The sequence below is a fragment of the Haliotis rufescens genome, unplaced genomic scaffold (assembly GCF_023055435.1).
Source record: "Haliotis rufescens isolate VD_foot unplaced genomic scaffold, xgHalRufe1.0.p SCAF_12, whole genome shotgun sequence".
NCBI classification, from domain to species: Eukaryota; Metazoa; Mollusca; class Gastropoda; order Lepetellida; family Haliotidae; genus Haliotis; species Haliotis rufescens.
In genome coordinates, this window is record NW_025963802.1 from 23,214,147 (window position 1) to 23,286,235 (window position 72,089).

General features: G+C 41.3%; 1 protein-coding gene across 1 annotated transcript; it reads right to left on the bottom strand.

Annotated features, from left to right (window-relative positions):
• Positions 1-36,109: 36,109 nt before the first annotated feature.
• Positions 36,110-56,431, bottom strand: LOC124111710 (homeobox protein Nkx-2.5-like). The gene is made up of 2 exons (XM_046471489.2): positions 55,922-56,431; positions 36,110-37,410 (listed from the first exon to the last, which is right to left on the bottom strand). Exons 1-2 carry the CDS (start codon positions 56,265-56,267, stop codon positions 36,839-36,841), a joined length of 918 nt encoding a protein of 305 aa, XP_046327445.1. The 5' UTR covers positions 56,268-56,431; the 3' UTR covers positions 36,110-36,838.
• Between the last annotated feature and the right edge of the window lie 15,658 nt (positions 56,432-72,089).

Here is a 72,089-nt window from a genome sequence, read left to right on the forward strand (position 1 = left end):
CACTCTTTCCCTCATTCATAACACACACTCTTTTCCTCATACATAACACACACTCTTTCCCTCATTCATAGCACACACTCATTCCCTCATACATAACACACACTCTTTCCCTCATTCATGACACACACTCTTTCCCTCATACATAACACACACTCTTTACCTCATTAATAACACACACTCTTTCCCTCATTCATAACACACACTCTTTCCCTCATACATAACACACACTCTCTCCCTCATTCATAACACACACTCTTTCCCTCATTCATAACACACACTCATTCCCTCATCCATAACACACACTCATTCCCTCATACATAACACACACTCATTCCCTCATACATAACACACACTCTTTCCCTCATACATAACGCAATCTTTCCCTCATCCATAAAACACACTCTTTTCCTCATACATAACACACACTCTTTTCCTCATCCATAACACACACTCTTTCCCTCATTCATAACACACACTCATTCCCTCATACATAACACACACTCTTTCCCTCATTCATAACACACAATCTTTCCCTCATTCATAACACACACTCTTTCCCTCATTCATAACACACCTTCCCTCATACATTACACAAACTCTTTCCCTCATACATAACACACACTCTTTTCCTGATACATAACACACACTCTTTCCGTCATTCATAACACACACTCATTCCCTCATACATAACACACACTCTTTCCCTCATTCATAACACACAATCTTTCCCTCATTCATAACACACACTCTTTCCCTCATTCATAACACACCTTCCCTCATACATTACACAAACTCTTTCCCTCATACATAACACACACTCTTTTCCTGATACATAACACACACTCTTTCCGTCATTCATAACACACACTCATTCCCTCATACATAACACACACTCTTTCCCTCATTCTTAACACAAAATCTTTCCCTCATTCATAACACACACTCTTTCCCTCATCCATAACACACAGTTTTTCACTCATCCATGACACAAACTCTTTTACTTATCCATAACGCTCACTCTTTCCCCCATCCATAACACACACTTTTTCCCTGATTCATAACACACACTCTTTCCCTCATTCATAACACACACTCTTTCCCTCATCGATAACACACACTCTTTCCCTCATCCACAACACACACTCTTTTCCTCATACATAACACACACTCTTTTCCTCATCCATAACACACACTCTTTCCCTCATTCATAACACACACTCATTCCCTCATACATAACACACACTCTTTCCCTCATTCATAACACACAATCTTTCCCTCATTCATAACACACACTCTTTCCCTCATTCATAACACACGTTCCCTCATACATAACACACACTCTTTCCCTCATTCATAACACACACTCATTCCCTCATACATAACACACACTCTTTCCCTCATTAATAACACACACTCTTTCCCTCATTCATAACACACACTTTTTCCCTCATACATAACACACACTCTTTCCCTCATTCATAACACACACTCATTCCCTCATCCAGAACACACACTCTTCTCCTCATACATAACACACACTCTTTCCCTCATTCATAACACACACTCATTCCCTCATACATAACACACACTCTTTCCCTCATTCATGACACACACTCTTTCCCTCATACATAACACACACTCTTTTCCTCATACATAACACACACTCTTTCCCTCATCCATAACACAAACTCTTTCCCTGATCCATAACACACACACTTTCCCTCATTCATAACACACACTCTTTCCCTCATTCATAACACACACTCTTTCCCTCATGCATAACACACAATCTTTCCCACATTCATAACACACACTCTTTCCCTCATTCATAACCCACACTCATTCCCTCATACATAACACACACTCTTTCCCTCATTCATAACACACAATTTTTCACTCATTCATAACACACACTCATTCCCTCATTAATAACACACACTCTTTCCCTCATCCATAACACATACTCTTTCCCTCATCCATAACACACACTCATTCCCTGATCCATAACACACACTCTTTCCCTCATCCATAACACACACTTTCCCTCATTCATAACACACACTCTTTCCCTCATTCATGACACACACTCTTTCCCTCATCCATAACACACATTCTTTCCCTCATCCATAACACACACTCATTCCCTCATACATAACACACACTCTTTCCCTCATCCATAACACACACTTTCTCTCATTCATAACACACATTCTTTCCCTCATTCATGACACACACTCATTCCCTCATACATAACACACACTCTTTCCCTCATTCATAACACACAATCTTTCCCTCATTCATAACACACCTTCCCTCATACATAACACACACTCTTTCCCTCATCCATAACACACACTCATTCCCTCATACATAACACACACTCTTTCCCTCATTAATAACACACACTCTTTCCCTCATTCATAACACACACTCTTTCCCTCATTCATAACACACACTCTTTTCCTCATACATAACACACACTCTTTCCCTCATTCATAGCACACACTCATTCCCTCATACATAACACACACTCTTTCCCTCATTCATGACACACACTCTTTCCCTCATACATAACACACACTCTTTACCTCATTAATAACACACACTCTTTCCCTCATTCATAACACACACTCTTTCCCTCATACATAACACACACTCTCTCCCTCATTCATAACACACACTCTTTCCCTCATTCATAACACACACTCATTCCCTCATCCATAACACACACTCATTCCCTCATACATAACACACACTCATTCCCTCATACATAACACACACTCTTTCCCTCATACATAACGCAATCTTTCCTTCATCCATAAAACACACTCTTTTCCTCATACATAACACACACTCTTTTCCTCATCCATAACACACACTCTTTCCCTCATTCATAACACACACTCATTCCCTCATACATAACACACACTCTTTCCCTCATTCATAACACACAATCTTTCCCTCATTCATAACACACACTCTTTCCCTCATTCATAACACACCTTCCCTCATACATTGCACAAACTCTTTCCCTCATACATAACACACACTCTTTTCCTGATACATAACACACACTCTTTCCGTCATTCATAACACACACTCATTCCCTCATACATAACACACACTCTTTCCCTCATTCTTAACACAAAATCTTTCCCTCATTCATAACACACACTCTTTCCCTCATCCATAACACACAGTTTTTCACTCATCCATGACACAAACTCTTTTACTTATCCATAACGCTCACTCTTTCCCCCATCCATAACACACACTTTTTCCCTGATTCATAACACACACTCTTTCCCTCATTCATAACACACACTCTTTCCCTCATCGATAACACACACTCTTTCCCTCATCCATAACACACACTCTTTCCCTCATACATAACGCAATCTTTCCCTCATCCACAACACACACTCTTTTCCTCATACATAACACACACTCTTTTCCTCATCCATAACACACACTCTTTCCCTCATTCATAACACACACTCATTCCCTCATACATAACACACACTCTTTCCCTCATTCATAACACACAATCTTTCCCTCATTCATAACACACACTCTTTCCCTCATTCATAACACACACTAATTCTCTCATCCATAACACACACTCATTCCCTCATACATAACACACACTCATTCCCTCAAACATAACACACACTCTTTCCTTCATACATAACACACAATCTTTCCCTCATTCATAACACACACTCATTCCCTCATTCATAACACACGTTCCCTCATACATAACACACACTCTTTCCCTCATTCATAACACACACTCATTCCCTCATACATAACACACACTCTTTCCCTCATTAATAACACACACTCTTTCCCTCATTCATAACACACACTTTTTCCCTCATACATAACACACACTCTTTCCCTCATTCATAACACACACTCATTCCCTCATCCAGAACACACACTCTTCTCCTCATACATAACACACACTCTTTCCCTCATTCATAACACACACTCATTCCCTCATTCATAACACACACTCTTTCCCTCATTCATGACACACACTCTTTCCCTCATACATAACACACACTCTTTTCCTCATACATAACACACACTCTTTCCCTCATCCATCACACAAACTCTTTCCCTGATCCATAACACACACACTTTCCCTCATTCATAACACACACTCTTTCCCTCATTCATAACACACACTCTTTCCCTCATGCATAACACACAATCTTTCCCACATTCATAACACACACTCTTTCCCTCATTCATAACCCACACTCATTCCCTCATACATAACACACACTCTTTCCCTCATTCATAACACACAATTTTTCACTCATTCATAACACACACTCATTCCCTCATTAATAACACACACTCTTTCCCTCATCCATAACACATACTCTTTCCCTCATCCATAACACACACTCATTCCCTGATCCATAACACACACTCTTTCCCTCATCCATAACACACACTTTCCCTCATTCATAACACACACTCTTTCCCTCATTCATGACACACACTCTTTCCCTCATCCATAACACACACTCTTTCCCTCATCCATAACACACACTCATTCCCTCATACATAACACACACTCTTTCCCTCATCCATAACACACACTTTCTCTCATTCATAACACACATTCTTTCCCTCATTCATAACACACATTCTTTCCCTCATTCATGACACACACTCATTCCCTCATACATAACACACACTCTTTCCCTCATTCATAACACACAATCTTTCCCTCATTCATAACACACACTCTTTCCCTCATCCATAACACACAGTTTTTCACTCATCCATGACACAAACTCTTTTACTCATCCATAACGCCCACTCTTTCCCTCTTCCATAACACACACTCTTTCCCTGATTCATAACACACACTCTTTCCCTCATTCATAACACACACTCTTTCCCTCATCCATAACACACACTCTTTCCCTCATCCATAACACACACTCTTTCCCTCATACATAACGCAATCTTTCCCTCATCCATAACACACACTCTTTTCCTTATACATAACACACACTCTTTTCCTCATCCATAATACACACTCATTCCCTCATACATAACACACACTCTTTCCCTCATTCATAACACACAATCTTTCCCTCATTCATAACACACACTCTTTCCCTCATTCATAACACACACTAATTCCCTCATTCTTAACACACACTCATTCCCTCATACATAACACACACTCATTCCTCATACATAACACACACTCTTTCCTTCATACATAACACACAATCTTTCCCTCATTCATAACACACACTCTTTCCCTCATTCATAACACACGTTCCCTCATACATAACACACACTCTTTCCCTCATTCATAACACACACTCATTCCCTCATACATAACACACACTCTTTCCCTCATTCATAACACACACTTTTTCCCTCATACATAACACACACTCTTTCCCTCATTCATAACACACACTCATTCCCTCATCCAGAACACACACTCTTTTCCTCATACATAACACACACTCTTTCCCTCATTCATAACACACACTCATTCCCTCATCCAGAACACACACTCTTTCCCTCATTCATAACACACACTTTTTCCCTCATACATAAAACACACTCTTTCCCTCATTCATAACACACACTCATTCCCTCATCCAGAACACACACTCTTTTCCTCATACATAACACACACTCTTTCCCTCATTGATAGCACACACTCATTCCCTCATACATAACACACACTCTTTACCTCATTCATGACACACACTTTTTCCCTCATACATAACACAAACTCTTTTCCTCATACATAACACACTCTTTCCCTCATCCATAACACACACTCTTTCCCTGATCCAAAAGACACACACTTTCCCTCATTCATAACACACACTCTTTCCCTCATTCATAACACACACTCTTTTCCTCATACATAACACACAATCTTTCCCTCATTCATAACACACACTCTTTCCCTCATTCATAAACCACACTCATTCCCTCATACATAACACACACTCTTCCCCTCATTCATAACATACACTCTTTCCCTCATTCATAACACACAATTTTTCACTCATTCATAACACACACTCATTCCCTCATTCATAGCACACACTCTTTCCCTCATCCATAACACACACTCTTTCCCTCATCCATAACACACACTCATTCCCTCATACATAACACACACTCTTTCCCTCATCCATAACACACACTTTCCCTCATTCATAACACACACTCTTTCCCTCATTCATGACACACACTCTTTCCCTCATCCAGAACAAACACTCTTTCCCTCATTCATAACACACACTTTTTCCCTCATACATAAAACACACTCTTTCCCTCATTCATAACACACACTCATTCCCTCATCCAGAACACACACTCTTTTCCTCATACATAACACACACTTTTTCCCTCATACATAAAACACACTCTTTCCCTCATTCATAACACACACTCATTCCCTCATCCAGAACACACACTCTTTCCCTCATTCATAACACACACTTTTTCCCTCATACATAAAACACACTCTTTCCCTCATTCATAACACACACTCATTCCCTCATCCAGAACACACACTCTTTTCCTCATACATAACACACACTCTTTCCCTCATTGATAGCACACACTCATTCCCTCATACATAACACACACTCTTTACCTCATTCATGACACACACTTTTTCCCTCATACATAACACACTCTTTCCCTCATCCATAACACACACTCTTTCCCTGATCCAAAAGACACACACTTTCCCTCATTCATAACACACACTCTTTCCCTCATTCATAACACACACTCTTTTCCTCATACATAACACACAATCTTTCCCTCATTCATAACACACACTCTTTCCCTCATTCATAAACCACACTCATTCCCTCATACATAACACACACTCTTCCCCTCATTCATAACATACACTCTTTCCCTCATTCATAACACACAATTTTTCACTCATTCATAACACACACTCATTCCCTCATTCATAGCACACACTCTTTCCCTCATCCATAACACACACTCATTCCCTCATACATAACACACACTCTTTCCCTCATCCATAACACACACTTTCCCTCATTCATAACACACACTCTTTCCCTCATTCATGACACACACTCTTTCCCTCATCCATAACACACACTCTTTCCCTCATCCATAACACACACTCATTCCCTCATACATAACACACACTCTTTCCCTCATCCATAACACACACTTTCTCTCATTCATAACACACATTCTTTCCCTCATTCATGACACACACTCTTTCACTCATCCATAACGCCCACTCTTTCTCTAATCCATAACACACACTCATTCCCTCATCCATAACACACAATTTTTCACTCATCCATGACACACACTCTTTCCCTCATTCATGACACACACTCTTTCCCTCATCCATAACACACACTCTTTCCCTGATTCATAACACACACTCTTTCCCTCATTCATAACACACACTCTTTCCCTGATCCAAAAGACACACACTTTCCCTCATTCATAACACACACTCTTTCCCTCATTCATAACACACACTCTTTTCCTCATACATAACACACAATCTTTCCCTCATTCATAACACACACTCTTTCCCTCATTCATAAACCACACTCATTCCCTCATACATAACACACACTCTTCCCCTCATTCATAACATACACTCTTTCCCTCATTCATAACACACAATTTTTCACTCATTCATAACACACACTCATTCCCTCATTCATAGCACACACTCTTTCCCTCATCCATAACACACACTCTTTCCCTCATCCATAACACACACTCATTCCCTCATACATAACACACACTCTTTCCCTCATCCATAACACACACTTTCCCTCATTCATAACACACACTCTTTCCCTCATTCATGACACACACTCTTTCCCTCATCCAGAACAAACACTCTTTCCCTCATTCATAACACACACTTTTTCCCTCATACATAAAACACACTCTTTCCCTCATTCATAACACACACTCATTCCCTCATCCAGAACACACACTCTTTTCCTCATACATAACACACACTTTTTCCCTCATACATAAAACACACTCTTTCCCTCATTCATAACACACACTCATTCCCTCATCCAGAACACACACTCTTTCCCTCATTCATAACACACACTTTTTCCCTCATACATAAAACACACTCTTTCCCTCATTCATAACACACACTCATTCCCTCATCCAGAACACACACTCTTTTCCTCATACATAACACACACTCTTTCCCTCATTGATAGCACACACTCATTCCCTCATACATAACACACACTCTTTACCTCATTCATGACACACACTTTTTCCCTCATACATAACACAAACTCTTTTCCTCATACATAACACACTCTTTCCCTCATCCATAACACACACTCTTTCCCTGATCCAAAAGACACACACTTTCCCTCATTCATAACACACACTCATTCCCTCATTCATAACACACACTCTTTTCCTCATACATAACACACAATCTTTCCCTCATTCATAACACACACTCTTTCCCTCATTCATAAACCACACTCATTCCCTCATACATAACACACACTCTTCCCCTCATTCATAACATACACTCTTTCCCTCATTCATAACACACAATTTTTCACTCATTCATAACACACACTCATTCCCTCATTCATAGCACACACTCTTTCCCTCATCCATAACACACACTCTTTCCCTCATCCATAACACACACTCATTCCCTCATACATAACACACACTCTTTCCCTCATCCATAACACACACTTTCCCTCATTCATAACACACACTCTTTCCCTCATTCATGACACACACTCTTTCCCTCATCCATAACACACACTCTTTCCCTCATCCATAACACACACTCATTCCCTCATACATAACACACACTCTTTCCCTCATCCATAACACACACTTTCTCTCATTCATAACACACATTCTTTCCCTCATTCATGACACACACTCTTTCACTCATCCATAACGCCCACTCTTTCTCTAATCCATAACACACACTCATTCCCTCATCCATAACACACAATTTTTCACTCATCCATGACACACACTCTTTCCCTCATTCATGACACACACTCTTTCCCTCATCCATAACACACACTCTTTCCCTCATCCATAACACACACTCTTTCCCTCATTCATAAAACACACTCTTTCCCTCATCCATAACACACAATCTTTCACTCATCCATAACACACACTCTTTCCCTCATCCATAACACACACTCTTTCCCTGATTCATAACACACACTCTTTCCCTCATTCATAACACACACTCTTTCCCTCATCCATAACACACAATGTTTCACTCATCCATGACACACACTCTTTTACTCATCCATAACGCCCACTCTTTCCCTCATCCATAACACACACTCTTTCCCTGATTCATAACACACACTCTTTCCCTCATTCATAACACACACTCTTTCTCTCATCCATAACACACAGTCTTTCCCTCATTCATAACACACCTTCCCTCATACATTGCACAAACTCTTTCCCTCATACATAACACACACTCTTTTCCTGATACATAAAACACACTCTTTCCCTCATTAATAACACACACTCTTTCCCTCATCCATGACACACACACTTTCACTCATCCATAATGCCCAATCTTTCCCTCATCCTGAACAGGCACTCATTCCCTCATACATAACACACACTCTTTCCCTCATCCATAACACACACTCTTTCCCTCATACATAACACACACTTTCCCTCATCCATAACACACACTCTTTCTCTCATCCATAACACACAGTCTTTCCCTCATACATAACACACACTCTTTCCCTCATCCATAACACACACTCTTTCCCTCATACATAACGCAATCTTTCCCTCATTCATAACACACACTCATTACCTCATCCATAACACACACTCTTTCCCTCATTCATAACACACTCTTTCCCTCATCCATAACGCCCACTCTTTCCCTCATCCTGAACAGACACTCATTCCCTCATACATAACACACACTCTTTCCCTCATCCATAACACACACTCTTTCCTTGATTCATAACACACACTCTTTCCCTCATTCATAACACACACTCATTCCCTCATACATAACACACACTCTTTCCCTCATTCATAACACACAATCTTTCTCTCATCAATGACAAACACTCTTTCCCCTTATCCATAACGCCCACTCTTTCCCTCATACATAACACACACTCTTTCCCTCATCCATAACGCCCACTCTTTCACTCATCCAGAACACACACTCATTCCCTCATACATAACACAATCTCGCGCTCATCCATAACACACACTTTCTCTCTTCCATAACACACAGTCTGTCACTTATCCATAACAAAATCTTTCACTCATCCATAACACAAACTCTTTCCCTCATCCATAACACACAATCTTTCTCTCATATATAACACACTCTTTCCCTCGTTCATAACACACATTCTTTCACTTATCCATAACATAATATTTCACTCATCCATAACACACACTCTGTCCCTCATCTATAACACACACTTTCCCTCATTAATAACACACACTCTTTCCCTCATCCATGACACACACACTTTCACTCATCCATAATGCCCAATCTTTCCCTCATCCTGAACAGGCACTCATTCCCTCATACATAACACACACTCTTTCCCTCATCCATAACACACACTCTTTCCCTCATACATAACACACACTTTCCCTCATCCATAACACACACTCTTTCTCTCATCCATAACACACAGTCTTTCCCTCATACATAACACACACTCTTTCCCTCATCCATAACACACACTCTTTCCCTCATACATAACGCAATCTTTCCCTCATTCATAACACACACTCATTACCTCATCCATAACACACACTCTTTCCCTCATTCATAACACACTCTTTCCCTCATCCATAACGCCCACTCTTTCCCTCATCCTGAACAGACACTCATTCCCTCATACATAACACACACTCTTTCCCTCATCCATAACACACACTCTTTCCTTGATTCATAACACACACTCTTTCCCTCATTCATAACACACACTCATTCCCTCATACATAACACACACTCTTTCCCTCATTCATAACACACACTCTTTCCCTCATTCATAACACACACTCTTTCCCTCATGCATAACACACAATCTTTCCCACATTCATAACACACACTCTTTCCCTCATTCATAACCCACACTCATTCCCTCATACATAACACACACTCTTTCCCTCATTCATAACACACAATTTTTCACTCATTCATAACACACACTCATTCCCTCATTAATAACACACACTCTTTCCCTCATCCATAACACATACTCTTTCCCTCATCCATAACACACACTCATTCCCTGATCCATAACACACACTCTTTCCCTCATCCATAACACACACTTTCCCTCATTCATAACACACACTCTTTCCCTCATTCATGACACACACTCTTTCCCTCATCCATAACACACATTCTTTCCCTCATCCATAACACACACTCATTCCCTCATACATAACACACACTCTTTCCCTCATCCATAACACACACTTTCTCTCATTCATAACACACATTCTTTCCCTCATTCATGACACACACTCATTCCCTCATACATAACACACACTCTTTCCCTCATTCATAACACACAATCTTTCCCTCATTCATAACACACCTTCCCTCATACATAACACACACTCTTTCCCTCATCCATAACACACACTCATTCCCTCATACATAACACACACTCTTTCCCTCATTAATAACACACACTCTTTCCCTCATTCATAACACACACTCTTTCCCTCATTCATAACACACACTCTTTTCCTCATACATAACACACACTCTTTCCCTCATTCATAGCACACACTCATTCCCTCATACATAACACACACTCTTTCCCTCATTCATGACACACACTCTTTCCCTCATACATAACACACACTCTTTACCTCATTAATAACACACACTCTTTCCCTCATTCATAACACACACTCTTTCCCTCATACATAACACACACTCACTCCCTCATTCATAACACACACTCTTTCCCTCATTCATAACACACACTCATTCCCTCATCCATAACACACACTCATTCCCTCATACATAACACACACTCATTCCCTCATACATAACACACACTCTTTCCCTCATACATAACGCAATCTTTCCTTCATCCATAAAACACACTCTTTTCCTCATACATAACACACACTCTTTTCCTCATCCATAACACACACTCTTTCCCTCATTCATAACACACACTCATTCCCTCATACATAACACACACTCTTTCCCTCATTCATAACACACAATCTTTCCCTCATTCATAACACACACTCTTTCCCTCATTCATAACACACCTTCCCTCATACATTGCACAAACTCTTTCCCTCATACATAACACACACTCTTTTCCTGATACATAAAACACACTCTTTCCGTCATTCATAACACACACTCATTCCCTCATACATAACACACACTCTTTCCCTCATTCTTAACACAAAATCTTTCCCTCATTCATAACACACACTCTTTCCCTCATCCATAACACACAGTTTTTCACTCATCCATGACACAAACTCTTTTACTTATCCATAACGCTCACTCTTTCCCCCATCCATAACACACACTTTTTCCCTGATTCATAACACACACTCTTTCCCTCATTCATAACACACACTCTTTCCCTCATCGATAACACACACTCTTTCCCTCATCCATAACACACACTCTTTCCCTCATACATAACGCAATCTTTCCCTCATCCACAACACACACTCTTTTCCTCATACATAACACACACTCTTTTCCTCATCCATAACACACACTCTTTCCCTCATTCATAACACACACTCATTCCCTCATACGTAACACACACTCTTTCCCTCATTCATAACACACAATCTTTCCCTCATTCATAACACACACTCTTTCCCTCATTCATAACACACACTAATTCTCTCATCCATAACACACACTCATTCCCTCATACATAACACACACTCATTCCCTCAAACATAACACACACTCTTTCCTTCATACATAAGACACAATCTTTCCCTCATTCATAACACACACTCATTCCCTCATTCATAACACACGTTCCCTCATACATAACACACACTCTTTCCCTCATTCATAACACACACTCATTCCCTCATACATAACACACACTCTTTCCCTCATTAATAACACACACTCTTTCCCTCATTCATAACACACACTTTTTCCCTCATACATAACACACACTCTTTCCCTCATTCATAACACACACTCATTCCCTCATCCAGAACACACACTCTTCTCCTCATACATAACACACACTCTTTCCCTCATTCATAACACACACTCATTCCCTCATTCATAACACACACTCTTTCCCTCATTCATGACACACACTCTTTCCCTCATACATAACACACACTCTTTTCCTCATACATAACACACACTCTTTCCCTCATCCATCACACAAACTCTTTCCCTGATCCATAACACACACACTTTCCCTCATTCATAACACACACTCTTTCCCTCATTCATAACACACACTCTTTCCCTCATGCATAACACACAATCTTTCCCACATTCATAACACACACTCTTTCCCTCATTCATAACCCACACTCATTCCCTCATACATAACACACACTCTTTCCCTCATTCATAACACACAATTTTTCACTCATTCATAACACACACTCATTCCCTCATTAATAACACACACTCTTTCCCTCATCCATAACACATACTCTTTCCCTCATCCATAACACACACTCATTCCCTGATCCATAACACACACTCTTTCCCTCATCCATAACACACACTTTCCCTCATTCATAACACACACTCTTTCCCTCATTCATGACACACACTCTTTCCCTCATCCATAACACACACTCTTTCCCTCATCCATAACACACACTCATTCCCTCATACATAACACACACTCTTTCCCTCATCCATAACACACACTTTCTCTCATTCATAACACACATTCTTTCCCTCATTCATGACACACACTCATTCCCTCATACATAACACACACTCTTTCCCTCATTCATAACACACAATCTTTCCCTCATTCATAACACACACTCTTTCCCTCATCCATAACACACAGTTTTTCACTCATCCATGACACAAACTCTTTTACTCATCCATAACGCCCACTCTTTCCCTCTTCCATAACACACACTCTTTCCCTGATTCATAACACACACTCTTTCCCTCATTCATAACACACACTCTTTCCCTCATCCATAACACACACTCTTTCCCTCATCCATAACACACACTCTTTCCCTCATACATAACGCAATCTTTCCCTCATCCATAACACACACTCTTTTCCTTATACATAACACACACTCTTTTCCTCATCCATAATACACACTCATTCCCTCATACATAACACACACTCTTTCCCTCATTCATAACACACAATCTTTCCCTCATTCATAACACACACTCTTTCCCTCATTCATAACACACACTAATTCCCTCATTCATAACACACACTCATTCCTCATACATAACACACACTCTTTCCTTCATACATAACACACAATCTTTCCCTCATTCATAACACACACTCTTTCCCTCATTCATAACACACGTTCCCTCATACATAACACACACTCTTTCCCTCATTCATAACACACACTCATTCCCTCATACATAACACACACTCTTTCCCTCATTCATAACACACACTTTTTCCCTCATACATAACACACACTCTTTCCCTCATTCATAACACACACTCATTCCCTCATCCAGAACACACACTCTTTTCCTCATACATAACACACACTCTTTCCCTCATTCATAACACACACTCATTCCCTCATCCAGAACACACACTCTTTCCCTCATTCATAACACACACTTTTTCCCTCATACATAAAACACACTCTTTCCCTCATTCATAACACACACTCATTCCCTCATCCAGAACACACACTCTTTTCCTCATACATAACACACACTCTTTCCCTCATTGATAGCACACACTCATTCCCTCATACATAACACACACTCTTTACCTCATTCATGACACACACTTTTTCCCTCATACATAACACAAACTCTTTTCCTCATACATAACACACTCTTTCCCTCATCCATAACACACACTCTTTCCCTGATCCAAAAGACACACACTTTCCCTCATTCATAACACACACTCTTTCCCTCATTCATAACACACACTCTTTTCCTCATACATAACACACAATCTTTCCCTCATTCATAACACACACTCTTTCCCTCATTCATAAACCACACTCATTCCCTCATACATAACACACACTCTTCCCCTCATTCATAACATACACTCTTTCCCTCATTCATAACACACAATTTTTCACTCATTCATAACACACACTCATTCCCTCATTCATAGCACACACTCTTTCCCTCATCCATAACACACACTCTTTCCCTCATCCATAACACACACTCATTCCCTCATACATAACACACACTCTTTCCCTCATCCATAACACACACTTTCCCTCATTCATAACACACACTCTTTCCCTCATTCATGACACACACTCTTTCCCTCATCCATAACACACACTCTTTCCCTCATCCATAACACACACTCATTCCCTCATACATAACACACACTCTTTCCCTCATCCATAACACACACTTTCTCTCATTCATAACACACATTCTTTCCCTCATTCATGACACACACTCTTTCACTCATCCATAACGCCCACTCTTTCTCTCATCCATAACACACACTCATTCCCTCATCCATAACACACAATTTTTCACTCATCCATGACACACACTCTTTCCCTCATTCATGACACACACTCTTTCCCTCATCCATAACACACACTCTTTCCCTCATCCATAACACACACTCTTTCCCTCATTCATAAAACACACTCTTTCCCTCATCCATAACACACAATCTTTCACTCATCCATAACACACACTCTTTCCCTCATCCATAACACACACTCTTTCCCTGATTCATAACACACACTCTTTCCCTCATTCATAACACACACTCTTTCCCTCATCCATAACACACAATGTTTCACTCATCCATGACACAAACTCTTTTACTCATCCATAACGCCCACTCTTTCCCTCATCCATAACACACACTCTTTCCCTGATTCATAACACACACTCTTTCCCTCATTCATAACACACACTCTTTCCCTCATCCATAACACACACTCATTCCCTCATACATAACACACACTCTTTCCCTCATACATAACACACACTCTTTCCCTCATCCATAACGCCCACTCTTTCACTCATCCAGAACACACACTCATTCCCTCATACATAACACAATCTCGCGCTCATCCATAACACACACTTTCTCTCTTCCATAACACACAGTCTGTCACTTATCCATAACAAAATCTTTCACTCATCCATAACACAAACTCTTTCCCTCATCCATAACACACAATCTTTCTCTCATATATAACACACTCTTTCCCTCGTTCATAACACACATTCTTTCACTTATCCATAACATAATATTTCACTCATCCATAACACACACTCTGTCCCTCATCTATAACACACACTTTCCCTCATTAATAACACACACTCTTTCCCTCATCCATGACACACACACTTTCACTCATCCATAATGCCCAATCTTTCCCTCATCCTGAACAGGCACTCATTCCCTCATACATAACACACACTCTTTCCCTCATCCATAACACACACTCTTTCCCTCATACATAACACACACTTTCCCTCATCCATAACACACACTCTTTCTCTCATCCATAACACACAGTCTTTCCCTCATACATAACACACACTCTTTCCCTCATCCATAACACACACTCTTTCCCTCATACATAACGCAATCTTTCCCTCATTCATAACACACACTCATTACCTCATCCATAACACACACTCTTTCCCTCATTCATAACACACTCTTTCCCTCATCCATAACGCCCACTCTTTCCCTCATCCTGAACAGACACTCATTCCCTCATACATAACACAAACTCTTTCCCTCATCCATAACACACACTCTTTCCTTGATTCATAACACACACTCTTTCCCTCATTCATAACACACACTCATTCCCTCATACATAACACACACTCTTTCCCTCATTCATAACACACAATCTTTCTCTCATCAATGACAAACACTCTTTCCCCTTATCCATAACGCCCACTCTTTCCCTCATCCATAACACACACTCTTTCCCTCATCCATAACGCCCACTCTTTCCCTCATCCAGAACACACACTCATTCCCTCATACATAACACAATCTCGCGCTCATCCATAACACACACTTTCTCTCTTCCATAACACACAGTCTGTCACTTATCCATAACAAAATCTTTCACTCATCCATAACACAAACTCTTTCCCTCATCCATAACACACAATCTTTCTCTCATATATAACACACTCTTTCCCTCGTTCATAACACACATTCTTTCACTTATCCATAACATAATATTTCACTCATCCATAACACACACTCTGTCCCTCATCTATAACACACACTTTCCCTCATTAATAACACACACTCTTTCCCTCATCCATGACACACACTCTTTCCCTCATCCATAACGCCCACTCTTTCCCTCATCCTGAACAGACACTCATTCCCTCATACATAACACACACTCTTTCCCTCATCCATAACACACACTCTTTCCCTGATTCATAACACACACTCTTTCCCTCATTCATAACACACACTCATTCCCTCATACATAACACACACTCTTTCCTTCATACATAACACACAATCTTTCCCTCATTCATAACACACACTCTTTCCCTCATTCATAACACACGTTCCCTCATACATAACACACACTCTTTCCCTCATTGATAGCACACACCCATTCCCTCATACATAACACACACTCTTTCCCTCATTCATGACACACACTCTTTCCCTCATACATAACACACAGTCTTTTCCTCATACATAACACACTCTTTCCCTCATCCATAACACACACTCTTTCCCTGATCCAGAAGACACACACTTTCCCTCATTCATAACACACACTCTTTCCCTCATTCATAACACACACTCTTTTCCTCATACATAACACACAATCTTTCCCTCATTCATAACACACACTCTTTTCCCTCATTCATAACCCACACTCATTCCCTCATTCATAACACACACTCTTTTCCTCATACATAACACACAATCTTTCCCTCATTCATAACACACACTCTTTTCCCTCATTCATAACCCACACTCATTCCCTCATACATAACACACACTCTTCCCCTCATTCATAACACACACTCTTTCCCTTATTCATAACACACAATTTTTCACTCATTCATAACACACACTCATTCCCTCATTCATAGCACACACTCTTTCCCTCATCCATAACACACACTCTTTCCCTCATTCATAACACACACTCATTCCCTCATACATACCACACACTCTTTACGTCATTCATAACACACAATCTTTCTCTCATCAATGACAAACACTCTTTCCCCTTATCCATAACGCCCACTCTTTCCCTCATCCATAACACACACTCTTTCCCTCATCCATAACGCCCACTCTTTCACTCATCCAGAACACACACTCATTCCCTCATACATAACACAATCTCGCGCTCATCCATAACACACACTTTCTCTCTTCCATAACACACAGTCTGTCACTTATCCATAACAAAATCTTTCACTCATCCATAACACAAACTCTTTCCCTCATCCATAACACACAATCTTTCTCTCATATATAACACACTCTTTCCCTCGTTCATAACACACATTCTTTCACTTATCCATAACATAATATTTCACTCATCCATAACACACACTCTGTCCCTCATCTATAACACACACTTTCCCTCATTAATAACACACACTCTTTCCCTCATCCATGACACACACACTTTCACTCATCCATAATGCCCAATCTTTCCCTCATCCTGAACAGGCACTCATTCCCTCATACATAACACACACTCTTTCCCTCATCCATAACACACACTCTTTCCCTCATACATAACACACACTCTTTCCCTCATCCATAACACACACTCTTTCTCTCATCCATAACACACAGTCTTTCCCTCATACATAACACACACTCTTTCCCTCATCCATAACACACACTCTTTCCCTCATACATAACGCAATCTTTCCCTCATTCATAACACACACTCATTCCCTCATCCATAACACACACTCTTTCCCTCATTCATAACACAATCTTTCCCTCATCCATAACGCCCACTCTTTCCCTCATCCTGAACAGACACTCATTCCCTCATACATAACACACACTCTTTCCCTCATACATAACACACACTCTTTCCCTGATTCATAACACACACTCTTTCCCTCATTCATAACACACACTCATTCCCTCATACATAACACACACTCTTTCCCTCATTCATAACACACAATCTTTCTCTCATCAATGACAAACACTCTTTCCCCTTATCCATAACGCCCACTCTTTCCCTCATCCATAACACACACTCTTTCCCTCATCCATAACGCCCACTCTTTCCCTCATCCAGAACACACACTCATTCCCTCATACATAACACAATCTCGCGCTCATCCATAACACACACTTTCTCTCTTCCATAACACACAGTCTGTCACTTATCCATAACAAAATCTTTCACTCATCCATAACACAAACTCTTTCCCTCATCCATAACACACAATCTTTCTCTCATATGTAACACACTCTTTCCCTCGTTCATAACACACATTCTTTCACTTATCCATAACATAATATTTCACTCATCCATAACACACACTCTGTCCCTCATCTATAACACACACTTTCCCTCATTAATAACACACACTCTTTCCCTCATCCATGACACACACTCTTTCCCTCATCCATAACGCCCACTCTTTCCCTCATCCTGAACAGACACTCATTCCCTCATACATAACACACACTCTTTCCCTCATCCATAACACACACTCTTTCCCTGATTCATAACACACACTCTTTCCCTCATTCATAACACACACTCATTCCCTCATACATAACACACACTCTTTCCCTCATTCATAACACACAATCTTTCTCTCATCAATGACAAACACTCTTTCCCTCATCCATAACGCCCACTCTTTCCCTCATCCATAACACACACTCTTTCCCTCATCCATAACGCCCACTCTTTCCCTCATCCAGAACACACACTCATTCCCTCACACATAACACATAACACAATCTCGCGCTCATCCATAACACACACTTTCCCTCTTCCATAACACACAGTCTGTCACTTATCCATAACAAAATCTTTCACTCATCCATAACACAAACTCTTTCCCTCATCCATAACGCCTACTCTTTCCCTCATCCAGAACACACACTCATTCCCTCATACATAACACAATCTCGCGCTCATCCATAACACACACTTTCTCTTTTCCATAACACACAGTCTGTCACTTATCCATAACAAAATCTTTCCCTCATCCATAACACAAACTCTTTCCCTCATCCATAACAAACAATCTTTCTCTCATATATAACACATTTTTTCCCTCGTTCATAACACACATTCTTTCACTTATCCATAACATAATATTTCACTCATCCATAACACACACTCTGTCCCTCATCTATAACACACACTTTCCCTCATTAATAACACACACTCTTTCCCTCATCCATGACACACACACTTTCCCTCATCAAGAACACATAATCTTTCCCTCATTCATAACACACACTCTTTCCCTCATCCATAACACACACTTTATCCCATCCATAACACACTCTTTCCCTCATTCATAACACACATTCTTTCACTTATCCATAACATAATATTTCACTCATTCATAACACACACTCTGTCCCTCATCTATAACACACACTTTCCCTCATTAATAACACACACTCTTTCCCTCTTCCATGACACACACACTTTCCCGCATCCAGAACACACAATCTTTCCCTCATTCATAACACACACTCTTTCCCTCATCCATAACACACACTCTTTCCCTCATCCATAGCACACAATCTTTCACTCATTCATAACACACACTCTTTCCCTCATCCATAACCCACACTTTTCCCCTCATCCATAACATACACTCTTTCCCTCATACATAACACACACGTTCCCTCATTCATAACACACACTCTTTCTCTCATCTATAACACAATCTTTCCCTCATTCATAACACACACTTTTTCCTTCATCCATAACAGTCTTTCACTTATCCATAACACACACTCTTTCCCTCATCCATAACACACAATCTTTCTCTCATCAATAACACAATCTTTCCCTCATCAATAACACACACTCTTTCCCTCATACATAACACACACTCTTTCCCTCATCCATAACACAATCTTTCCCTCATACATAACACACACTCTTTCCCTCATCCATAACACAATCTTTCCCTCATCAATAACACACACTCTTTCCCTCATACATAACACACACTCTTTCCCTCATCCATAACACAATCTTTCCCTCATCCATAACACACACTCTGTCCCTCATCCATAACGCCCACTCTTTCCCTCATCCATAACACAATTTTTCCCTCATCAATAACACACACTCTTTCCCTCATACATAACACACACTCTTTCCCTCATCCATAACGCCCACTCATTCCCTCATTCATAACACAATCTTTCCCTCAACCATAACACACACTTTATCCCATCCATAACACACTCTTTCCCTCATTCATAACACACATTCTTTCACTTATCCATAACAAAATATTTCACTCATCCATGACGCACAATCTTTCTCTCATCTATAACACACACTTTCCCTCATTCATAACACACACTCTTTCACCTATCCATAACACAATATTTCCCTCATCCATAACACATTCTTTCCCTCATTCATAACACACACTTTTCCCCTCATTCATAACACACACTCTTTCTCTCATCCATAGCACACATTTTATCTCATCCATAACACACACGTTATCTCATCCATAACACACACTTTATCTCATCCATAACACACACTTTATCTCATCCATAACACACACTTTATCTCATCCATAACACACAGTCTTTCACTTATCCATAACACACACTTTCACTTATCCACAACACACACTCTTTCCCTCATCCATGACACAATTTTTACCTCATCCATAACTTAATCTTTTCCTCATTCAAACACTCTTTCCCTACTTCATGCATATACAAAATCTTTACACCACCCAATCAATATTTCGACATTTCGATCAGTCACTCTGTCTGCAACTCGACACTCACTCACCCTCAACCCACTCCATGCAAATATATTACATAACCCCATGGTAAAACAATGAGACGGCACTATTTTAATGATTGAAGCACATTGTCATGTTTAATGTTTTGCATCAATATTTAAATGTCAGTTCTATATAGTGTCCAACCCTCTGAATGTTGACGACTTGCGAGTTGAACCGTGTCGTGTCCATGTCTTGCCTTCTGTGGAGGTACGGCCACTAATAATGACCACTTGACCAAAATATCGTCTACGGTCTAAGGAAAACCGACAAACCCTGACAAGCCAGTCCGTCCATAAACAACGTCAGATGTCCTGTTTGAACGTCAACAGTAAAGTTTCCTAACGGACAGGTTGTCGCTGTCGCCGTACTCCACACGTGGTAGATTTGCATCACTTAGAAGTACACAAATCTGTTTAAACCGAGGGCGACCAATATTTGTAAAGTGATATCAATCCTAATCTGTTAGATCCCAAATTACAACATAAAAACTTATCACACTTAAAAGAAGACTGTGGTCTAGCGTCGCAAATGCCCTTTAACCTTTGAACCGGGATCAGTAAAAAAATCACGGAACCCCAGAATGAGGCTGATTGTGCGCGCAGCGTGACGCCGCTCGCGTGAAACGTAAGAATTACGTTACATCAAACGTCAGGTCGTGGAGTCTTATATGCTGGGCAATTGGAAGGTGATTTATTTAGCGGGTAGCAACTTTGTGCATACTTTGTAATCGCCCCTTGACAGTGGGTGGACAAGTCTCCCCTTTAATCTATGTAATAAAATCTCGTCGCGACACGCTATGATCTCGTGATATAGAGCCTCGCTCTGATAGCAAGCGACTCATGGATGGGAATTTTGTAGAGTAAACTCTCATTCATGGTTTTGATGGTGGTAGCAGCATGGCCTTGTTCCTATCAGGATGATATGGTTGGGATGAGGCCGTGTATGAATGAAATCTCGGCATGTGTCGATAACCTGAACATCAGCTGAAGTGTTAATGTGTAGATATGAGAGTCATTGAGCAAATAGCAGTAGTGTTTAGGACAGGTTAAAGAAAGAACTGTTCGCGTTAGATCGTTAAGGTCATGGGAAAAGAATTCCATTCATCTGTGAAAGTCTATAGACTCTGTTTCTCAGGTTGCCGACACCAATAAGTGTTTTGTGTGATGTCATTCGTAACCATCTCAATGAAGTTAACTGTTTTCCAGCACGCCGAGCATGTGTAGGCAGTCCTGTTACTATGCTCAGACGCACGTGCAGTTTTATTTTAAGTTAAATATTAACTTTGCAAATGTTATAAAAACAGGTCTAAACTAAATTTGAACGCGGGAAAGGAACATATGATACATAACGTTCTACCAGAGGTCCTACGGGGAAAAATATATATATATATAATGTTCTAACTAATGTTCACGTGTAAGACATCTAGGTATATTTTGTATAAAACAAACATTACATTCATGTCTACAATCCTGCTTCATACAAAACCCATTCGATATTCATAAGAAATCTCTGTCATAGACAGGGTCCACTGTACGATTGCGAGTATATCACGAGCATGTGCTAATGAATCACTATCACAACCTTTTATTGTCATGCTCATATACGCTGTCAGGTTAATTCAGTTATTAAATAGGCGTATGAATATCCTTTAACATTTTAGAATGGCAATGTGAGGATATTTGATTTATTATATTTCAACAAAAACAGACACCTCCGTATATGTAGACCGTCGTGAAATGTACACGTGTAGATTTCATCCGACATGAAATGCCTATCAAATTTAGCACTTTGCCATGAGATCCACGTGGGCTTCCGCCGACTAATTACAAGTACAAACGTCCAGTATTGCTGGAGATGACACTCTGTGCACCTGACGCGGGCAGCTGGGGGGAAATTCAAATAGCAGCGCCGGCTGGGCTGTGAGCCTCCATTCACCGCTCGGGGGGGAAAAGGCTATAGTTTCAGTATGGCATTTGTATATGACTTGGGCATAGACTCGCCTCACAAGTGGGGATTTCACCTCCGTGGGGTCGTATTTAACACATATGTGGATGTCATCATTGCAACTGTTGTGTATACATCTCGAGTTACAGCGGGGCCGTCTGCTAAATATTCCTATGAATTCTACCAAAATGTCAATCCCAGATTATCAATTTCTACATTCAAGCTATCACCACTGCACATTCACCGTCATTTATTCATTGTCGAAAACTCTGTCGTATTTGTCAAACGTTCCCGTAATTTCAGTTTGATACGGATTCTTTAGTTAAAATACGTCTTTATAGTAATTTTGGTTTCGTTCACTGTATAATTACAGAGGTGGCCATGATACTCTGATCTGCCTAGGGCGCTGTAGTACCATTTGTTCTGTAGTTTATTTCAATAATGCATTGACATTCCATTATAGATTTATTGATATCGAGAATTCCAATTAGATTTGAAACATAGATTGCCGATATCAATATGATAATTGTCATTTATTTACAGCACAATACAGCTGCCAAGTACATGTAATCCCAGTATCAAGCAGTGTTCTCGGCGTGGAAGGCCACATCTAACTATTTCGCACATTTTCTAGGATATCAATTCATTTTATGAACGGTATCCATCATATAATTACTGATTTCACCAAATTGATTTTTAATGGGATAGAATATTTATTGACATTACAAAATCGATTTTCAGATATCTTAAAATGATTTACTGACGCCTTTATTCCATTTTCTTGTATAACAAATTCCTTCTTTGATGTCTAAAACTCGAATTTGTGATGTCAGTAAATGCTTTGTCCCATTAAAAAATCAAATTGGTGAAATCAGTAATTAATTTATTGATACCAGGTTCATAAAATGAATTGATATTTTAGAAAATGGGTAAAATAGTCAAGTGTGGCCTCATGGATGTGGCCTACCACCCCGCGAACAGTGCTACGGATTAGGAATCCTTGGCAGCTGTATTGTGCTATGTATTAACTAAAATTAACACTACTCTATGATCCATAGAGGAAATATGTTTCACTTGACACTCGTCACAAGAGCCATGCCTCTTTGAGCGTGGGGCACGTGTATGGCTGTCCAACCAATGCGACGGCCACGTGTTAGGGATGCACACTGTCGCATACACCGTAACTTCAGGGATTTATATTAATTAATCAATATTATATTGCGCTAAATTCCTTACACAATGTGTATGCTCAAAGCGCTATCATTTTTACCCAGGTCAATGGATCAGTGTGCACTCGATTTTATTTTCGTTCTCAGCTCCCTGGGGAGGTATACAGCCCAAGCTGCTTGTGAGGCACTAGAAGGTTAACAGCCGAAATACCATCTCTTCCTACCGGGTACCCATACACTGCTGAGTGAACGGGGGCACATTGCGAACACAGTCACTTATGTAATATAAGTCCCTGTCGTTATAGTTCTTTATTTGTTAGATAACTAGCACGCGAGTTCAAGCACTTCTCAGTTTACTCAAATCTCTGAGCATGATCATCTCCCGAGAGCCAAACAAACACACGACGGTGTGAAGAGAACACAAACCTCGGTATGACTCGTCTTACCATAATACGAAACTCACACGCATTGTTACACGCTGAAGCTTCCTTTCAATTTTGTGTGTGTGTGTGTGTGTGTGTGTGTGTGTGTGTGTGTGTGTGTGTGTGTGTGTGTGTGTGTGTGTGTTTATATATATGTAAATATTCGTTATTTATCCGTGTACAAGTAAGTGTGAACCAAACTAATTCAGTCGTCGGGAACTTTTCAATTTGGTTTTCAGTCCTGAAAACTGATTTTCCATCTTGTCACTGGAGATCACTGTTCACATCGACTTCCGCTACTCCTCTTGCATTCACGTCACGCACAGACTGAATAAGAACTTTCTATTTGTGCACTTTGAACTTGCAAAAAAGATTAATTCATTACTTTGTTGTCATTTCAAAATATCAGACACTGGAGTAATGAGGAGAAGTTTCTCAGTTTCGAAAGGTTGGTGTTCTAGGTTCGAACTTTATCAACTGAGCCGGACATTCTTTACATACGATCACGTACATTGGACTATAGATGAACTAATTACGAACAAATAGATCGGACTGTTTAATTGGCATAAAGCTGATATATCACACGAATACCCCTTTATACCCTGGAGGAACATTTTCAGATGGCAGTAACTCGTTATCCTGGTTAGAAGAACCACGGACCTATATAACCCAGTCCGTGGAAGAACAACCTGCAGATGAAGATGAAATCCGCCCCTCAGCCCAGGACGGTTACAGTCGACTTCGGATATAACGACTAATCATATATAGACCCCAGTTCCCTCGTTCGGATATAACGACTAAACATAGACCCAAGTTCCCTCGTTCGGATAAAAATTAATAAACATAGACCCTAGTCCCCCGTTTCGGATGTAACGAATAAACATATGCGCTTTTTCCTTGGTTCGGATATAACAAATATACATTGACCCTAGTTCCCAGTCGTCCAAAGCACAGCAATTCGCTATGCAGAGTTGCGTGCTCAGACGTAACAGAAATCTATGATGAGCCATGGTGAGTCAGCCCCTTTTGTGCAGTGTTATAACAGAATTACTGTTTAAAGTGTCGTAAACCAAACTCACCCACTCACTCCCTGGTTCAGATATAACGGAACGAGTGAGTGAATATTCCATATATATGACGGCGACCGCATGTAACCTAGTCTTGGCGAGGCAGATCAGTGGCTGACAGCACGGACAATGCAGAACGCCTTGAGTGTTCTTACAAGCATGTTTCACTGAGAGACTGTCTTCTCGGTAGGGCTGGGGCGAGTCCAAATTTACTACCCGGGTACCCATCCCCCTATTACCCGATCCTACCCGGGTACCCACTGTAGGCCTCAAGAGATACAAAATGTCCGATTAGGAATTGTTTCACCACAGCACTTGCAAAACGTATTTAGATACATGTATTAAACGATCTGGTCATGCATACACTGAAGTTGACTTAAGTTATATCTTTATTCAACCATATGAAAAGTCAGAAGGAATGGTGCATAGTCAGAAAGAAATGCGAAGATTAGTGACTTGTAGTCTAACCATAGAGTTCTAGATAATTTTTGTCATTAAACTCTATATCACACGACTACACACGGGTCCAGGTAGTCCTCTGGTTACCCGGGTCCTACTCAGTACCCACCCGACCGGGTACCCGAGTTACCCGTCGCAGCCCAACTTCCCGGACTACCAACAGGCACGCCATGACTTGGAGGAAGACAGAGGATGTGTCAATAGGATGAAGGAAGAACTAAATAATTGAGAACTGAACTATTTTGTAGCCCTGCATATTGTTGTTTATATTTAACATATATTTACTTAACCCCAAAAGCTACAAAGGCTATTACAGTGGCGCACGATCCAGACCAGTTAATGTCAACGTTGTAACGTGATTCGCGTGTAATATGCTTGTTTATGAATGAAGGCTTGGGCTCCACACAGCATTGTCGGTGTGTGGAGGTAGGGATGTCGATGTCAAAACACGCTGTCAGGTTGTTATTGTCAGAAGCCGTCCCTCATCGCCTGGATAAAACAACCATCGTCCTGACGCGTGCCGACACAAAGCATTCGAGAAGACGATCCTACGGGCCTCATTTGGAAATATATTTTATTCTCTTTTCTACAAAGACATACTTTATCCTGTTCTCAACAACCTTGATTATTTGTCTTTTTCAATAGTACCTCAACTCGAGATCATTTATGTAAACGGTTCGTAAAGTATCATATTTGCGAGAAAATTGAATCAATTGTGCTACTTTCTCAAGAAACCGTTGTTCATGAAACAAATTCAATTCCAACTGACAGCACGGATTCCGACAAGAAGGGAGACAGGGCAAATCCCTTCCATTTCGGAAACCTGTTAGAAGCTGCGGAAATAAAAAAATATATGTATTCGTAAAGAGGAACTGTGAGAAAAATGTGTATCTCTGTATGAGACGGTGTGTAAATGTTTTGTAACGCAACAGTCTGCAGTGTTTCAGTATATAACAGAGGCTTCAAAATAATTGAGACTGGATCACGCAAACAAGTGACTGGAAATGGGACCGATATGCCGCAAATATGCTGCAAATATTACCCTGGGGGCAAGCAATAGGACATTTACTGTCTATTACTATGCATGGCCATTACCTTATAAAGACTGCCGTATATTACTATACATGTTCATTACCCTATAAAGACTGCCGTATATTACTATATATGTTCATTACCCACAAAGACTGCCGTATATAACTATACATGTTCATTACCTTATAAAGACTGTCGTATATTACTATACATGTTCATTACCCTATAAAGACTGCCGTATATTACTATACATGTTCATTACCTTATAAAGACTGCCGTATATTACTATGCATGGCCATTACCTTATAAAGACTGTCGTATATTACTATACATGTTCATTACCCTATAAAGACTGCCGTATATTACTATACATGTTCATTACCTTATAAAGACTGCCGTATAGTACTATACATGTTCATTACCCTATAAAGACTGCCGTATATTACTATACATGTTCATTACCCTATAAAGACTGCCGTATATTACTATGCATGGTCATAACCTTATAAAGACTGCCGTATATTACTATGCATGGTCATTAACTAATATAGACTGACGTAAATTACTATGCATGTTCATTAACTTATAAAGACTGCCGTATATTACTATGCATGGTCATAACCTTATAAAGACGGCCGTATATTACTATGCATGTTCATTAACTTATATAGACTGACGTATATTACTGTGACTGTTCATTAACTTATATAGACTGACGTATATTACTATGCATGTTCATTAACTATTAAATACTACCGGGTATTACTATGTTTGTTCATTAACTTATAAAGACTGCCGTATATTACTATGCATGGTCATTACCTTATAAAGACTGTCGTATATTACTATGCATGTTCATTACCTTAAAAAGACTGCCGTATATTACTATGCATGTTCATTAACTTATAAAGACTGCCGTATATTACTATGCATGGTCATTAACTTATAAAGACTGCCAACCCGTGAAGATCCGGGGTAGAATAGGTCTTCAGCAACCCATGCTTGTCGTTGAAGGCGACAAACGGGATCGGGTGGTCAGACTCGCTAACTTGGTTGATGCATGCCATCGTATCCCAACTGCGTTGATCGATACTTATGATGATCGATGTGAATCACTGGATTGTCTGGTCCAGACTCGATTATGTACAGACCGCCGTTATAGAGCTGGAATATTGCGGCGTTAAACAAGCAATATATAGAATGCCGTGTGTTACAGTGTATGTTCATTAACTTACAAATACTACCGTATAGTACTATGTAATTTGATTGCGCCGTGTCCTTCATTTCGTACCACCTCCGCGCCCTAGTGGTGGAGCGTCCGACCGGAGACCGGAAGGTCCGTGGTTCGATCCCCGGCCGCGTTATATCAAAATACGTTGAAAGATGGAATTTGTTGTTACCCTGTCTGGCGCTCGGCATTAAGGGGCTAAAACAAGGACTGGTCGGCTCGGAGTCAGTATACTGTGTCTGAGTGGGGTATTCATGTTCAATTGCGGCATGGTGTCTAGTGGGCTAGCATGTAAATCGGCATTAGTCCAGACTAGTGCAAGCAGCTACACACACACAGACACACACGTACATGCACGTCGCTATATAAGTGCAATAATCTTGGACGCGACGTTAAACCCCATTTCACCTCACCACACCACCTTCATTTCGTGTGTCTGAATAGCAGGTGAACCCAGCCGTGACCACAACTGGACTTGTCACATTATGTTTCGACCCGAAGGGAAGTTTGACCACAAGGGATTGCGTGATAGATTAGAATACAAACAAATCCAATTGCAAACAACCAAGACAGACCACAGGAATGTGTAATAAAAACATTGAACGTTTGAGATGGTCCGAATCAATCTCACAATGACAATTTCAGGGTGTCTTGTTCACTCCTCTGGCAGTACCTAAGTTCGGCTAACGTTGCGGGCGGCCTTTGACGTCATCGTTCATGTCTCTATCATGTCACAGACATGTTATCTGGGAAGGTCAGGAATTATAGCTGGCCATTGCATTCTGGCGATGTGTTGCTGCTGAAGACAGTCAGTTACGATCGGTAGTACAATCCAGTGTCCCTTCCAAGGACAGTATGCAGTTGCGTTGTGGCTGTCATAGTGATCCCATCCCCGAATCTGTCATGTTGCCTTACACAATTGGCGTCTGGCTAGAATGTGTCGATTTGTTAACGGTGAACGCCAGTATTTCGAGTGTGTTAGGGAGTTCCATCTCTGGCAGTCATTTTTCAAAGCTGATGTTTCTTCTGACAACCGATCATAACAATATATTTCGTGATCCCTGCGCTTGGAGAGAATGCAACATCAACAGTTGTAACTAGACCATGCCACTTACGTGTTATATATGACAGAAATGTTAAACAGTTACCATATCAACCTGGGAAATGAAGCCGAGAGTATCATGGACGAATAATATTTCTTCTTGGAAGTGAGGAACCACAAACCGTATTTACCACGTAGTGCTGGGATGATGATGCAAATGGCAGGAATAGTTTGATGCAGGGAAGAACGTTTATTGCAGGAAAATTAGCACTGTTACCAGAAATAACAAGGAAACGTATTTACTAGAACTTGTAGTACAAATCGAAGAATGGCAGTTATTGTACCTGTGATATGTGAACGCACACTTTATAACGTTTCCATGCCAGTATCTGCTTTATGCTGAAGAACGCTGATTGTCTCCTTCCTCGCTAGGTGGCGCATGGACGCAGCTTCGTAACTCAAATAAACATCAACGCTGCACCAGTAATCTGTGTTGTTTGTAGTAATTACGGCGAGGTAATACACGGAGCTACAGGCCCGCTTGGGGCGAGAGTCGGAAAACCGGACTATGCCGAGAGAATATCGGGGGAAGCTGTGAAACAAACCAGAGAAAGAGACAGATAGGATTCGGAAGGAGGGCGCGACGAACAGCAACAATTCTAGCGGAGAACCGCCACTGTGTCTACAATGCGAGAAAGTATTTATGTTATCTCCGACCCGAGATGCAATGTGCACCATTACTAATAGTGTTGGGGAACGTCTCATCGCTCCTGTTGTCGCGGCGGAATGGGGGTCTTAGGATGGAGCGTAGACTTAACAGTGAGGCACCTCCTTGGTAGATCTGACTGGGGGACGGCAGGGAGGGGAGACAGGTGGACCTGATAACTAAGAAATATAATTATATGTCGTATTCAATACGTTTAGGGATTAATAGTTACATGTATTAAGTGAAGTTATTGTAAACTTGTGAACAGTTTGATTGGAGTTTTTAGAAGTTGGTAATTAAGAGTAAAGACAATATATTTCATGGATGACAACTTCTTTGTTCAATTATGAAGCGACGTTTCGGTATAGATCCTTGTAGCTTTGTGAAGGGGGAGTGTGGCAAAAGCTTGACAACGGTATAAGGATCTATACCGAAAAGTCTCTTCATAATTGAATAAAGAAGTTGTCATTCACATACTATCCTGTCTTTGCTGTAAACGTGGTAGTTTTGGTCTATTTGATGTCGGATTTTGATCACATGACAAGTAGTTTTATCTATAATGGATCAAGGTATTCTGGTGTAATAAATGGACATGTTTTCATCAACGTCACAATTGTATGTTCCTCTGATCAGCTCGGTTAAAGACTTTAGTACAGCAGAGTTGTGATGGAAATGATGGTGGTGTGGACTGCACACCTAGTTCAGTAGGCCACACAGAGACCACCGTCCATGACACAACCTTCGTCATACCAGGGCCCCAAATCACCTGTCTGATGCTGTTCAATGAACTTTGATTTCAACCTTTGACCTTTTCTCAACCCATGATGAATCTGCAAGATGAATGGGATAGGGTCGGCCACACATGCGTACATATAGCTTGGATGGACAGCCCCCTAATTCTCAGTTAAGTTCTGGCTTTATTTGTGTAGGCTCGTACCCTCACCGTCTGTGGCCGTTGTCCGCGCTGTAGAGTCGATGGCGTTCATAAAATCACAACTGCTGCAGACAAGTTGTAGTGACATCTGTCTACTCATTATGATGAGTATGTATTTGTGTTTTGACACAACCTCGTGTGAATAACAACCGCTGATGTGAGAACGTGGTTGCCTGTGGCCACTTCCACAACCACTACAGTGTGGAAGGCTTTTCTTGCCACATTTCCTAGCGATGAGTCCACGACTATGAGTCTTCAAGTTTTAACCGGAGTGTGGACTTTGACCCAGTGTCCTTGTACAGCATTATGATCTGCAATAAACAAACAGCACGCGGAACTCGTGCAGTCACGCCCTGGTCCCGACAACCGTTTGATATATGTTCCATGTCTATTTCTATCTACGGCCATATCTAGTGAGTAAAAGTAAAGGCCAGCTGATTCCCCGGATCACAATGAATGCACGAGTATTTGATGTTGATGTACTTTTATTATTTCAAGTTTCACAAGAAGGAAGACATGTGAAGGTCCTGTGATGTATCACTTTCATGTTTCACAAGAAGGAAGACATGTGAAGGTCCTGTGATGTATCACTTTCATGTTTCACAAGAAGGAAGACATGTGAAGGTTCTGTGATGTATCACTTTCATGTTTGGCAAGAAGGAAGACACGTGAAGGTCCTGTGATGTATCGCTTTCATGTTTCACAAGAAGGAAGACACGTGAAGGTCCTGTGATGTATCGCTTTCATGTTTCACAAGAAGGAAGACATGTGAAGGTCCTGTGATGTATCGCTTTCATGTTTCACAAGAAGGAAGACACGTGAAGGTCCTGTGATGTATCACTTTCATGTTTCACAAGAAGGAAGACACGTGAAGGTCCTGTGATGTATCGCTTTCATGTTTCACGAGAAGGAAGACATGTGAAGGTCCTGTGATGTATCACTTTCATGTTTGTGCAATCCGCTGTGCTGCCAAACAATGATTTTATGCGATATTAAATTATGTGAAACGGTTTCTCCCTCTTACTAACTACTACTAATACAACTTTCTACCGACTCTTCTAACACAATGTCGATTCTACTAACGCTCAACCATGAACAAATTATATGTCGACCTTACTCACAAAGCCATGTCTATTCTACGCCGACACTACGCCACATCAAACCAAACTACACAACGCCCCATCGAAACCACCGACACAACGCCCCATCGAACCCACCAACACAACGCCACATCGAACCCACCAACACAACGCCACATCGAACCCACCAACACAACGCCACATCGAACCCACCGACACTACGCCATATTGAACCCAACTACACAAAGCCACATCGAGCCCACCGACACAACGCCACATCGAACCCACCGACTAAACGCCATATTGAACCCAACTACACAATGTCCCATCGAACCCACCAACACAACGCCACATCGAACCCAACTACACAACGCCCCATCGCACCCACCGACACAACGCCACATCGAACCCAACTACACCACGCCCCATCGCACCCATCAACACAACGCAACATCGAACCCACCAACACAACGCCACATCGAACCCACCGATACAACGCCACATCGAACCCACAACACAACGCCACATCGAACCCATCGAACACAACACCACATCGACACAACGCCACATCGGACCCATCGACACAACGCCACATCGATACAACACCACATCGACACAACGCCACATCGAACCCATCGACACAATGCCAAATCGAACCTACTTACACAACGCCATATTCAACCCAAACTACACAACGCCACATCGAACCACGAACCAACCGATTCTACGCCACATCGAACCCAACTACACAACGCCATATTGAACCCACCGACACAACGCCACATCGAACCCACAGACACTACGCCACATCAAACCCACCGACACTACGCCACATCAAACCCACAACACAGCGCCACTTCGACACAACGCCAGATCGAACCCAACTACACAACGCCATATTGAACCCAACTACAGAACGCCACATCGAACCCACCGACACTACGCCACATCAAACCCACCAACACAACGCCACATCGACACTACACCACATCAAACCCACGACACAACGCCACATCGACACAACGCCAACATCAAACCCACTACACAACGCCACATCGATACTACACCACATCGAACCCACAACACAACGAAACATCGACACTACACCACATCGAACCCACAACACAACGCAACATCGACACAACGCCATATTGAACCCAGCTACACAACGCCACATCGACACTACGCCACATCGAACCCACAACACAACGCCACATCGAACCCACCGACACAACGCCACATCGAACCATGGACACAACGCCACATCGAACCCAACTACACAACGCCACATCGAACCCAACTACGAAACGCCACATCGGACCCAACTACACAACGCCCCATCGAACCCACCGACACTTCGCTACATCGAACCCAACTACACTACGTCATATTGAACCCAACTACACAACGCCACATCGGACCCAACTACACAACGCCCCATCGAAACCACCGACACAACGCCACATCGAACCCACAACACAACGCCACATCGAACCCACCGACAAAACGCCATATTGAACTCAACTACACAATGTCCTATCGAACCCACAACACAACGACACATCAAACCCACCAACATAACGCCACATCGAACCCACCGACACTACACCATATTTAACTCAACTACACAACGCCCCATCGAACCCACCGACACAACGCCCCATCGAACCCACCAACACAACGCCACATCGAACCCACCAACACAACGCCACATCGAACCCACCGATACAACGCCACATCGAACCCACAACACAACGCCACATCGAACCCATCGAACACAACACCACATCGACACAACGCCACATCGGACCCATCGACACAACGCCACATCGATACAACACCACATCGACACAACGCCACATCGAACCCATCGACACAATGCCAAATCGAACCTACTTACACAACGCCATATTGAACCCAAACTACACAACGCCACATCGAACCACGAACCAACCGATTCTACGCCACATCGAACCCAACTACACAACGCCACATCGAACCCAACTACACAACGCCACATCGAACCCACCGACACTTCGCCACATCGAACCCAACTACACAACGCCACGTCGAACCCATCGACACAACGCCAGATCGAACCCAACTACACAACGCCACATCGAACCCACCGACACTTCGCTACATCGAACCTAACTACACAACGCCACATCGAACCCACCGACACTTCGCCACATCGAACCCAACTACACAACGCCACGTCGAACCCAACTACACAACGCCACGTCGAACCCAACTACACAACGCCACGTCGAACCCATCGACACTTCGCCACATCGAACCCAACTACACAACGCCACATCGAACCCATCGACACAACGCTACATCGAACCCATCGACACAACGCCAGATCGAACCCAACTACACAACGCTACATCGAACCCATCGACACAACGCCATAGCCACCCCCTTACAACTAACACAAACGCCATATCCACCCACTGAGACATCCACCTTCTCGAATCTATCACGAAACAGTCCGATGTTGTCAACAATTGCAATGTCCACGAATCCTTCAGATGTTGTCAACAATGACCACGAATCTATCACATATTCTGAAAAATGTCCGCGAATCTATCAAATGTTGTGAACAATGTCCACGAATCCTTCAGATGTTGTAAACAATGTCCAATTGGAAATGCCATTTTTGTGCGGGTTTCTGAATCACCTGATCAGTGGTCAATAACCTAAATGTTGTTTTAACATTGACTACATGGATCAGAATAAAAGTCAAAGACACACACGTGATAAATAAACATTTATTCAGATGAGATGATAATGAGCTATAATACACAAACATGTACATCTTGTTCACACATTGTGAAACGAGTCTTCGTCAATATTTTTCTCGCTGAATGGTGAAAGTAGTTTAGAATTATTACTCAAGATAGACATAAATACCCTGTAGTTGCTATTGAGATCTAAACAGCTAACATGTACATCACAAGTAGATTTGGTTCTACGTTGTCTAGTTGTCTCGAAGTACGTGTACTAGTCAGAAGGACACAGTGCAAACCGTGGACCAACAGATTACAAACTTGCAACGTAAACACTGCTTTAATATTGACATACATGATAACGGGTTTATGTCCCCTCGCAGTCCAGTTGTTCCGTGTCTGACAATTCAGATGACATTTCTCTTAAAGACAAATTTGTCTGTTAAAACAACACACCCGGCCCCCTCGGCACATTCTGCATTTGTTATCGACGGCAACCGGAAATGGATTCAAGGATCCGAGTGTCGAACAGTCCTGTCGAAGGTGCTGATTGTCTGCGGTGTGTCATTACTTTTGCATGGCCCGAAGTGCCAGACCCGAGCTCTACACTCCATCACAAAGGCGCTGTATGGAGTTTATGTACAATAGTGCAGTCAAACAAACCTCGGGCTGGATTCAAGCTTTGAATTACCTGAGTAGGTAGTGACCCCCTTAGGGTACCGTATTACGTGTCATTACTTTTGAGACGAACCCGTCCCTACCATGCCCTAATGCCTTGGTGTATTGGCTGCTGGACATATCCATTCTGTTGTATTTGGTTCACCTGGGCCATGTGGTTAGGGACTGTGTTATAACTGGGAGAAGAATAGGCAAAGGGATTAACATTGTACGGAGCAGAATAGGGAGGAGTCATATTTTGTCCCATGCACGGTTTCCCATCCCTCACGAGTACCGGTACAGCCACCCTCCTTGGGGGCTGCATGGCTGATAGTTCCAAACTCTTATCCTGTCGTTGTCTTTTGCATTTGTATCGTCTGTTCTGAAACCAGATTTTAACTTGGGTTGATGTCAGTTTCAACATGGAAGCTAATTGTTCTCTTTCCGGGGCGGAGAGATACCTCTGCTGTTTGAACCGTCTTTCCAACTCGTAGACCTGCGCCTGGGAAAACAACACGCGGGGTTTCCTCTTTTGTCTTTGTTTAAGAAGTTGACATTCTCCTGAAGAGTCGGAGCTTGTTGAGGGGGTCTTCGTTTTCTCACCCTCGGGGCGTGGAGGGGTTGATGCCGTGGCGGGGGAGCCGGACTGGGTGACGGTGCACGGCAGTGTCGCTGTAAGCAGAAAGACAACCATATTAGTCTTGTACTGTCACATTTGTAATGTTAACATTTCGATTCAAACAGGACCGTCCTGAAATTATCCCCTTAACCAATATAACCAACCATCATCAACGTTGTCATCTGTGAGCACCATCGTCACCGACATCACCAGCACTACCATCTGTGCAACCACAGACCACTTGCCACACACTACACAACCACCACAACCATCTACCCTTCATTATAATCTTCATCATCAACAATACCGGCATCAACACTACCAAAATCAATGCAGCCTTTGGTGCCACATTGTCAATATTACCATCCATACCATCACCATCTCACACACTCCCTGACAACACCACCACTACCACCCTTGCCGTCAACGACATCACCATCTCACACACTCCCTGACTTAACACCACCCCTACCATCCTCGCCGTCAAGACATTACCATCTCACACACTCCCTGACTTAACACCACCCCTACCATCCTTGCCGTCAACGACATTACCATCTCACACACTCCCTGACTTAACACCACCCCTACCATTCTTGCCGTCAACGACATTACCATCTCACACACTCCCTGACTTAACACCACCACTACCACCCTCGCCGTCAACGACATTACCATCTCACACACTCCCTGACTTAACACCACCACTACCATCCTCAACCATATCACCATCTCACACAACATTCTCACCCTTCCATCTTCGACGTATACCATCGCGATATCAACACTAACAACATCATACCAACAACAACCATCACCATCATCACGCTTCCATCTTCTATGTGCATAATCGCAACATCAATACCACCATCAATACAACATACCAGCCACCATCACCATCCTCACCCTTCCATCATCCACGTACACCACTGCCACTCAATACCAACAACATCCCACGGACCACCATCACCACTGTCACTCAATACCAACAACATCCTACCGACCACCATCACCACTGTCACTCAATACCAACAACATCCTACCGACCACCATCACCACTGTCACTCAATACCAACAACATCCCACCGACCACCATCACCACTGCCACTCAATACCAACAACATCCTACCGACCACCATCACCACTGTCACTCAATACCAACAACATCCTACCGACCACCATCACCACTGTCACTCAATACCAACAACATCCTACCGACCACCATCACCACTGTCACTCAATACCAACAACATCCCACCGACCACCATCACCACTGCCACTCAATACCAACAACATCCTACCGACCACCATCACCACTGTCACTCAATACCAACAACATCCTACCGACCACCATCACCACTGTCACTCAATACCAACAACATCCTACCGACCACCATCACCACTGTCACTCAATACCAACAACATCCTGCCGACCACCATCACCACTGTCACTCAATACCAACAACATCCCACCGACCACCATCACCACTGTCACTCAATACCAACAACATCCTACCGACCACCATCACCACTGTCACTCAATACCAACAACATCCTACCGACCACCATCACCACTGTCACTCAATACCAACAACATCCCACCGACCACCATCACCACTGTCACTCAATACCAACAACATCCCACCGACCACCATCACCACTGCCACTCAATACCAACAACATCCCACCGACCACCATCACCACTGCCACTCAATACCAACAACATCCTACCGACCACCATCACCACTGTCACTCAATACCAACAACATCCTACCGACCACCATCACCACTGTCACTCAATACCAACAACATCCTACCGACCACCATCACCACTGTCACTCAATACCAACAACATCCTACCGACCACCATCACCACTGTCACTCAATACCAACAACATCCTACCGACCACCATCACCACTGTCACTCAATACCAACAACATCCTACCGACCACCATCACCACTGTCACTCAATACCAACAACATCCCACCGACCACCATCACCACTGTCACTCAATACCAACAACATCCCACCGACCACCATCACCACTGTCACTCAATACCAACAACATCCCACCGACCACCATCACCACTGTCACTCAATACCAACAACATCCTACCGACCACCATCACCACTGTCACTCAATACCAACAACAACCCACCGACCACCATCACCACTGCCACTCAATACCAACAACATCCCACCGACCACCATCACCACTGCCACTCAATACCAACAACATCCCACCGACCACCATCACCACTGTCACTCAATACCAACAACATCCCACCGACCACCATCACCACTGTCACTCAATACCAACAACATCCCACCGACCACCATCACCACTGTCACTCAATACCAACAACATCCTACCGACCACCATCACCACTGTCACTCAATACCAACAACAACCCACCGACCACCATCACCACTGCCACTCAATACCAACAACATCCCACCGACCACCATCACCACTGCCACTCAATACCAACAACATCCCACCGACCACCATCACCACTGTCACTTTCAACATAAGCATCATAACTATCATCAGTATATGTTTATCATTATCAGGGCCAGTTGTGATGCATGTTGATGCAGAGTCTGGTATATACGCCGTGAACACAGTGACGCCTTCTCCCAGCGTCAGCAGCGGTCGTATGGACCACGTTGTCCCCACATGCAGCGCTAGCTTATGTAAACCATGGGCTATAATTACTCCTCGCCCTCAAAGCGGAAGTACACCCAATAAAGCGTGGAATTGTGAGAGGTCTTCAACACTGAATGCTCAATTTAATAGATTCTCTATCATTTTTACACCTGCTTCGAAGAAAGAAGTCTAAATGTTTTACCGAGTATATTTCAATACAAGAGTTGCATGAGAACAGACGGGCCTATACGAACCCTGCGTAATAGGATATAGCGGAAACGGAAATCGGTTCATTAGCCCTTTCGAGTCTCACCTCGCCCCTTTACCAAGACGAAAACAAGATAAGAAATATTGCCCCCACTATAGGGGAAACTGGGCAGCGGTACAACATAGATAACGGTATTCCGTTGACATATGAGATCAGAGGTCATTTTACTAACATGTAATAAATGGTTGTGTATGAAACAAGTTATAATGTGACTGTGACTTGGACGTATTGGGTGTGGGAAGACGACAATTCATGTGAGCTGTGGGACAACTTCAAGTGAAACACCTATGAAACAGATTTCTTTAAGGGGCATTTAGAAGTTGGAGTACTAAGTAAGGATAAGATTTATGGAAGAACAACTTCTTTATTACAATTAGGAGCGACGTTTTGGTGTAGGTACTAACTTGCTTGATAGCAGTGTTAGAACCTACACCAAAACGTCGCTCCTTATTGTAGTACAGAAGTTGTTCATCCACAAATCTTATCCTTACCATGTCACACCGCACTACAACGTGAAATGAACAAATGAGGTGGTGTCAACATACATAATAAAAGAGAATGTTCAGTTAAAAAGTAACTAGAGGATACTATTGGGGCTTATGGCCAACAAGGATTCCGTTTCGTGTACACATTCGACAGCGGGTATAATCAGGGCAGTGTGCGCGAGATGATGTCTCGCATCCCAGCCTGCACTGCGACCTGCAATGTACACGCTACACACACATGCGTACTGCCATCCACGTGGGAGGAACTACGTGATTAGGGTAGCTCTTGATTACATAGCCACCACATATCTACGCCATTCTTCTTATACTCTATCATATAGGGTTAAACTGTTCGGCAAACAGTCCAGCAGCTGCTGATCGCACATACACGGGTGTTTTGTCATGAAGAAATCAGGAAATCTGTTGATTCAGAAAGTCGAAGGAACGAACCCCCAAAGGGCGAGTTAATTCTGCTCGTTTCGGGGGGGTTAAACCATATAACGGTTGATATATATATGAGATTGAATTATGATCTGTAGCGTCAGTTTTACTTGTTAAATTGCACGTTCAGAATGGCCAGTGAATTCCTGACTCAAAACCAACTGCAACAACAATAGCGTGACATAATCCTAATGGTTTAATCCGTGGTTATCCCTCATATTTATATTGTTTAGATATCTGAATTAACCTTACACCAACAAAGAATACATAGAAACGTTCTATATCTCAAAGTCTGTCTGGACTGGCCACGTGACACACACTCAATGTCTCTTGAAGATCATATGAAGTCAAGTTCCCGCCAGGGGTTAGCCATCTCTATATTTGGTACATTTTAATGAAAGCGGATCGGGTACTTGAAATATGAAATTACTAGACAATTACACGACAGAGATACAATTATGAGCACTATGACAACGTTCACTAACGTCCGAAACGGAGATTAACACCATTGTAAGCCAATAGCTTCCGGAAGCAAACGTTTGTCAATGCGAGGGCAACGCCTATATTTATGTTTGAAATAGAAACAAAAGTGTAAATTTATGTTTTTGAATTTTAGGTTTCGTACCGAAATTAATTTCGGCGCATTGAAATTAATTTCAAACATAAATGCTATTGTTCTCTTTTCATATTATTTACAGATTAAAATAATAAATGCAGCAAAGAGGTTTGTTATTATTATTATATTATTATAGTGAGTGAGTGAGTGAGTTGGATTTAACGCCGCTTTTAACTTATATTATTATAACTAAGAGGAAAAAGAAACTTTACATCTCAGTTGATTTTATCATATGTATGATTTTCAAATGAAAATCTCATAATCGATATTACCTTTTTTTAAATGAACTGTAGTAGCGCTAAGCCAGCATTTACAAAATACTTCTACGTGTTTTTATTTTTTTAATATAATTTAAGTTAAAACTTAAATTTAAACTGATTTTTTTTTTAAATCGCATAATACATAGCTGCTGATGGGTATCTAAGACATCTTATCTTTAAAATTCACTAAAGTTGTTTTTTTTCCGGCATAAATTAACATTTCAAACAATGAAAATTCATTTCTTATCCCAGTCGTCATTGAACCAATTTATATTTACAGAAAATCACCAGCCACAGCTTACTTTTTGCCAACTGTTACAGGAATGAGTGATGTTTAAATGAACATAATTAAATTTAACAACAGTTCTTTCAATTACATAAATAACAAACTCGGTTTACTTTCATTTACCCCTCAGTGTATGTCATTAGTTTCAGCAGTATCGATATTTATCCTAATCGTCACCAACATTGCTGTACCGTGGCTGCTCCCACTGAAAGGTGATGCCTTTGTGAATATACTACCATTTGACGTGATATAAGCGCCCCTCGGAAACAGACATGGAGGAAACTGAGGGCCAATGTAGTCATGTAGGATCTTGTCATTCATCCTCCAAGTACGTCTATTAACTAACAACCCCACGCTGAACGCTGACTGTCTGTTATGTAGATGTAAAACTGGATGCAAGGTGCTCGCGTTACCGCATGAACTTTGTACTTTCGGTGTTAACAGTGAAATGTGTGAAAAAACCCGTCAAACTATTTTTTGCAATGTCCTAATCTGGAGATCACTTACACACCGGTACAACGGGAGTCGCACATCAGATAGTTGGCATATTAGACTCTCTACACTGCGGGCGTCGGTGTGGCTGGTTGACTTGGTGTGTATTCGAACCCCGTGTGTCGATATCGATACTCAGCCACTCTTGTTCTCTCGTACAGAGCAGACAACACAGACTGCCCTAACACTACTGTGGTCTGGATGCCTGCAGGGAGAATCTCACTCGTTCTGGCTTGTGATAATACGGGTATGCTTGAACCGGATAAAGATCGTCAATGTGTTTTATTTATTGAAATATGCAAGTATGTGATGAGTGTGTGAGGTTGGTTTCACACCGCTTGTAACATTTATCAGCATTCGGGTATAGAACAGTAGGATTGAGCCCAGTCATAAGGATATTGGTTCGTGTGGGGAATGTCACAAGAGATTATCTGACCCTGAAGTAAATACAAAACCCAGAGAATATCAGTCTCGAATATCTGACCAAACCGATTCAATAGGGCGGAAAAGGCAGCATTATGGTGACAATTATATGTCTCCAGGTGTCCGCCAAAAGGGTAACAGAAGGGATGACCTAACATCACTAATGCCCTACTACATTCACACCATAGTACCAGTGTTGCCAGTCACACCACAGTACCAGTGTTGCCAGTAACACCACAGTACCAGTGTTGTCAGTAACACCATAGTACCAGTGTTGTCGGTAACACCATAGTACCAGTGTTGTCAGTAGCACCATAGTACCAGTGTTGTCAGTAACACCATAGTACCAGTGTTGTCAGTAACACCATAGTACCAGTGTTGCCAGTAACACCACAGTACCAGTGTTGCCAGTAACACCACAGTACCAATGCTGCCAGTAACACCACAGTACCAGTGTTGCCAGTAACACCACAGTACCAGTGTTGCCATTAACACCACAGTACCAGTGTTGCCAGTCACACCATAGTACCAGTGTTGCCAGTCACACCATAGTACCAGTGTTGCCAGTCACACCACAGTACCAGTGTTGCCAGTCACACCATAGTACCAGTGTTGCCAGTCACACCATAGTACCAGTGTTGCCAGTCACACCACAGTACCAGTGTTGCCAGTCACACCATAGTACCAGTGTTGCCAATCACACCATAGTACCAGTGTTGCCAGTCACACCACAGTACCAGTGTTGCCAGTCACACCATAGTACCAGTGTTGCCAATCACACCATAGTACCAGTGTTGCCAGTAACACCACAGTACCAGTGTTGCCAGTCACACCATAGTACCAGTGTTGCCAGTAACACCACAGTACCAGTGTTGCCAGTCACACCATAGTACCAGTGTTGCCAATCACACCATAGTACCAGTGTTGCCAATCACACCATAGTACCATTGTTGCCAGTAAAACCACAGTACCAGTGTTGCCAGTCACACCATAGTACCAGTGTTGCCAGTCACACCATAGTACCAGTGTTGCCAGTCACACCACAGTACCAGTGTTGCCAGTCACACCATAGTACCAGTGTTGCCAGTCACACCATAGTACCAGTGTTGCCAGTCACACCATAGTATCAGTGTTGCCAGTCACACCATAGTACCAGTGTTGCCAGTCACACCATAGTACCAGTGTTGCCAGTCACACCATAGTACCAGTGTTGCCAGTCACACCATAGTACCAGTGTTGCCAGTCACACCATAGTACCAGTGTTGCCAGTAACACCATAGTACCAGTGTTGCCAGTCACACCATAGTACCAGTGTTGCCAGTAACACCATAGTACCAGTGTTGCCAGTCACACCATAGTACCAGTGTTGCCAGTCACACCATAGTACCAGTGTTGCCAGTCACACCATAGTACCAGTGTTGCCAGTCACACCATAGTACCAGTGTTGCCAGTAACACCATAGTACCAGTGTTGCCAGTCACACCATAGTACCACTGTTGCCAGTCACACCATAGTACCAGTGTTGGAAAAACAAAGGCCAGATTGCAGGCCATAAGGACCCATACAAAAATGAAACTACGGGCCCGACACAAGATCTACCTGCCACGGGCGTACTGGCAGGCGCTTATTTCTAACACTGCCTTGTACATACCCCTAACACCCTAACGTGACCTGGAACGTTATCGTGGTTTTGTAGTGAGGTGTGGGTGGTACGGACGGATTTGAAAACAGTTTCGCGGTTTCCCGTTTTCGAAATACTGCTCAAACCACAACCTATTTATTTCCCCATGAGAAATATTTCAACTATTCGCTGTTTTGAAGGTTTGCCTGTGTCTGCCACCTCCAGGCTGGTGACCGTATCCTGGCCACTGTCCGGCGGATGGCGGTGCGATGCCGTGCCATACAGCCCCGCCATCCATCGCTCCTGTGAATCACCACCGACACACACATACACACTGATAGGAAACAATGTATTGTTGATAACTCTCTGTGTACTAAGACAATGTCTAGGTATATATCCTGTCATAAGATCAACATGTGTTTGCAACCTTCCTGTCATAAGATGTTCTGTAATTGATGTGAGATGTAAACAATGAAACATGCACATAACACATTGCAGTACCATACACGTATCAGGTTGTAGGCCGCAGTTACAACCATACACGTATCAGGTTGTAGGCCGCAGTTACAACCATACACGTATCAGGTTGTAGGCCACAGTTACAACCATACACGTACCTGGTTGTAGGCCGCAGCTACAACCATACACGTACCAGGTTGTAGGCCGCATTTACAACCATACACGTACCAGGTTGTAGGCTGCAGTTACAACCATACACGTACCAGGTTGTAGGCCGCATTAACAACCATACACGTACCAGGTTGTAGGCTGCAGTTACAACCATAGACGTACCAGGTTGTAGGCCGCATTAACAACCATACACGTACCAGGTTGTAGGCTGCAGTTACAACCATACACGTACCAGGTTGTAGGCCGCATTTACAACCATACACGTATCAGGTTGTAGGCTGCAGTTACAACCATACACGTATCAGGTTGTAGGCCACAGTTACAACCATACACGTACCAGGTTGTAGGCTGCAGTTACAACCATACACGTATCAGGTTGTAGGCCACAGTTACAACCATACACGTACAAGGTTGTAGGCTGCAGTTACAATCGTGTGTATATAACCAGAATCAATACATTCTGATAAAAACACTTAACACAGTTCTCATCGCAGACTTACATGGCAGAATACTTATCATCAGTAAAACCTGTGTAGATGTCAATCAAACCCATTTTGATTGAAAATGTGGCACTTGTGTAGCTGATGTGGGTGTAGCTGATGTAGGTGTAGGTGATGTGGATGTAGCTGATGTGGGTGTAGCTGATGTGGGTGTAGCTGATGTGGATGTAGCTGATGTAGGTGTAGCTGATGTGGGTGTAGCTGATGTGGGTGTAGCTGATGTGGGTGTAGCTGATGCGGATGTAGCTGATGTGGGTGTAGCTGATGTGGATGTAGCTGATGTGGGTGTAGCTGATGTGGGTGTAGCTGATGTGGGTGCAGCTGATGTGGGTGCAGCTGATGTGGGTGTAGCTGATGTGGGTGTAGCTGACGTGGGTGTAGCTGATGTGGGTGTAGCTGATGTGGGTGTAGCTGATGTGGATGTAGCTGATGTGGGTGTAGCGTGACATCCATTACATGTCAACTGTGCGTGGCTCGCTATGCGTGTAGTCAATGTGAATTTTTCCTACACTTGGAAACACTCCGACTAGATATAAGCGTGTTAAGACACGTCCTTTAAACTGTAAGCAATGATCTCAGAGGTGGCCACGCAGTACAATTCATACGCCCTAGCCCAGCATATATCAGCGCGTGATGCTCTTCTCGATGCTATGAACATCCTTTGATACTTTAACTAATTCGCAAGTGTCAATCGTCCCATTTCTACAGTTATCCAATACAACTCAATGAGAAATAAAATAAGCAGACATTTTAGTTTTTTGTCGTCGAGCAACGCGCAATAGTCCCAACGTTTGCCGGGACAGGTAGGTTCACCAGTACCGCTACATCTCTATTCCACACTGATCAAACAGACTTGGAGAACTACAGGAACTGCTCTCAGACTATTTCACTAGAGTGTATTCCAGCGGTCTTGGCGTGGGATGAGGCTACGGTGCCATGTAAATCGACCGGTTTCATCTGAACGTGATCTAAGTAGTGTTACATGATGTGTTTTGTTACAGGGATTGGGAAGGATACTATCCACATTTGGACATCATTTTAATTGTTCATCTCATAAATTCTATCTCACACGCTCAAATATTATTTCCCTTTTTAGGAAAATGTACTTCGATATATATTGCCGTCGCCGCTGAACAACGTTCTTTAATTATCAATTACATAAGGCTACATTTGCTTAACCGGACATTATATAATGTATTACCCGTTGACATCATTGTTAGCAACTGACTATATAAGAACACATTATGCATTGTTTTGAATGATTCATTCACAATATTCTTATCTCATGGCCTCCATTTCCTTTTATACTCTGTTACATATTTAGGCAATGCTGTGCTCAACTGCTTGCATTTCACAACACAATTCGAAAAGTAATTCAATTTATTTGTTTCAAGGAAATTCAGTCATAACACTGGTAACACTCGGTCACAGTTAAATTACAACGCAATTATTTTATTGTTCAAACTGTTGTCGCATAAGCGCGTTACATCCGTTTATCTTGACCCACGTGTACACAGAGACTCGCTACAGAAATCAGGATACATTCCGGGAGAAAATGCTACTGGTCACATTCGGCGCAGACTTGAAGGTACAAGACTTGCGTCACTGACTACGGGAGAAACCACAAAGCAACGCCAGTAAAACCGTTCGGATTTTCCGAAAACGAAAATGCTGGTTTTGTTGCTTTCTTCCTTGTCCAGGGTTTAGACGGGCACAGCCCCGGACGGTGGCGGCTTCTACACATGACGCGATGGGCTTTTGCCCGCTTTCTACTTCTCAACATTTCATAGAAATCTTTATGTTCGAATGCATTGACTTTTCAAATAGTCTGACTGATTTTCGATAGGTAGAAAAAAAACATTTAAGTGAAATGTCGTTACGTGCAGTCACTACGCATATTCTTTGAACATGTTACAATTATTTTTGCGTTTTGTACTGAAAAGATGATAATTTAAAGATTAATTAATTGCTAGAAAAGTGCAACAATGCACAGTTTGTAAAAAGGATGCCATGTAGTCACGGTGAGGCCACACACGATAGCGCCTTCCCAACATTTACATATGATCATGTCAAGTCATCGATAGCTCCATTACTCTGAAGTAGTTGTGCAAGTAGTACAGACCCCTAATCCCTGATTGAACGGGTTGGCCGGCCACTTGAAGGATTACACCTGTTCTTACTGTGTGTTTTAGGGGGTGTTGCCTACCCGGGGTAGGCGGCGGTTGCCGGGCCGGCCTCTGTGAACATCAAACATTGTGACACGGCACTTACAGGGGTCAATTAGAAACACATTGTGTCAAGGGCTGACACAGCACTAGTAACGTAGATATAACCGTCTTTACTAAATAGCTTTAGTTTGGATATAGGGCTTCAGATATGTGTAAATAAAAGAGTTGGTTGTTGTGGGATATTGACGACTGTTACAAGTGTCGACTGGTACAGCGATGAAGTTGTGATTTATCATCGCGTGGCAATATTTCGGACAAATATCGACTTTTGGTGATATAAGGGCAAAGGGCGTGACACAAACATGGCGTGTGATGTCCAGGTCAGTTTATAGTAATAGCTTACTAACGGAAATCATTTCAACTTATCACTTTAGTGGTTGTGGGACGAAAATATCATCTAAAACCATGATTGTGGGAAGCATCACTTACTATGATACAATTTTATTTATGTCAGTAAGAATAAACCCCTTCACCATCACCATCCCATCCCCAACCTAACTCCAAACCCCACCACCCATACACCCTACCCTCCAACACATTAGCGACCCTCATTCTCCCTTTCCAAGGTGTTACCATGCACGTGATTTATCTGGTGATTATCCCCCTACTCTCGGGGTTATTTGCACGTGCAAAGTTTATTTGTAAATCACTTGACTTGTGAAATTGACAAGAGTGTTGACACATAGGCGGCCCTGTGTAATGTCGATTTCAATTAAGGGAAGCGAGCGTCGCGAGTCATGTGATTTAATTATACAATATTCTCGAAGTACCCGATACCTAATTCCAAATTAGAATTTCAGCATGGCGATGTTATATAGATTGCAACATCACCACATAATTGTCAATAGATACGCACATATAAATTTATGAAATATCTATTAAAATTATCAGTGGGCTGCTAACTGAAAAATAATTGCAGGTCCCAGTATCTGGCTGTATGTACCGCGGGCATTCCAAGCCGTACCATTTATCAAACAGTTTAATATTGTATATACTGGGGGTTAGTTTGATGAATTGGGGTTACATAGGATACTAGATACCACTCGAAAGCAGAAGTTATCTCACGAATATGTTAAATATAGCCACCTCACGCACTGTCGATTTCACGGGCACGATAACCCTGTAATATCCCACGATTGTTATCACCAGAGCTGTCAGAATCATAAACGAGCTTACGCTGGGTTTACGGCGGTGAGGACGCGCACGTTGGTGACGAGGGGTGTTTATATCACGAGCAAGAATGCCTTTATATACAATTTAATAGTTTAGCAATACACTAAAGTACCTGCAATGATGCAAATTAATGTAATTCCTATTATTTTCATATTCCCTTCTTTAAACAGGTTTAGTAAACAACGCATTCGAGACGTCACCTTGGAGTATGATTGTTGTTGGAATATCTTCTACAAATGTAGCTGAACACCTCCACACACAACTATCTAAGCTACGTGCATTGTAATTATGTTGTTAAGCGTCTTATTGAAATTTCCTGCTGCGAAAAAATGAGTTCATTAAATGTAGAGCTTTATAGATGCAATTAATTAAATTGATTAGAATATAATGAGGAATTTAATTTGTAGATTTTCATCGCGACCGTGCTGGAACAAAAGTGACATCCCGTTATTGCTACAGAAAAAACACACATTTTATTCTGGTTGAATTCTAAAACCAGCGCCAAACGTTTCTCATAAAATCAAGGTTTAAACTTCCTGATGGTTTTATTGCATGTTGTGCTTGTTAAGGCGTAATTGAAACGTTTTTAAACTTCAACTATAATCAAAACGTTTTACTTCTAAACAAGGTTGACACGGCATATATCTAAATTGGAAATGTGCTCAACGGCAGACAAAATGTGATTAGTGAGGGGGATGCATAATCCAGCACTGATGTACCCAATAAGCAAAACAAAATGGAGCTTGTGTTCAGTGATTGATAATTTACCAGATAATAGTATAACGGCGTAAGAAAATATTGATCTATATAAACATGCTGGCAAGAACATTCGAGTGCATTACATTCGCCAGTCTTAACGACAATCTAGAGACAAGTTAGTCAAATCTTTCATTGACCATTCAGAGTAAGTTTAAAATAGGGTTTGTTTATTTATTGGGCTAATAGTTTTAATAAACCCTTAAAAATTCATTGATAGAAAATAACATTTAATACATTATTAATACACCTGTATCCGAACGGTATTTCTGAAAGACGCTTACAGAAATATGACTTTTAGCATCTTTCGATCAAATGTTATTACCAAATTTAGAAACTGATTCAGTGTAATCGATTCATCTCGCCCTTTTGTATTCTGGAAAAAACGTTTTCCTGGTACAGGTAAGTCTGACAATTTGTAATGATGTAATTCGTGCTTTATTAGTACATTTCCTCCTGTATAGCTCTACTACACAGAGGCACACAGGAAACCACACAATAGCACTGACACGTGTTCATTTCATGTCAATTTCATGTTAACTGAAAGGGACATCCTCGTTGGCGTCTTCAACAGGTAGCTATTTCAATGATGTATGTAGAACCGATATAATATACTGGTCGGTAATATATTGGATAAGGTATCATATTATAATATACTATATTACAATTAATTCGGTGAATGTTTTATGTACCATCAGCTGTCAATATCGCAAAGAACTACGATGCACATTGATATATCAATGTGGTATATATATATATATATATTTCTCATGTCGATACCTGTCATGCATATTTCACAGTTGTCAGTCATAAATTCAAACTTCGTCAATCCTAATCAAGTACATGGCGGTGCTTCTAAGATGTGAACACTTCCTCTGTATAAAGACGAAAGAAATATTCTAAAATAGTTCCTATATTAACCCTGGATATTTTTCACGGAAGCTAAAATCTGTTCCCAATTTCGGCGTAGCTATCCATCAAATTAAGTAGGAAAGGCGATCAAAATAAGATCATAATTGCTGATCCGTTTCTCGTGTAAGTTGCGTAGCTCCCAGCCATAAAAATGCGCCAACTAACCCATGACGTTAGAACATACGGCACCAATTTCTTTCTGCTTCTAACTTTAATGGGATGACATATAGCTTGGTCTTCTAGAATGTAACTCGGTGCAAACACTGATTGGAGGAAGGTTGACGTTCACTTGGGGCTTTCTCTAGTGGAACGGGGCAGGCGCTGAGGTGAAATTGTTTTGAAGTTTTATTGTAGAAAGTTATACGGGAGGAATGAGTGTATACACTAGACGATGCTCATTTAGAATACCTTTCGTTGATTTCCATTTAAATGTTAGTACCAAACTAATCCTTAATTTGTCGAAATGAATTGTTAAAACTAAACGGAACAAGTATATGACATGGAATCGCAGTGTATGGAACAGTAACCTGCCCGTGTCACACCAGTAATGAGGAATTCAGTGTCATGAGGCACAGGTCGTATGAGACAGTAGCCCCCAAATAACATATTGTTAAGATGTCTATTGGAAGTAATATCCATAATAATAATTAATTTTAAAACATATATATATAGTCTGTCCATGTTTTGCAGATTTCACAGTGCTATGGGTAATAAAAGTAATTTTATGTCAATTTGGATGCCTTTCGAAATGCCGACCATTTAAATGACCATGAACGTGTCAAAAGCAGATATCAGCACCCGGTAGCTGGTTAAAAGCTCATTCCAAAAGTTTTTTTCATACGTGCATGTAGAGACTAATTGTTTTAGCCCGTGTCACTTTCACAGTTTTGTCACAAGAATTAGCCATGTCTTATTTCAAAGCGACTCTGTATTTAAAGCAAGCGCACACAGGCCTGCATGTTATTGGATAGTGTATGTACACTTTACCTGGACACGCATATATCGTCTCATTGATTTTAATCCGTCGTAATTTCTTCTAAGCTATGCGTTTGATGTATTTTGGTAATATTTGTTTTATTCAAAAATATGTTGTAAACTTTTTATATTCAACGCTGTATTATACCATAACGTATATACGTGCATTTAAAACATTCATCACTTGTTCCTATTTCATAAATGAACACGTATTTCAATATTTATTTTTTAAGGTTTATAATAACTTACTAGCGATACGGCAGTGTATACGAAGGCGATTGGTAATAACAGGAATTAATTAATAATGATAGAATGTTTCAAAACGAACAAGAGTGTCTAAATCTTTGAATTTGTTTTGAAAGAAAATTAAAGGACAATCGTTTACATAGTAATTCACATTGTATTTACAAGTTTGATATAAACAAAAGTACGGCCGTTTCACCCTTTCAAAATTCCTACCATTTGTATGTGTGTCTGGTGAAGCGATCGCCGTGTGCGCAGATGCCACACACGTCTTAATGTAAATTACTGCAAGTGCGTGCTGCACGAGAAGCACGCGCGCTCGGGGAAAATTCGAAGAGGCGCGCTGTGCCTCACAATTACAATTTCTTACAAATTACACGTATTTAACCAAATTTTATGTACTTTGTGTTTTACTTGTATGCTATTAATGTTTGTTGTATTCTTTGTTATGACACTTCAGTGGATTATCCTAAAGTTAAAATAATATACACGTGGAAATATAGGTATTATCATTATTATAACCAATGTTGTTATTTTGTCGATGCTGCCGTGACCCACATAATTTCTTTAACATCTACGTGTACCCGAACATCAAAGTTTATTGTCAGGAAATAATGGATGGTCCGTATATTTCTTTTTTAACTTTTTAATCCACTGATGAAGGAAAAAGAAAGAAGGCACCAAGTCATATTTATAAGCCGCAGTAATAATATCTTTTTATGATAACGATATGTATATCATTTACTCATATTTTGCTATTTAGATGTATAAGTTTTGACAAACCAATATTCATGTATTTTGTCGCTGTGCAAGTCATTTGTTTGTTGTTGAACGCCGCACTCAGCAAAATTGCAGATCTATGACAGTGGCCTGTAAATATTCATATTCATACGTTCCTGGATATGTTTGGATACATAATTCAACAATGCTCAGTTTGATCTAAAAGTCAGCAAATAATATTTCTTACGGTCTGGATTCTAATTTGGAATGAGGCGTTTCCGAATGTAGAATAGATTTGAAAGTGTCCTCGTGAGAGAAGAAAGACCCCGACCAAGCTCCGAGCCAACATTTGTCAATGATCTTTGACAATACTAGATTATGAACAGAGAATATGATCCACAATGACTTAGCCAGTATATATCGGCCAACTGTTTCCTTGTAAAGGACGAAAGGAAAACGTCATCTCATTTGAACGTTTAGATCGGAAGGTGGTATGATATTCCGCCAGTGTGGATCAACGCTACATTTCTTCACTTTTCTTGGCTCGTATTCACATAAGATACGTTTTTTTTAAGAATTAGCAGTTATTTCAATCAATAAAGAAATTTGAGAAATTTGCAGATGCATTTATAATTTCCAGTCCAATTATTTCACAGATGCGCAAATATAGAAAAAAGGACAGGGAAGTAAGAATGGTTAAAAAGTTTCCGAAACATGACGATTCCAGTGCATCCCTGCCAAGCTTTGGTCACAGGGCATGAAGTCGTTATACCACTAGATGGTATTCTGGATAAGACGGAAGACACAGTCCATCCTGTCAAGATAGAGGCTGTACGGACGGTGGTCTTTGAAAGCAATAACTCACGATAAGTAGTCAAGAAACCCATTGCTTCATCGCTATCATCCCCGGATCTGTGTATTATAAATTAATGAACAGATCCTTAGGGGCTATAAACCATGACAGGAATAATAATCAGCCCCTAGCGTGGGGGACCGCCCAATTTAGATCTACCGACGCAGGAAGGGACCGATGTGGGTAGGAAACCCTTCCCCAGTCTTCGGCTCCCGACGAGTATTCCTTGTGGACATTCATTAAATGCTGGCCGGGTTACGAAGGGGGATATTATTGTGAATTTGGCTAATTGGATTGTTGATAGAGGCAAATACACATTGGGGTTATGGCTCCTCCGAAAACCTTACATATCATTCGCGGAATCCGTTTAATACGGATAATGGCGCGAACAGGTTTTGTGTCGTCTGCGTCCCGGGGAGCAGACGATAGTTCTAACAGCTTTGTATATAAACTTAGTCTCTGGGTGGCAGAAATGCAGAGAAGGGTTCGTTCCATACACAGACGATATGTTGAGAATATAATTGTAGGATAAGAACGATCAGTCTGTTTGAAGTTCCACCATCAGATAGTTCCTTCATTTTTGGCCCAGAGAAGCGATAATCATCCAGATACTGGGTCGTCTGCTATGTTTCAAGACCTACCTTCTATTGCCTTCGCCGGAGGAACAAATTAAATTTCATTTCATAGCGTCGGAGAGCGTGGCTTTTCCCAAGGGTGTGAAAAGTAACCAAAGACATATGGAAATATTGTTTGCAGTTAATGAGATGTAGTGGGCATAAACAATCTACGTAAGAACCTGCTCATTTCTTAAAAGTTTTTACCCCCTTTCGCTGAATGAAAGTCCCCGCAGTCAACTGTAAAACGTAATTGTGTGCAAAAAATGTTATGCGATTCTGTTATCGTAAAATCTACATTTTCACAAATAAAACAAATAAACGTGTGTAGAGTTATGCGTATTCACATGGAACTCTGTTGCGTTATTCCAGATGATATAGAAGTAGTAAGTATAAGTATTTACACGTCACAAAGACATAACGGCATTGTCAGCGATGATTTCACCGTTCTGCTTAACTATTCGCGTGTGATACATTGTAGGAAATAATGAGTGAGACAAGATGTAAAAGAGGAGGAAGCAACTCACGCGGTAATTGTATGAATCAGAATATTTATATAAACTGACGTATTGTTGGTGCGCACTAACGTGTTTCTTCGGAAGCGTGAAGTAAAGCGATGTGTACAAATGCCATCTTTGAAACACAACTGCAGAAACATCAGCTAGGTCTAACTTAAACCTATACCCTTGTCCAGATTATCACTGGACATTCTGTTATGCAAAGTTAAAGCAACACAGTATATGTTAGTAATAGTTTGCAAACAATACGTTTAATCCTGTAACACGACATACATTCTTGAACCAGGATGTTCAAGAGAATTTGTGAAAGACAGGGTCCATATTGTGACAATCACATGAACAGTTTTATGATACAGTATTACAAATGTCTGGAGAGGAAATACTAAAAGAATTGTGTCAACAAAGCGTTGCTCACCACTGGTCCAGGTCTGACAACACTGGATGTACGACCGGATAATCCGGTCGGGGAGACCCACGTGTTGAGAGATTGTGCTGGTCGTGTAACATCCGTGAGGTTCACTCCTGGTATGCGTCCGCTGGACAGTGTGTTATAGTGTGTTATAGTGTGTTATTCTAAACAAAGGTGCTGTAAACATGAAGTGCATCTGGTTATATCGCTGCAACTACTTAATTCCAGCAGACGACATTCCTGACGTTGAGAGTAGACACTAGCGGGAGTATACATCACGCAACACGCAGCACACACAAGTAAGCAGAACACACAACTCAACTGCACACATCTTTACCCTCTCTACCTAAGAACCTCTTCAGCTCATCCAAATGAATTGAATCATATCATATGAAATGAACACACACAAGGAGATGTGGATTTCTACTAGAAGCGGCTAAGTAGAATCTTAAGTATCTCTTAATCTCTCAGAGCCCTCTCTTACTTACGTTTTGTGTCGACGCTGTCGTCGTCTATGCAAGGTGTTGGCGGGGTGTGGATGACAGTGTCGAAGTCTTTTGCTGATGGGGGTGGCCCGGCACCCAGGGCAGTCCCAGGGGAGCCGCACGGCAGGGTGGTGTATGTCGGCTGGATATGATCAAGAGTCGGAGATGCAGGACTTCCATAGATACAAGAAGCGTAATTATTCATCTGCAGTTGATCGCAAGATCTTTGCGTCTCGAAAGGAAAATTAGCAGTCGGCATAGGGAAATTCATCGCCTGATAGTCCAAGTGATTTTCGCCGACTCCGCTAAGCAGAGTCTTAACGGAAAAGTTAGAATAATTGGAATACATTTTACAATATCCGAGGAGTTGTTAGTCTTTTGGATGCACACACAGTCTCTGTGATGTTTGTAAGCGGCAACCGACGGCTGTGATATCGTGCAGGACGATCACTTATCGGGAACGAATCTTGCAATGACAAACCCACGTACTCCTAGCTTCAGCCAATCAGCACGTCGCTCTCAGAGAACGGCGTGAGACCTCCTACAGTGTGTGTAAACAGCCAACAAGTCTCAAGGACTTGCTAAGTTAGTGACCATCTCATGAATATGCATGAGCTCTATTTCTTGTCTCCGTTACACGCTGGCTATATGCCGACAGTTTGGCCAATTATTGTCGATCACGATGTTAGTAATTTCTTCCTTGTATGCCATGTCAGTGTCTGCTCTGTCTTTCACATACGTCGCTAAATTGTCCACAATCCTTCAAATGCAAATGGGGAATATTTAAAATATTGATAAAACTGTGTTTAAATGGAAATTTAAAAACTTAGAATACAAATCTAATGGCATTCTCTAAAATTCCTATCGCACTGTTTCAATATTGGATCTTTCCGTGCATGTTACAAATATTTCCTCGTATTATTTTAAGACACTCATAATATTAATATGATCAATTTTGATACTTTCATTGACATTGTATGTCACTGCATGTGAACTATCCAAAGGGTGGAAGCCTTGTATCTTTCACCAAATACTTCCTGCAATCGTAATAAAGTGATAAATGTTTGGGGTGATATCAACATTAATATATTATCAGTGGAAACACAGACGAAGCTAACAATGACCTTTATGTGTTTTCAAAGTGGCGCTACTTTGTCTAAGCTGACCAGGCAGCCTGTGTAATTACTCTGTCTAATGACTTTGATAAATCCGAGAAGCGCGAAGTCAGTTCCCTAAAACTTCGCCGAGACGGCCTCGAACACATTTCTTGATAAACCGAACAATTGAGCTCCACATACAGCGCTGTGTACCTTCCACTGCCCATTTACCTCCCACCGTGAAGGTTAGTGGTTTTTCTCAACCTCCCATCGTCTTTCCCCAGTCCCCCTTCCGACGCCCAGTGTATCGTCTGCTCCCGGAAAGTTTACCCGTTTCATCTCCTCCTGGCCTCCTCTTTCTCTCCCCTATTCCTCCCATTTCAGGGTGATTTCTTCACTCTCCCCATACAATTGCCGTTTATCAATTGCCTTAGCATAAATCAAGCAGGTCGTGTGTTTTTCTTTGACACATTTATCACCGCCAAAAGACTTTAAATTGGTTTCCGTTACGACTTCAGTGGTCGTGGGGAGTTCGTGGTAGATGTTTGCGGGATGGCACTGTGAGGAGTTCACATCTGGGATTGAATTCTATCGATTTAAAATCTTTTTAGTATTTTACCGTATACAAACTTTATATAGTGTGTATTTGTGCAGCACAAAATAAATCACATATTATTTAGAAATCTTGATTTTGCCACCTGTCCGAAAGTAATATTATCGAGTTAATATTTTTCTTAATTTATTTAAAATATTTTATTGCCCTTCAGTTGCTTCTGAATATATCACAGCCGTTCAGGTGAAGATGGCAAAACGTAACGTCACCGTCTTTACAAATCTTTGTCTCCAGGAGAACTACACTAAGAATAGAAAAAACAGAAAGCAAAAATAATTTGCTTTGGAAAAAGAATTCAAAAGAGTTCTAAACAGATTTTTTTCAGTGACTGTGGCCAGTGAGGCGACCAGGTGATGGCGTCAATACGTTCTGGGTGTAGAGATCTTGTCCCGTGGGGCGACCACGTAATGGCGTCAATACGTTCTGGGTGTAGAGATCTTGTCCAGTGAGGAGACCAGGTGATGGCGTCAATACGTTCTGGGTGTAGAGATCTTGTCCCGTGGGGCGACCACGTAATGGCGTCAATACGTTCTGGGTGTAGAGATCTTGTCCAGTGAGGAGACGAGGTGATGGCGTCAATACGTTCTGCGTGTAGAGATCTTGTCCAGTGAGGAGACGAGGTGATGGCGTCAATACGTTCTGGGTGTAGAGATCTTGTCCCGTGGGGCGACCAGGAAAACTGTTCAAATGGCTAACAACTGGTGTTCTTTCTTTCTCACGCTTGCAAGTTTTGGACTTCTGATAAATATAGACAAATGAGTGCTGTCTGTGACCCAATGTGATATTTTTACGATTACGTTTCCACTTTTTCTAACTACATCTCATATGAAAACTACGTTGAGTCAAAGGCTGGCTCGTGTTAACATTTTAGAGAGAAAAACCCCGTTGGAAACTAAAATCAGCCTTTTTGACACATTTTACCCTTACCAATACATTTTGTGTTGTTTAAAGTCCGACAGCTGCAAGTGATGAAATCTATTTTTCGTGTATTTGAACTCATCAACTTCTAAGTTTTATGCAGTTCTTAATTAATGCAGATCATGTTGGCCCCAGTGAGCTTTATTCTACCTCGTTCACATGTCCTGGTCTTGATCTGCAATTGTCACCATGAATGTAAGTTTTGTTACAACACAATGTTGGCTGCCAGTTTAAGAAGCGATTAATTCCTTCAGTAACTGAAATGTTACAGAATAATTCCAAGTTTGGTATTAAGTTCCACTTTCATAAATAAAATACACGTTGTAAAGTAAACAATGTAATACAAATGAGATGTTTCAGATAACTTAATAATTCGGCTGTTCTCTTACTTGATGTAAACAATTTTGAAAATAAATCGAAACTCGTCATGATGCTAATCTTGGAGCTCTTTAGATTATTCTATAACTTCCAGAACACTGCTCCGGGGCAGGTTTATAGGTAAACACTCATTGTTGTAGTGTGACCAGCTCGAGCGTACAAGTCACTGGGCGGGTACGTGAGCGTGGTAGTACGCAGTCTTTAGCAATATTCCATCTATACATCAATACGTGGCACACCAAAAATGAGCTTCGTACATTGTATTCATATGGAGAACCGACCAAAAGAGGAGGAGACACGCGGGATTCTCGTCTGTCCTGTTATGCATATTAATGAAGTAGTTAATATGGAAAAGATAAAGTAGGTTTCATAATAAAGTTAACATGTTACAGTTATAGTTACAGTGATAGTTACAGTGATAGTTACAGTGATAGTTACAGTGATATTTTCAAACCATGTGACAATAACCTGTGGGTGGGGCTTGCAGACATCCGGGACTTTGAAGAAAGGTGTTTATCGTATGTTTCTGGTGTTGACAACCTCCTCATGTGCTTGATCGTAAGGATAATTGTACATCGACATGCAATCAATTTAAAAATGATTATATACAAAGTATGTACATTTCCTTTTTGCAGCTTTAAACATCAACTAACATAACACATCTTTGTGAGTATCTAAAATGGCATCACATTAAAGACAAACGTTCAGCCCTAGTCACATAAACCTGAGGAGTACAGCCTTTAAGATATTCATTGAGAAATGCTAACTTAAATCTACTGCACATTAGGCATTTTTTCCACTCAAGAGGAAATCTCAAAAGTCATATCGCCCCAAACAAACACATCTTACCATCTCTTGTATGTAGGTAGAACGAGAGTATCGAAGTGCCACCTAGCGGTGTCTCCTCAGACTATCTACTCTCGAAGCCATAGAGCAAGACGTTTCAAGCAAGAGTCAAAAGCTCAACTTGACGTTTGGAGTGCAGACATAAGATGATGACATCAATTCAAGTAACTGCACTTTGCTCCGGCAGGTCCACAAAGTGAGGTGCAGCCGTGGGAAGAGATTGATTAGGAGAAGTTTAAGAGAAGCTGGATTAAATGAAGCAAACATACTCCTGTGACCTCCTTCGACCATTTACTACGACTGATAACAGCTACTGAGAAATACAGTATTCACGACCATAACGTTGACATTATGAATAGCATAATGTAGGCAGAACTTGTAATCAAAAGATGTGTTATTGAACTGGACTGCTTCTAAGAGTGCAGACAGGATGTAGACATATCTTTGTTTTATCATTGCATGTTGGCAATGACATTTTCTGTGAAAAATGTCTTGTTCGCACATATATAGTATATGTATCTTATGCTTCAATTGTCATATTCATACAATGTACGAGATAATGATATTCAGCTTCCACATCAAGTTCACGAACATGATCCCGCCTGAACTGACACGCCGTGATAAAACTGAACTACTGTTCAAAATGGTGTTAAACGCAACTCACTCACTCACTCACTCACTCACTCACTCACTCACTCACTCACGAATAGAACACATCCCATGTCATGTGTTTTTCTTTGGGTCGGACAAGCATAGCGAAATCTTCGTACGTGAAGAAAGCGAGCATAAGCCCTACTTGAAAAGCACCTGTAATCGCTCCACTACAAATACTAAGGTTATCTCGACAAAACAAATACCATGTAGACTCGACACTACAAATACCATGTAATCGCTCCACTACAGATACCATGTAATCTCCACACAACAAATACCACGTGATTGCTCCACTACAAATATCATGTAATCGTGACACTGCAAATATCATGTAATATCGACACACCAAATACCAGGTAATCGTGACACTACAAATACCATTTAACAGCGACACAACACATACCATGTAATCACGACACAACAAATACCATGTAATCAAGATACTATTAATACCAATTTAAGCGCAACACAACAAATGTCATGTAATCACGACACTACAAATACCAATTTGATCGCGACACAACAAATGTCAAGTAATCTCGACACTACAAATACCATGTAATTGTAACACTACAAATACCATGTAATCGCGACACTATAAATACCATGTAATCACGACGCTACAAATACCATGTAATTGTGACACTACAAATGCCATGTAATCTCAACACTACAAATACCGTGATGTAATCTGGACACTTTAAATACCATGTAATCGTGGCACTAAAAATACCAGGTAATTGTGACACTACAAATACCATGTAATCATGACGCTACAATTACCATGTAATTGTGACACTACAAATACCATGTAATCATGACGCTACAAATACCATGTAATAGTGACGCTACAAATACCATGTAATCTGGACACTACAAATACCATGTAATCGTGACGCTACAAATACAAGGTAATCTAGACGCTACAAATGCCATGTAAACGTGACACTACAAATATCGCGACACTAAAAATACCATGTAATCATGACGCTACAAATACCATGTAATGGCGACACAACAAATACAAGGTAATCTAGACGCTACAAATACCATGTAAGCATGACACCATAAATATCGCGATATTATAAATACCATGTAATCGAAACAGTAACACTGGCGTGGTCACGGCATATCTCGATATAAAAATACCATGTAATCGTTACACTACAAATGCCATGTGATCGTGATACTACAAATGCCATGTAATCGTGACACTACTTATACCATGTAAGCATGACACTACAAATGCAATGTAATTCTGACACTATAAATACTATGTATTCTCGACATTACAAATACCATGTAATTGGGACACTATCAATACCATATAATCTGGACACTACAAATGCCATGTAATTGTGACACTACAAATTCCATGTAAGCGTGACACAACAAATACCATGTAATCTCGACATTACAAATACCATGTAATTGGGACACTATCAATACCATATAATCTGGACACTACAAATACCATGTAATTGTGACACTACAAATACCATGTAATTGTGACACTACAAATGCCATGTAATCTCGACACTACAAATACCATGTAATCGCGACATTATAAATACCATGTAATCATGACGCTACAACTACCATGTAATTGTGACACTACAAATACCATGTAATCACGACGCTACAAATACCATGTAATTGTGACACTACAAATGCAATGTAATCTCAACACTACAAATACCGGGATGTAATCGGGACACTTTGAATACCATGTAATCGTGGCACTAAAAATACCAGGTAATTGTGACACTACAAATACCATGTAATCATGACGCTACAAATACCATGTAATTGTGACACTACAAATACCATGTAATCATGACGCTACAAATACCATGTAATAGTGACGCTACAAATACCATGTAATCTGGACACTACAAATACCATGTAATCGTGACGCTACAAATACAAGGTAATCTAGACGCTACAAATGCCATGTAAACGTGACACTACAAATATCGCGACACTAAAAATACCATGTAATCATGACGCTACAAATACCATGTAATGGCGACACAACAAATACAAGGTAATCTAGACGCTACAAATACCATGTAAGCATGACACCATAAATATCGCGATATTATAAATACCATGTAATCGAAACAGTAACACTGGCGTGGTCACGGCATATCTCGATATAAAAATACCATGTAATCGTTACACTACAAATGCCATGTGATCGTGATACTACAAATGCCATGTAATCGTGACACTACTAATACCATGTAAGCATGACACTACAAATGCAATGTAATTCTGACACTATCAATACCATATAATCTGGACACTACAAATACCATGTATTTGTGACGCTACAAATACCATGTAATCGCGACCCAACAAATACCATACAATCTGGACACTACAAATACCATGTAATAGCGACACAACAAATACCATGTAATCGTGACAATGCAAATACAATGTAATCTAGACGCTACAAATGCCATGTGAGCGTGACACCACAAATATCGTGACACTATAAATACCATGTAATCGAAACAGTATCAGTGGCGTAGTCACGGCATATCTCGACATGAAAATACCATGTAATCGTTACACTACAAATGCCATGTAAGCGTGACACTACAAATATCATGTAATCGAAACAGTAACACTGGCGTGGTCACGGCATATCTCGACATAAAAATACCATGTAATCGTTACACTACAAATGCCATGTGATCGTGACACTACAAATGCCATGTATTTGGGACACTATCAATACCATGTAATCTGGACACTACAAATACCATGTAATCGTGACATAATAAATACCATGTAATCGTGACGCTACAGATACTATGTAATCGCGACACCATAAATACCATGTAATATCGACACAACAGATACCATGTAATCCCGACACTACTAATACCATGTAATGGCGACACGATAAATACGATGCAATCGTGACACTACCAATGCCATGTAATCTCGACACAACAAATACCATGTAACCGTGACACTATAAATACCATGTAATCTCGACACTACTAATACCAAGTAATCGTGACGCTACAAATGCCATGTAATCGTGACACTACAAATATCGCGACACAACAAATACCATGTAATCGAAACAGTACTGGCGTGGTCAAGGCATATGACATATCCTGTCAAACAAGTCTGCTGTTGTGTGATGATGTTGTTGTTTGTGGTGTTGAGGGGTTACACGGCATCACAGTTTAAACACATTGACTTGGTGTTAAACATTGTCTCAATGTTGAAGTCTTTGCACACCCAATTGTTGGCGATGGCTTACCGACGTTGTCATTGTGTTATCACACCGCTTTTACGGGGTCGATGCTCCAGCGAGTTGGTTTGCCTTCACCAGACTCATAGAGATGACAGATCAAGTATAGAGCCTCCCCGAGTCATCACTGTTAACCTTCCTAAGTAGGCGTTGTTATCGTCAAGATAATAATACGTTCAATAACATACACTCTTCAAAAAAAGAAACGCACAGGTAGTATATAGTTGATTTAACCTGACTACACAAAAACCGGTATATAAATTGGATCTATGTTACTGGAAAATGTTGGTGGCCTGATATTCGACAAACGGTGTGTCAAAACGCAGCCATTGTCGATTTGCAATGTCTTAAACGGCATAGTTTTCACAATTGTTAAAAAATGTCATGGAGGAAAAACAGTAAAGCAAAATGCACGTGCAAGTTATGGCATTCGTAACTCGTGGTAGTGGCTATAAAAAGGCAAGCATAAGCCAATAATTTGTCATTCAATTGTCAACATTTTTCAAGTTCGAAAATGCCGAGACTTAGCGCTGTAACATCGCCATAGGACGTATCCAAAGAGGGGAATCGCAGTCTTCTGTTGCACGCCACTTCAACGTCCACCACAGCATCATTTACCGCCTTTGGGACCAATACACACAGTTCAATTCCACTGCCGACCTTCCGAGAACCGGCCGACCAAGAGTTACCGCCCCTGCACAGGATCGCTACATTCGACTGTTCCACCTACGGCATCGCAATGCCCCAGTTACGGAGACTGCAGGACGTATCCATGGTTTGAGGAGGATATCGGACCAGACTGTCATGAACCATATTCGCGAGGCTGGAATCCGACCCAGGAGACCAGTTATCGTTCCTGTTTTGCAACAGATCCATCGACAACGACGCTTATGTTGGCACCATACCTTACAGCCTTGGAATTTGAGAAACTGGAGACGAGTGTGGTTTAGCGATGAATCACGATTTCTTCTTCACTGGCGAGTTTGAAGACAACGTATTTATTCTCGTCGTAATGAGCGTTTTGCCCCACACTGTGTACGTGAATTCGACAATTTCGGTGGCGGTAGTGTCATGGTGTGGGGGGCTATATCCTACACCACGAGATCTGACTTGGTTGCGGTTCAGGAAAATTTGACAATAAAATTCTTCAACCTCACCTTCTTCCAATCATTGACCGCCAGAGGGAGCTGTTTCAACGGGACAACGCTTCACCGCACACAGCTCGTGTCACGGTAGACTACCTTCATAATGCCAACATCAACGTTTTGCCCTGGCCGTCGGGATCTCCAGATCCCAACCCAATCGAACACCTCTGGGATGAACTCGATCGACGTGTAAGTCAACGTCAGAACATGCTGCAGACACTTCACTCCCACAACTGGCCAACGCGTTACAAGCAGAATGGTCCAGACTTCGTACTCCTATCCAGTCAGTGCCGAGGAGATACAGAGCCTTGATTGCTGCCCAGGGAGGTCACACGAGATACTGAGTTCAGCGCAATCTTGTGGCCTTATGTGACATGACAATGAAGAGTTTTAATGCCTTTGTACAACGTCAACATGTGACTAGCGAGCTACAAAATTTCATATTTGTATCTATAATATTAAATTATATATATCGATTTTATTAGGTACAATAAAATTACTAAAAATATACCTGTGCGTTTCTTTTTTTGAAGAGTGTACATCGTTCAACATTCAGCGTTCAGCCGATGGGGAGCAAAGCAATGGCTTTGACCATGTGTCATCCTTGGACATGATGGTCGTGGTGAACGCCTCGTGGTAACCATGGCTTGGTGTGACAGAGGGTGGAATTAGTGTGTGTTATATCCGTGCTGTCAGAGTGCGTTACACTGTCAGACCATCACACCTTGTGTGTGCCCAAACGCTGGGTGGCATGACTTGACCAGGTCAATATTGATCCTCCTTTAACTGGGGTAGCAATAGATGGTTTCTCTGTTTACCGATCGTTCTGTGGCCGATATCCTTTACGGTGGGGACCTTGTGCACTGGCTTATTTACAAATGCTGATATCTGAAATGAAATCAAATTCCTCAAGGAACAGGTATTATTTTTAATAGAGCCCGATTTAGCCAGCTAGAAATGGAAATTACAAAGTCTGAATACTGTTTTAATGATATCGGGCATGTTCAAATGACTGAAAGCTGACATTCTATGATATCTGGTCGGCTAATAAGGTTCCATGCTATACGTTGCATGCTTAAATTCATTCGCATTTGAAAAATGTAATATAACTTAATCTGAACATCATAGAACGATTTTGTATTTTGTAACCGAGTCTGAACCAGACAACCCAGTGATTGACATCAGGAGGAACGATCTACGCAATCGGGATACGATTACATGCATCAACCAAGTCAGCGAGCCTTGACCACCGATCCCGTTAGTCGACTCTTACGAGAAGCATGGTTTGCTGAAGACCTGTTCTAACCCGGATCTTCACGGATGTTTATTATTTTCAAGTTGATAGGTCATGAAAGTACATGTAGGTTGTTGTGTTATCAGCATTTGTGAGAAATGCAAACATATTTCATATATATTTATGTCGAACAGCAATTAACCGAAAATGACATGTTTTGCAATCTTGGCCCTGTCCCTTCAAATTGGCAATACCTCTTGAACTACCTGTTTGTGTACGTTTTCATATGCAAAATGAACTTTCAAAGTCTGCCCTTTTTTACCAACCCTGAACCCGAGAGTTGCAGTCGAATGAAGAAAGAATGGATGCTCTCATTGCAGATCTATGTTCCCATCAGATTAAACTGACAGGTTATGTGGACGACACCCACACTGGTCACCTTGTCCATACCAGCGACCCCTGCCAGATAGCCACACCACCAACCGTATCTAAATTTACTTATGCCACATAAAATTGATGATTGCCTTTGAACCGCCAAGTCTCGCCAGTAGGAGGCGCCATGGGAAGTCACGCGACCGGCACCAGAGCTTGTGCGCTGATCAGTGAGACAATGCCTCCATTAGCGTAGTGGTCAAGCAACAGTTGACCGTTGTGATTAGCGCCTTTTAATGACCACTACTCGATGATAGAAGTGGTCGTTAATTACCGCCACCGGCAGGCAGAACACTACGCCAGTTTTCCTCTGCTAATATTTGAATTTAAACGGTTGTGCTGGCTCATGTAACCTTCATGTGGTGATGTCTTGGGAATAGAAGTCTGAAGTTGGTGTAAAATAAATCCTCATTTGAAGATTATCGGGGTTTTGTCAGATAGATAGATTGTACATATAGTAATATTGTGTGTCCTTTTCGTGTTGACAACATGTAATATATGATGAATGTTAATTTATTATTGCTATGTCGCGAGTGTTCACATTTTTCGAAACATCGTTTACCACACTTCTCCATTTGGACAAGGGCTAAAACACGGAACCGGTCAAACATGTATACATCACGTGTTTCGCCAAGGATTGCCCGATCAAAAGAAAAAAATAAGAACATTGGTTTCTTCATTAACATGTGATGAAAAAAACGTAGTCCACATGTCCCTTGCTCACACTATGGCATTGTACCTCGTTCTCATCCCACACAGTAATATGTCAGGGCGTCACAAAAGTGTACAAATATTGTGTACGAATATATGTCATATTCTCTTTCTGACTGAATAATTTACCTCGGCGTGAATAGCAACAGCGAATACATGTAAATACATATTGCAATACCACTGCTGTAATGTCACTCAAATTGAGTTTTCATTACCAAAGGAAACATCTGATTCTATATTCGTCACAAAACTTATTTTCCTGTGTTGTCAACTCAACTTCTATTGACATATTACACTGGCCCACTGAATGAAGGGATTGCATAACGTCTATATCATATGCGCATTACAAAACCCACATGAACGGATGTGCGCGGATGGATCTGAGTTCTGAACCAATTGTTGCGTTTGATCATAGAAGATGGGGACTTGTTTCTGGGACATTGTAGTGGTGAGGGAGGGGGAGGGGGAGGTGATGGGGGGTTGAAGTGTCAGTCCCGCGGCTGGCACATCGCACCAGGAAGTCCATGTAGATAGAAGGCCCTACACATCCACTCTCAAACCTCTTAAACAACGCGAAAAGTCCGGGTTTTAGAATAGAGCAACAACAATTGACTCGCGTGCCTCTCAAGTAAGCGATGACACAGACACTATACTGGTGAGGGCAAGCGATGCATCCCTCTGACGCAGGATGTTGTTATCCCAGTGGGTTTAGTTCTACCACCCAGCTACAGCACCGTGTTCCAGCTTTGCACAATGTTTGCTTTGCGTTTGAATGTGCTGATATCTCGACTAACGAGTGATCTTGCTGTATGTGATTCACAATACCCGTAGTTAAGATAGAAATTAAACATGGGGAAATAATGTCCATAGGACATAATTTGTCATTACTTCAAAAAAATAATAACCTCAGAGCTAATGCATTTGGCGTGTTTTCAAATATTATTGCAAGGTTGTGTAAATGGATTTTTAATTATGCAATTGTTCACGACAGTGTTAGGTTACTTTTTCATAGTGTATGAAAACCTTGAGCTACACAAGGAAGTATACGTCTAGTCTGCTGTTTTTCGAGAATAAAGAAATAAGATATATTCTATATCTGCACTCACGCTTCACCCTTGTTCCTTATCCTTCATTCTTGCGACATATCATTATCTTGTAACGACACATCGTGTACGCTCTGATATTCCGCCACAGAGACGAAGAATTCATAGATTCTAGACATAAATTCTAGTTTGCCCGTCCCCGCTCCGTCTTCGTCATATCGGACCTCTCTATTTCGGGGTTGTGGAAAAATATTACAGACACTGTTTGGTTGCATATTTGAACTTGCATGTTCAGACAATTATATATATATATTGTTTACAGTTAATTAACGGGCAGACCTCGTTAGTCGTAATAATGCAGCACCCACAAAGATTATATTTGTTTTACAACTATAAACAGGAGTCGGTTTTATTTCTATTTTTGTGAAATGATTATTATGTTTTTGCTTGAGATTCTCAGTGTCGGATACGGTTTGTAGTTATTGGCGCAGGCTGTTTTCTGTCAGCTTACATTATGCTACACGATGTACAATGCGACACGCACACACATGTCAGTGCAGGCATAATCTCTATTAATTATAAATATTGCGGGGCGGTGGTGTAGTCTAGTTGTTAAAGTGTTCGCTCGTCACGCCGAAGACCCGGGTTCGATTCACCACATGGAGGCAATGTGTGAAGCCCATTTGTGGTGTCCCCCTGCCGTGATATTGCTGGAATATTGTTAAAAGCGGCTTAAAACCATGTTCACTCACTATAAATATTGCCCGTGCTAGTAACTCGCAATGTCATGACAACTTCTTCATTGGCCCCACCGACATCCACTACTCCCGCGACAACCAAATTACGTGATGAATGAAATATTGAAGAGGCTTGGTGTTGGTGTTTTAGTGATGACTTGCGGGTCAATGTTCGTGTTATAGTGACTAGGGTCAATCTTATTGTTATATAGTGACGAGGGTAAGTGTTGATGTTACAGTGACGCGACCAGGTCACGTGATGTTTAAGTCACTATTTGTCACTAAATAAAACATCCCATTTTTGCATCTCGTGGAACTATGCTTGCATGACAGCTACAAAGGCTCGCAAGGTATTAACACTATAAAGCAGCATGCCAGCGCCCTGTGACGGCTGTGGAATGGAAAACTCACTTGAAATAAGTACCATTAAAACTTTAAACCGTGTGTCCAACTTCTGAGTCACCAGCATCTGATTTTGCTACTTGACATACTACGATTAGTTATAAGAACATGGTCCCATCACTAGTTGCCGACAGCTACGGTCGGCTAGCGTATTACCAACTGCACATGAGCATGGCTATATCCGGCAATGTTTGTAACTCACACATGGCGAGCATCTTTATCTATCTGCTCTTTCAAAATACAAAACTAAATTCACCTCAATGAACATGATACACACTACCACGTGCATACACATGAGTACAATGACTGGCTGTCAGTTTACAGTTATTCAATGTTATTACTTTATCGAATAAGAAAAATACACGCTATATCGAATAGAAATACTGAACAAATAGCTCTGAGATTTGAGCTGAGTGCTTGGTCTTCACTACAAAAATATTCATGATCCCTAACTTTTTTGTGCAGTATATATATTGTCGTTGTATTGTGTATTGAGAATAAATATATTTATTTGTACAATGAAAACATGTCCCGTCAAATATGCGAAATGTACTTGACGTGGCAAGCATCGCCTTTAGTTGAAATTATGTGAATGTACAATGGGATTGGGCCAAATCGACACACATGCGCTGCTCTCTGCCCATCTACAGTATTCCACATGTATAAAAATGTTGAATATGCATAACCTTTAATATACACGCATGCATAAATATGTTGATATGGATTTATATTCAATTCAAACATTCTCTTTACATTGTGTGTGTGTGTGTGTGTGTGTGTGTGTGTGTGTGTGTGTGTGTGTGTGTGTGTGTGTGTGTGTGTGTGTGTGTGTGTGTGTGTGTGTGTGTGTGTGTGTGTGTGTGTGTGTGAATATTCAAGTCATTGTTGGATAGCTAAAAATAAGTCGTTTACAGCCCGATGTTGATTAATCCAGTACGCGGACCGTGCTAATTAGATTATTAGCAGTTTCTAGATCTATGACTCTTTGACGCTTATCTTCACAATCACAACTTTGTTTACCCCCACAATCGTGTATATTTTCCTGTGGGAAAAGTTACTTTAATATACTTTTCATTACGAGTATCACAACGTGGGGCGTAGTTACAAGACTTCAAACTCTAGTCAATTTATTTTCCCTTGATACCGGCAAACTATGATTAATAACGAAATACACATAAAGTAAATTATGTTATATTTTCCTATGAGAATAAGCCGTCGCTGCGTGTTTCATGCCCCGAAACCTTGTGTGTCAGCTTGGGGAGTTTTGAAACGGGAGAGGGGCAGAAAAATATCACCCCTCCCCTTTCCTCACACCGACCCCCTCGGGCGACGAATTACCCCCTCGGAAACCAGGCCCCAACATGAAACACTTGCGAGGCTTTGAAATCAGTGTACGTCGGGGGGCACACCGTCAATGTGTTGGGGAACAGTGGCCGCGCTTTGGTAGTCATGCTTCCACCACTCTGGTCGTTCCAGGCAGGGACTTTCTGGTCGAATGACCTCTCTGTGTCGGTATTATCCGCACCAAGGGAGTATTAATCAGTCGCAATCGGAGATGACTACAGAATTAGCGGGTTCCCTCTGTGAAATATGCACATTAGCTGCTTAGCTTCTAAGTAGGGGACAACAAAATGTTTGACGTGAGTGAGAATATATCCGTCAAGTGGGAAGCAACGACCAATGGTGTCTTTAAGCATCGCTTCTATACAGGCACAACAGATGTAGGAAGTCACGCTTGTTTGATGTTATAGAGTAATTATCTAGTTCTCAAGAACCTGGTAATGAAGCTACTTTCCACGCCTTTGATGCCAAACTCTCAAACTTGGGGATGAGCCGCTTGTCTCCGTGTTTTAACTTTTTGCGCCACCGATAAAAATTCAATTAATGCTCCTCATTTAAATTAAGACATTTTGGCCCCTTCCGCCCACCTAAATGACTTTAAATGACATAGGTAATGAAAATTCCCATCACACGTTTAAAAAAGACGGCGGGCAGGATTCACCCCGACCATCTCGGTCGACCTTAGTAATGATCGAATGTATGTATGTATGTATGTATGTATGTATGTATGTATGTATGTATGTATGTATGTGTGTATGTGTGTATGTGTGTGTGTGTGTGTGTGTGTGTGTGTGTGTGTGTGTGTGTGTATGTGCGTGCGTGTGCGTGCGTGCGTGCGTGTGTGCGTGTGTGCGTGTGTATGTGTATGTATGTGACATTAACGCATGTTTAGACGGATGTCGTAAAGAAAAAAGAGCACCTTCGAAATCATGGTGTAAATATTTATCCTTAATAGCTTCATTAGAAAACATATATTCTCCTGGCAGGAAAAAGGGAGTTCTTGTATCATCATACATTTAATCAGAGCCAGACTTGCCTTGACAACTGTTTTCGAAGAATCGAACGTAATGAAATATTTAATAATGTCGCGCTGTGGCGGTTTACTTCGTGAATGAAATAGCGCATTGTAAATGACATTATTATTATTATTATTATTATTATTATTATTATATATATTTTTTCTAAAATTTGTAAATCAAGTTAAATTACGTTCAGGGTGATTAATCAAATGTCATAGTTGATAATTAAGACGTCAACACTAGAAAATTATCAGTCTCGAATTCCCGACGAAACAGATTCTATTGGGCAAATTAGCTGTGAAAAGTACATCAATAGATCACGGA

Excerpts from the sequence above, each read along its gene's own strand:
- LOC124111710 (XM_046471489.2), bottom strand. The coding sequence starts at position 56,267 with ATGTATTCCAATTATTCTAACTTTTCCGTTAAGACTCTGCTTAGCGGA. Across the intron at positions 37,411-55,921 it reads CGACAGCGTCGACACAAAAC|CGACACTGCCGTGCACCGTC; the intron begins GTAAGTAAGAGA and ends TTCTGCTTACAG.